At 38.3% G+C, this 72,089-nt stretch overlaps 1 pseudogene; it reads left to right on the forward strand.

Annotated features, from left to right (window-relative positions):
• Nucleotides 1-9,765: 9,765 nt before the first annotated feature.
• Nucleotides 9,766-56,071, forward strand: LOC149198942 (putative sugar phosphate/phosphate translocator At3g11320; annotated as a pseudogene).
• The last annotated feature ends 16,018 nt before the right edge of the window (nt 56,072-72,089 follow it).

A 72,089-nucleotide genomic window follows, 5' to 3' on the forward strand; every position in this document is an offset into this window, starting at 1 on the left:
TAGACTGCATTTAGGAATTTGTATCAAACATCTCGTGGTGAACCTTGAAAGGCAAACTTTAAAAAGATCAACCTAAAATAAATTGAATGAACTTAACAACGCTTTGCAACATAACGCACAACATAGAGGTCTAGGCTAGAGACGTGTTCCGGCGTCGTTAAGCCTGGTGACTGTCAATCTCGTGGATGGTGGGTGATTCCTCCTGAGGGACGATAGCGCCAGTACGGATTGTGCTCCCACGTACCGTCGCGTATATATTGGGAGAACCCTATAGGCATAAAACCTTTATCCTTAGGAAGCCGTGTCGGCCGCCCTACTGATCGCAATGCACTGAACATAGCATTCAGGAAGATCGACCGCCCGTACCCTAAAAAGTATTCTACGGTTTTGCGAAAAGTTTGGCACACCCTCTGCCTAGAACTCCAGAGCAGTTCCTTTTGGCCTTTTTCAGACTCTATAACGGAAAAAGTCCATTCGAGCATTTGTCACTTCGGGCTCGTTAAAACATCGAAGGAGACTAGAGTCATCTTTAGCTTTTTCTCGACTCTTTAAAAGTGAAAAAGCAAGTTGTGTCTAAAAGCGTCTAAAAAATTCATTTAATTCGGAAACACACTTTCCCCTTTTGTATTTTGGTTGATCGAGTAATCCGCAATCATGGAAGAAAGTCAATTGAAACCCCGTCGTTCGCGGAGGCTTACGAGTCAACCGTCTTTGTCTCCGGAATCGAAAACAGTACGGACAAAGCGAACTCGTTTAACCGGTTCGAAATCTCCTATCAAAGTTAGAACAAGTGTTCCAACAACATCTGAGATTCCGGTTACTCCAAACATTTCTGGAAACCCTGCCTCTATAGAAGAAGTTCAATAGCCGCAGAGGGACAGTAACACTGATCCTAGTCTGGGGGCAAATACTTGCGTTACTAAACCAGTTCCATCTGTGACCGGTTCAGAGAGTCTTGCTCCTCAAACAACTGTCGCTGTCGATTCAACCCCTTCTTCGGCACCAGAAATATTTTACGGACCTGATGGTCTTCCTCTTCCACCTGGTTTGATTGTGATAGAGGAAATTGTAGAGGATCCGCAAGCAAGTACTCCAACACAGTTTGGAGTCGGGGTCACTCTATTTCCTTCATCAGAAGTTAGTCTACCACAAGTGGAAGTTCCTGTAGAATCGCTAGGTAATCTCTTGGATAGACTCAAAATGTCTGAGAAACTGACAACATCTAGGACTGTGTCGAATGATACAGCGACAACAGAACTCCCTACCGTCACTCCGACAATGTTTGCCGGCACACCATCTGTCCCGACTAGCTCACAACAGCTAGAAGGAGGCCACCCAGGGACTATTTCGACAGTGTGGTCAGTTCCAGTTTGTTCCTCAGGAATAATATCCGACAACTCTTATGTTGAGACTCACCAGATTGATCCATTTGGAGGTCAATTTGGGCAATCCAGTCCCCAAGGACAAACAATCCCCTTGAGTTCCGGATTGCTACCGTATGGGGGGCAGTATGCCCTTTCATTACCCCCTCCGGGAGGATATCCATACGGGGGTTCACAACAGTATTCAAGTTATACTGGAGTTACATCAAGTGGTTGGGTACCTATGCTACCTCAACAACCAAGGGTTGTGTATTCTATGCAACAATGTGTACCTATGTCGAACATCCCGACCACACCGGCTATTGTGACCGTGTCGCAAGTTCAAACGTTGCCTGTTGTATGTCAACCTCAGATTTCTCAGGTTGTAATGCAACAGCCCCTTGACCCTGTGACACAACCACAATCGCCAACTGGTGGGGCGACACAGGTCCAAACGGGTACAATTACCCCACACCTTGGTCCAACAGTTAGTATAGCACAACAGAACATGGCTTCACAACCATGGCTGGTGCAATACCAACAACCACAATTCCAGCAAGTATACCAAGGTTCTGAGCAGCAGATCTTTGCGAACAGTGGACAACCGTATATTCAAAACGGTCAAAACCAACCGCTTTACAGTGGTCAAGTCCACCAACCGTATCAGTCATACCAACATCAATTACATTATGCTGGTATGCAAAGGCCCACTGCTCAGGCAATTCCATTGTACCCTGGGTATGCTTCACCTAACCTGAATCAACAGTTACCATTCGTGGCAACTTTAGAGTTACCTGATTTACACCGGTTAACCAACGATCTGATTGCTTATGCCCCTTGGTGGCCAGCGATTCCTCACAAACTTCCATCTAACATTCCTAAATTCAATGGAAATCCAGGTGAAGACCCATCGAATCACGTGATGACTTTTCATCTGTGGTGTTCATCAAACACCCTAAACGATGATTCGATAAGGCTTCGCCTTTTCCAGAGGATGTTAACGGGTCCAGCAGCTAAATGGTATATTGAACTACCTAGAGCCTCGTTCGACAATTTCAGCTCCCTAGCCACGACTTTCTTAACCCATTTTCAATTACCAATAAGGTATGAAACGGGAACAGAAATCTTAACCAACTTCAAACAGACAATGGCCACTCATATATCTGATCATATACATGAGTGGCGACGTCGACGTAGGATGGTAAAAATGTATGTTCCTGATCAGCTATTAGCTGAATGGTTTATCAAGTCGTTACTTCCTGCTATAACAGAAGATGTGGCCAAGGGGGGAGTCGTAACGGAGGAGCAAGTTATTGCTCATGCACAATATCTAGACTTAGTATATACTCAGTTTGGCACACTCTACGACAAAATACCTGACGCCCCTAGACCGGAATTCTCAATTCCTCCTCCTCCTAAATCAAATAGTGACTCTCATGCCGGCGATGGCGTGATTGGCACGGAAAACACGAAATCGACAAAGGCTTCTTCTAAGAAAGCCCGTAAGAATTCGGATCAAAATGCAAAAGAAGAAATTCTTGCTTCGAAAGTAAATTCCGTATCAGTAGATAAAGGCAAAGAAACCAAACAACCAGGGAGCAAGAAGAAGCAAAACAAAGGGAAGAAGAAGAAACAGGGTGAGTCATCTCCTGAAAAAACTTCTTCAAACCCTCCTGGAAATAGGAAATATCCATGTCAGATATGCGATGAGGATCACTGGACAAGGGAATGTCCATACAAAGCTGAGCTTAAAAGGTTATTCAAAAGTTCGCAAACCTCAGCTGTGTTAACTGATCCATTTCCCAATCCAGGTCAAAATCTGGTTGATAGTGGAAATGCTTCCCCGTCGCAAGTGCTTATGTTGTTGGTTTCAAAACAGCAGAATGATGCTTTGATTTCGACAAGGAACAAAGATTACGGGAATCCACAGGTGTCGAATAACAAGGCTAATGAACAACCTAGTAGTTCGACAACAACTTTGACCAAAGTTGTGCCACCCACCATTCCTGAACAAATGATAAAGTCGCCAAAGGGAGTAGTGTACAAGTCGACATTTGATCCTCGTGCAAAAATAGCACAGAATTATAATATAATAGAGGACCTGGCCCAATCATCGTCCGCTATGTCGACACTTGAGGTACCGCAAAATTGCCTCTCCCAAGAGCAAGCTTTATTATCAGCAATAGGTGAAATTGACCCAATGGACTCCAATCTTGTGGCCTTTGATCATAAAGGATATGACCCTCAGTTACCAGCTCAACTAGCTTTCCTTATTCAAGTGAAAACCCTCAACAAAACTGTTCATCAAACAATTATTGATGAGGGGGCATCTACGTGTATTATGTCGATGAGTTGCTGGAAGAATTTAGGCTCACCACCCTTGTCGAGATCGTCAACAACGTTAAAAGCATTTGATGGACGATCATACACTCCATACGGGATTTTAAGTAACTTGCAAGTTGAACTAGGGGGCAAAACAGTATGAATCGATGTTGAAGTAATTGATGGAAACCTCGATTACAACATCTTACTGGGAAGGCCCTGGATATATGCCATGGCCGCAGTTGTGTCGACCTACTTTAGGAAGATTGCATTTCCCTTTCAAGGAGGAATTACAGTCATCGACCAACAAACTTTCCTCCCCGACAGTTCACAAGTTACGGGAAGCATTCCAATGATCCATGGAAGCAATCATTCGCTTCAAAATATTGGAGTAGGTCTCCTAAAAGACCCTGCCTTAATGGGTACTTTTGCCCTACCGCCTGCAAGTAATCTGGCGGAAGTGGCCACAGTGGAAACCTACAATATGAAATCTTCTATATCTAATGGATTCGGAAGATTCCTAAACATTTTGTCAGCGTGGATCATCGCCCTGATAGAAATACTGTAAATACAGTGGGCTCCGAGGACGGTTCTTATCTCGTGTCAACCTCGTTAAAAAATGAAACAAGGAGTCATGAGGATAGTTCTTTTACTGTGTCAACCTCATTAAAAAATGAAACAAATCCCCTTTCCAAATCTCAAAGGTAAACCTTCATTCCAACCACCGAGTTGAATGCAATGAAGCTTGGGGGGCATGCACCTCGATTTGCATTATTATGCTGGGGGCATGCAAGCGTTATTATGCTGGGGGCATGCAAACATAAGATCGAGCAGTTTTAGCACACAGTTCATGCTCGTTAAAAAATAAACGCAAGATCCGAGCAGTTTTAGCGCATAGTTCATGCTCGTTAAAAAATAAACATAAGATCGAGCAAATGTTTCCACCCGCGTTTAAGCTCGTTAAAAAATGAACTATCCCGGTAAATAACCATTGTGAATGTAACATTATTAGCCATTAAAGCCTTGGTCGTGTTTGCACCCTCACCTCCACTTTTCCATTGGCCGATCGTTCACCTCCATATGTTTGTTTACCCATTTTGAGGAACAGCTGCGAAGAGTGATTTCACTAGCCATCCTTGTGACACTGCCGTGATTGGAAAATTCCAACCTGTACCTGGAATCAGCTGCTAACCCGTTTTATCACTCGTTCCTCAAAAGCCGAGTCTTCTTTAAGCTCTTTTCATCTGACTCGTAAAATATGAAAAGATTGCCGAGTCCTTGGCCTTCCAACTCGTTAAAGGGACAGGAAGTGCTATCCCTCCTCTAGATTTTAATCTTTTTGGACCTGAGGGATTATTGCACAAAAAGATCGAGCGCTTGTTTTGTTCGGCTCGTTAAAACTATCGAAAACTCATCCCTTCCGTATTGTTTTATACTTTTTCGGACTTAAGGGATTAGATGACGAAAAAGGACTTTTGGAGTTAACTTTATGTACCTTTTCAGACTCTCTAAAAACGAAAAGGGCCGAGTTATCCTTGTCGTTAGACTCGTTAAAATCACTAAATAGCGACAAACTTGTCTTTAGACGAGAACGAGTTTCACTATCGCTAGGCTCGTTAAAACATAACGATGGGCTTGCCCGAAGGGCAGGTTATAGAACAAGCATATGTTATCCTCCTCAAGCTTGACAAAAATAAAGAGGTACTAGTCAGCAATGACTGGGGAAAAATTGGGAGAAACTAAAGAAAACTTTGATGGTAGCAAGTCGCTCTTGAACATGACACTTTTCCTCCGTACCACAATCGGGTTGGGTTGTTTCATTCACCGGTCACATCCATGGTCTCGCCATACCATCCATATTTGGGGTAATGCTACTGATCCATCGTATCAGTGTCGCCATATGTTCAAGAGAAGTCGTTCAGAAAAGTCAATCGTGTCCCATCCACTGCCATACATTATCCTTCATCCTTTCATGACCGCCACCCTGAATCATATGTCACAGATCGTTTTCACCTCCATTAAAATCATTAGCTCCATTCCGTGTCACTGATGTGGGATTCATTAAGGCCCTCCTTTGACGGATCGCTTCTTGTCGACATCAGCTCATTATCCAAGAAGTTGATCTAGGAACAACCCCTTCAGTACTTTGAAGCTTGCATGCCTCAATGGCAAGTTTCTCACTTCCGACGACAGGTATACATCAATGACCTTCAACCAGAAGATTTTGCGTGGTGTTCGACGCCAAGTCCTTTATTCACACCACGTGAATTGTACTGCAGTACCTTGAGGGTCATTATCATTATCGGTGATTCCTCTCGCGCTTGTTAACGGTTTACATCATTGACCGGTAATCAAGCGATGTCTTTCCATGTTCGACTTCAGCGCAATTCTCACATGGATCGACTTGTACTTAAAGTGAAGATCGAACGAGTTTGAAGACCCTGGATCTAGTTTCATCCATCCGGGCTGCGATATATATTCAGGAAAAATAAAGACATTTGACATGTACATCATTGCAGCAGATGATCATCCTACTCAAAGGATGATAATTTCGCCAAAATTATCAGTCTACCATCAGACGATCGTCTGTTCTATGTACAAAAATGAATTTATAAATCTGAGCATGGGAATGCCCGCCTCAGCTAGATCATGAAAGCAGTATGAATCATAATGTATTGTATTGTATTTTATTACAGGTCTCCTCCCAGCAGATGGATGAACTTCGGACCCTCCTGGATAAAGCATTTCACCCGATAAACGGCCTCATACTTTAGGGGGCAACTGTTATAGACATTTTTGTGCCTTACAGCCTCGAGCATGAAATGTCCATAATCTAAGGGATCCAAAGTCCCTAAACATGTTGTTCCTACCCCTAGAGGAACAAGGCTAACTAACCATAGCAATTCACAGAAGTTCTCCACCTGAAAACACTCAAAAGCAAGACAATTCTGGATCATGTCAACTGCTCCACTGAGCATCTGCGCTGAATGTCAACTGCTACACTGGCTACCTGCGTTGAATGTCAACTCCAACACTAGCTACCTGCGCTGAGCGAGTTTGGACATGTGGCAGAGTCATTCCTCAAGGTGTCAATGCCCAGGAAGCTTCCAAAATGACACTTGCATCAAGGAATTCGACTGGTGATGAGTAAGAGGTTCCAAATCTCCAAGTGGAAGCAAGAACCTCCAAGTGGACTCAAGAACTGAGAGAGGGAGAGGACACTAGTCAGATCTCAAGCTGACTCATCCTCTCTCCAAACATCTATATATGGATCTCTCCTCCATGAGATCTAGAGGTGGGAATTTTGTTATTGCAAAGAATTGCTGTTGGTTTGAGACTGGAACTATTGGGTGCTTAATGCTTTGAAGGGGGTGAAGATAGGAATTCCATTTGCTGGGAAGGAGATGCTGGATTGGAGCCCTCTGGGTTGTATCTCTTCCTGAACCTTATTATTCATCAATAAAGCTATCTTGGTTTCTCCTATATGCTGATGTATTCTTGATGTATGATTGCATTAGTATGTTTAGTTTATTTCTAATCCTGAACTAGTTATGAATATGAATCCATGTCTTGTGTAGTGTTCTCTTCTTGTGATCTTGCAGAAACCTCTTGAAGTTGGGCGAGCGAGAAGGCAAGTAGCTGGGAACTCTCCAAGAGAAGAGAAGCTAGATCGAGGGACAAACGGAAGACACCGGTTAGTCCATCTATCTCTCTCTTCATTCTTAATTCATAAAGGAAGAATACTAGAATAGCTGTCTCTGTTTGTTGCTAAGGCACTGTCACACCTTAGGTGGATAGGATTGTCCTGCATAGGCATTTTTCCCCACAACACTGAGCCTAAGGAGAAGTTGTTTTTGGTCTTTATGTATCATTTTATTAGTCATTGGACCGGTTGGAAATCTGAGGAGAGAACCATTGTGGCCTGTATTTGACATTTTTGGAAATCAAAGGACATAGTTTGCAGCTATTATTTAGGAATTCATGTGTATTAAGTTTATGATGTTGCTTTTCCTCTGTTATTACTTTATATGAATGATATTTAGCTTCCTTTTCCATTCATCATCTATTCAATAGTTTTCCTAGTAGTTGATAAACATAATTATTTGCACTAAGCTCTGTTTTGATGGAAAATTATTATATGTTATTTTCACTCTTGCTTAATGAATTAATGTCTGATGCTCATTAAGACCTTCATGATTCTTCTCAACACCATACTACACTGACAAAACGTAAAATACATCACAAAATTATTGCTACCTTGCTCCTTCATATCTTTGTTGTTGTAATCCTTTGACCCTCTAACCTAGCTACTTGTTTTTTCTCCCTTATCCAGCATCAAAAACCCTAAATTTTCCAAAACCTACTTGAGCCTAGCTATCTAGCCTAAAATCCTTTACATCTGAGTCATCTGTAGGCTTTGATTCCATAGAGAGATCCCTCTCTGGTTTGGTAGGGTTAGCTACCAAACTAAATGCCTAGTCTGTGGTTACCTCCATCGATTCCTCTCACCCTGAGATATTACGGGGGATAACATTTTGGCATTTTTGCTGGGGAAACAACTGTTGTATCATTCCCGAGGTTAGTTTATTAGTTCTTTCAAGACTAGTTCTATGGGTGACAGATTCCAGTATCCAAAAGAAGGCTGATTTAAGTAATCACATCAAGTTCAAGGCGTAAAAAACTCTGGCTCCTAAAATATACACGAGGTTAAATCCTAACCCAAATCCACCCATTATTGTTGATGATCCAGAGAAGTTACTTAAGAAACTCAAAACTTCTATTCCTGAAAGTAAACCTAGAAATTTGGTAAAAAATACATCCCTACCTAATCAATTATTGACTGTTGAAGATATTTGTTTTGATATTCAGTTTGAGCAATTTTTGTTTCGATCTAAATCCAATTCTTCCCTTTCGGAAGTGGTTTTTGATCCCATTAGGTTTGATTCCTACCTCCTTTTTGCTAAATCTCTCTTTTCCAAAAATTATCATGAGTTCTGGTTCGATTTTGATAAAATTCAAAGATTAGCAAACCAACTTCAAATCACTACCGAGAAAGCTTACATTCAATATTAGCTTGAAAACTTGGCTACTCCTTCTTCCTCTACTTTGTCTCCAAACACATCAGCTACATCATCTGCCATTGTTAGTTTGCCACTATCTTCACTAGTGTCATCATCTCCATCAACACAGTCTATTCACAACCCATTGTAGTACATCTATTACCTCCTCCAGTAGTCATGGCACGATTTTCTACTTTACTATTACTTGGTCAACTTGTTGCCCTAACTCAAAACTATGGTCAAAGAATCCCTCTTTTTGATGGAACATCAAAGATTACAACTCAACAAGATGTTGACAAAATGATATATTTTATTGACCTTGAAGAGGTTGATGAGGAGGATGCTAATATTAAAATCATAGCCCAAAGTTTTTCTGGAGACGTGAAGAAATGGTTTCGCAGTTTGGCAGCCAATTCCATCAATAGTTCCCAGTGGTTGATAGAGTTATTCTTAGCCCGATGGCGAGAGAAGAAAAATCCATTACAAATTTTGGTTGAATCCAATTTTCTTATCAAAATGTCCAAAATCAAATCGATAAACCTGAAAATAAAGTCACCATTAAGGAGGAGTCAACTTCTTCTTTTGAGGTAAAGCTTGAGACTCTGATTAAAACAATGGAAAGGAGGCTGAAAAAAATGGCTATTACTGGTAGAAAAGTGGAGCCTTCAATAAGGAATCTGAATTACATGAGCCAACAACAATCATAGTTATGAAATAAGCAGAAAGAATAGAAAAATCAGGATCCTCAAGGAAATATAGAACACCATTTCAACAAAACTACACACAAGGCCCGGAAGATGATGAAGAAGAAATTGTTGAGGTTAATAATTTCTTTGAGGAATATGAATCACCTACCTTTTTGAGTGAGTAAGATCAATTTTCTCAGGAATCAATAACACTAAGTGATTAGCAGCTTGTCCTTGCCAAGGATACTTCATGGGAAATGCAAACTGGAGAGTATCAAAGGGGATATCAGAGTGCACTCAATCATTTGCAGAAACAATACAACTTGAGGAGCATAAATGTCCCTGTCACTACATCAGAAAAGGAAAAATGTTCAGAAAGATACACCAGATAAAGAAGCAGCTTGTGCAGATCAAAACAGAGAAAAAGAAATTGTCATTATGAGTCAGGATAAAAATAATGAAGCTTCTACCAGAAATGTGAGGAAGGACAAGGAGGTTCAAATTGAAAGTCAGAAAAAGGAATCCCAAGCTAAAGGATAGCCTGAAAGGAAAGACACTGCATCAAAAGAGGTAGAAAAAAAATACAATCTATTTAGCTTAGAGAATGAAATTCCAAATTGAAGGTTTCAATTCCTCTAACAGAACTAGTCAATAATGAAAAGTACAAATTCCAGATTGCTAAGATGTGTTGAATATAGCAACAAGAAATGCTAAAAATAGAATTGCTAAAAATAACATTCCTATAAATAGCATTTCGGGATACATTCCAATTTTAGTTAGTCCTGTTTTCACTCAGAAGTTTTCCCTAGAAGTTATCAAAAGAAGGAATCAACCGAGGTAACCACAAACCAATCTTTTAGGCTTAGGTTCTAGCCAACGTAAGTCTAGGGAGGGCTCTCTCTTTATGATTTAGCTTTGTTCTTATGATATTTTAGGCTAGTTCTTAGTGTTCATGGGGGTTTTGATTTTTGATTGAAGGTTGGGTTGTGGAATTCTTGGAGCAGATGGATAGAGCTAGGTATTCAAGCCATTGGGCTATGGAGTCAATCAATGGATAGCATAACTAGACCAGATCAATAAAGGGAATGTTCACAGGGTAGGCTAGCAAAGAAAAAGGCAAATCTTCAGGTCTAATGGATGAGATGATTCTAACCAGGGTGAAAAGGTAGCTTAGAATCCTTGGTCTGGGATCAGAATGAAGAAAAGAGGGTGATCATGAACAAAGGACAATTAAGAATCCTTTGCTATAGACCAAGGTAGAAACCACAGAAGCTAAGAAGAAATTAAGAATTCCCTAACTAAGATAGTTTAGCAGAAAACATTCAGAATGTAAAACAGTCAAGACAGAGTGCATTCAAGTAATTTCTGAAATAACATTCCATGTTATACATTTAGATTTTAGATAGACAAACAAGATTGTGAAGAAACATAAGAAAACCAACAATAAACATGAGATAATACTTATTTGTATTTCACTTTACACAAGAATCCTATAAAATATTTGAGCTTTATTCCTTGATCCAGCAAGCCAATCCAATCATTGATACAATAGAATTTTGATTTGAGAGAAAAAGTCTATAGAAATGTCATTGAATCCACCCTACATACTTCGAAATGTGAAGTATTTATACAAAAAATAATTACAAAATATCTCATAACAGTTTGAGATTTAATCTAGGAAATAAAATATCTTCATGCATGAAGATAGAGACAGATGTGAAACTACTTCTTGCTATCCCTTTTATTGTGGTGTTGCTAGCTGTTTCTGTTGAGTTTTAAGCCCTTTAAGCTGGCTGATGGTTGTGGTATTTCCACGCTAGAGTCTTATTTACTTTGATATTTCACTGATACTCTTTGACTCTGCTACTCTTTGACCCTTCTTATCTGTCTTTTACCTGTTTCACCTAACTGCCTTCAGATTTACTGTGGTAACTTTCTGATGTAAAAATTTTCATAGTAAATCTGTCATTTTTTCCCACCATTCTGCCTCCGGCAATATTACCTTTAACATTCTTCTGTAAATTTCATCTGCCTCCGTGTATTTTGCAAAATTGGGCTTGGTGAGAAACATATGTTTCACCTCATGTTCTAAGAAAAAGAGGTTCTCTAATGTATCATACAATACTTTTCCAGTAGGCAAAGCTTTAATGCCTGAAGAGCTGGCTTGTTCTTTGGCCAACCTCCTTAGTCTATCACTATAGTCCAGTTGGGTCATGAGTTTATCATTAATTACCATAGGAATGGGAAGGCCTTTGTCCCTCAAAATTTGAATTTTGGCCATAAACCTGTCAATGGCCACTTGCATGTTATGGCACTTTTCTTCTATGTTGAGCATAAGGTTTCTTTTGGAAAGAAACATTTTAATCTCTAGGATGGCTTCAGTCCTATACTCTACATGAAGCTCATGGAGCTCATCCCTGTTCTTACTATTTACGAGGTGGACGAGTCGATTTGCATCCTCAGGTTGGTCTCCTAACTCTTCCCTTACTTTCTGGATAGCCTCAATGGTACCTTCACCAATTCAGTTTGCTCAAATATAACTTGACTTGATGACCAAATATCATTGATAGAGTCAATGATATTGGCCCAGAGCATTTCTTTAGTCTATCCTAGTGGCTTCTGCAGTGTTAAATCTTTTTCTAGGACTTTGATTTTCTCACCCATCCTTAGGGCTTTCTGTGTTTCTTTTCTCTGCTGAATTTGGGCAAGTTTACAGTTAGTTTATAAACTTGTCACCTTCTCCTTTAATCTTTTGAGCTCTATAGCTTGGATGGACATTTCCTCCATAGCCTTTACCAATTCTATTGTTTTTTTAGTTGAAGTGCCTGCTGCTGTAGTGGATTCAGTTGTAATTGGCAGTGTTGTGGCAGGTGGAGTTGTTGGTGCCAATGATGCTACCAATGTGGAAGGAACTGCTGTTGTCACTGTGGGAATGGCAATTGTGGAAGTTGTTGCCAGGTCACTTTGTTTGGACTGAATGAAAATGTCCAACTCCTTCTATGTTTCTTTAAGCTAATCATTTAGCTTTAGGACTAGGTCCATAAGCTTTTCATGTCCTTTTTGTGCTTCTAGGCCTTCCATTGTTTGAGGCTGATGCAACTGAGGAATTTTGAGTTGCTTCTTTAGTGCAACAATTCCATCATTATTCTTTTTGATTAGCTGCTCTGTTGATTTCACATCCTTGTGATCATGTCCCAATCCTATCACTAAGTCCTCTAAGGACTTGATTCTTGTATCTTTGGCCTGTGAAGAGGCCTTCTCCAACTGCAACTGAGCTAACATATTATTTAAAGAGTTCTGAAGTTGGTGGGATGCTATGGCTTTCCCTGTCATTGTAGAATAAATCATCTCACCTGTTTGTTTATGCAGCTCGGTCTATCAATGGGGTGAATATCCCTTGCCAGTACTTCAAAATCCACTCTTTTGAAATCTGTTTCTGTCCTTGGTTACTGAGTGGTCAACTTGATGAAGGTCATTTGCATCTTCCCCTCTTTTACATCATAGGCTGACATGAGCCTTGTTTGATTGGTAGGGGTCATTTTCAGGTACTGTGCATAGGTCTGGGCTTTCAGCCTCTCATTTATGGCCTTTATATCTTTGTATCTCTCTTTGATGTCTTGATCTTTATCTGCTGGCATTATGAAAGAGGACACCTTGACACTTTGATACCTTTCCAACATCTGAGTGTGTGATGTGGAAGGTTCTAGGATTCCTCCAGATGGAGTGGCATGCCTGCTCCCATCCCTTTCTGTGCTGGAAACCTCGGCTGTCTCTTATGTATATTCCTTTTCAGAAACATGATTTATTCTTTGTCTTTTAGCCTAGCTTGTCTCTGCATAGGCTTGAGATGTTGTTCTTTCTGAAGGAGTGGCCCCTTCCCTGTTTCTCTTGAGGTTTTTCTCCTCATTTAGAGGAGTTTGTAAGACTGGGGGGGTGCTCATGGTGGCCTCTGGCCTATCTATTTTCTCTTATTGTTCTAGTATATCTGATTGGTCTGGTGCTTTTGATTCTTCTTGTGCCTGTGACTCTTCTCGAACTTGTGATTCTCCTGGCACCTACAGGAAAGAACCCTCATCAAGTTGTTTCTCTATATCATTTAAAGTGTTTTCCATAGCAACTTCAATGCTATCCCTGTCTTCTAAAGTGTTTTCCACCCATTCTAGTTGGTTGGCATATTTTTCTATTTCAGGGATACGGTGATGAATGTAGGGAGCCATCTTGTTTTTTTGTCTTCTGTTGCAGATGAAGTCCAAGGGATCATATCTCCATATGAATCTTTGTTTCAGATTTAGTCTTTGAAGGATTTGGTCTGCCTCCTTTCCAGCTTCTATGCTATTACAAATGAAGGGACCTAATTGGCCTTTGATCCTGAGCTGGGCCTTCTTATTGGCTCTGACAAAGTGTACCTCATCTGAATTGATTATCTGCCTGTAGTACTCTAGAGAAAATAACCTCACTGGGAGGTATTTGGGTAGTTTATATGGGACCAGATCATAGCCATAAATTCTAATCTCAGTGTGGTTTTGGTACAAGTACCAATCCCCCACTTTGGATTGTTTTGAGAGTTGCAGGATCCTTCTTATATCTGAACTGATTCTTGGAGGAGGGCTTCCTATTAGCATTGTCATAATGGGATCTACAAATAAGTCTATGAAATCTGTATATGAATATGGAGAGTCATATTTATGGGTCAATGGAGTCTAGAAAATCATTGACCTAGGGTGACCTTTTTGTGAAGACTCGCTCATTACTAATCCTAAGGAACTCGTCATGCATCCTGTCAGCTATAAACTTGGCATAATCATAAATAACAACAAGAGGCTGTCCTGGAGTGTATATGGACATGAAAGCCAAGATGATCTCATCTATATACTCACTGGTGGTATAACCGAGGACATTGGATATCATTGCTACAATGTCTTGGCCAAATGGGGAAAATATGGTATACACATATGGAGGAGGATCTTTGGGAGTATACTTCTCTTATACAATGTAGGTTTAGATTATTTGGGCTAGTCTTGAAGGAATAAGCTTGGGAAATAAGTCCAATAGATCTCCAATGGAGAGGGGAGTCAATTTTTGGACACGTTGAAGTTGCAGCATCTCATTTATTGATTCAGCAGTGATGGTGAAAAGTAGAGTCTGGTTAGGGGACATCATTGCTCTTTGGCTGGGGATATAGTTTGCATGGCAGTAATGGACAATTTTTGGGAAAATATGAACTTCAGGGAATTGGTACTTGGGCAAATTGGACTACCAAAAACCAATTTTATCAGCATGGTTTAGGTATTGGTCTCTGTATCGGCAGTGGAGTTTGAGAGGGGATTCATGGACAGAGGTGTCCTTTATATGGAAATCTTTGTCTGCCAAGGGAAGATGGTCTAAGTCTAGATGAGGAGTGGAAATAGGTCTCACATCCATGGCAATTGGGGCAGCCATTGTTAGTTCTTGTGGATTTGAAAATGGGGGAGGTGGTTTTCAATTTTTTAGGGCAAAGGTGGTTGAGTACAGTGTAAGCTCAAGTTACTTGAGTTCCTTTAATTATTTTTTCACATTAACTAACAAACTCAGTAACTGGTTCTGAAATTGAGAGGTTTTCCAGTGAATTATGGCTTAAATACCTGTAATTTAGGGAGAACTAGCTGTAAACAGGTTGGCTGGCAACTGTGAACGGTTGAAAAGGTTCTGAGTAGGCTGGAGAGAAAAATGGGTGCTCTGTGGCATTTTTAGGGTGCAATTGGACGTAGGTTGACAACTTCGACGTTTGCAGGTGCATGCATGGAGCTTTTCAGTTGAAAAAACGATAAAACAAATGATTTGGGGCTTTTTTGGATTTATGCGCAAAAGTCAATTTTGGCGGGTACAGGTGAACAATGGTCATTTGTCATGTAGCGGGGTGAATAATGGCCTTTTTGGCGCGTAGCGAGTGGGTTGTAAGTGGTTTCCATTGCACCGCTTTTGGGCGCTTGGTGGTATTGGGGGGAGGCTGCCCGATTCCATTCATTAAGCAACATGTAGCCTTGGGGGCCCAATGGAAAACAACTCTTTTCGGGTGGGTAATGTTCGAATGTCGAGGCCCATCCGAAATGGATGTGGGCCGTCCGATGTGAAGGGGAACGATCGTGCGGTGATCGGGTAGTGGAGTTGCACAGAGGGTAGTGGGGGGGCGCGCGGGTAATTAAGTGTGGCAGTTTTAAGTTAGTGAGGGATTAAGGCGGGGTTAAGGCGTCGGGGTCATTAGGAGAGGGTTTAGTTGGATTTTAGACTAACTTAATTGCGGATCGATTATTTAGTGGGTTTGGGTCGAAAATCATATTTTATATAATTAAACTAGGGTAGGTTAAATTAATATTGCAGGAGTTAAATATATACGGGAAATGGATTTTTGTTTGGGATTGAATAAATAAATTAGTAATTAGTAAAATGAGTGGAAAGGGGCACAATACCCTAAGTATTTGATATTTCATGCTTTTAATGATTTTCCAGTAATAACATAAAAACTTAGGATATAGTGTTTTTGATATGAAAATGAGTTATGTGGGGGAATAAACACTTTTTCCTAGGTAAAAATAATTTAACCTTAGGAAAGAGTATCATTTAGGGAAAAGGAATGAACTGAAGGGGGAATGAATGTTTATGAGGGGGTTTTAGTACTTATTGCCTATAATTCATTGAGCCGAGGGTTCGGTCCCTTCAAAAGTCAGAGAAATGCCCTAAGCCTCTTTGACTTAGGGTTTTTTAGTACTTTGAACTTTATTGTGAGAAATTAGTTAAGTAAAAGGTGAAATGAATGAGGGAAATTAATTAATTGAATTTGATATCCATCTGCATACTTGAGTGCCCATTTACATTTGGAACTTTTATGATGAAAAAGATGATACACATGCTTTTGTCTAATCAATCATCATAATCCTGCAACCTTTCTACAACTTACCCATCTACTCATCCTACGATTTTTACTTCTCTTTATTAGGGTGCATTTGAGCTAGAAAACCCTTATCAAACATTTTTCTTTCTCTTTACAATAGTAAACTGACTAATTCTAACCTTATTACATCCAAGGGCTCTGATTAAACAATTGAGCTACTTTTATTTACTCTACCTATCTTCCAAGGTTACACTGTTTGGCCAGATTTTTATTCTCTACCTATAGACATGAAATTGAAACATGAAATAACCAAGTTTAAACATTTTGACTATCATGGATTGTGGCAAAGATTACAAATTGCACACAATCATTTATTTTGCACAAAAAGTAAATAGTAGTGGCATTTTGACTTGCTCACTTTCATGGTCTTTTTCTTTTCTTGGGGTTCATATTTTTTATTTTTTATTTTTGTATTTTTTTGACATTTTTATTCTTTTTGTCCTTTGATTATTATTTTAGGACATACCCTCTTTACATTTTTTATTTTTATTTTTTGAATATGGAAAACATTTGCAGAAAGCAAAGGTATGTACATATTACAGGTTTAATCTCAGCCATTCAAAAATTATGACTCCTATTGGTATAGGAACCTAACAGTGGCTCCACTTGGGGATGGCATTTCCTGATGAAATGTCAAGAAATTTGTAGACCAATGGCCTTTTGAATTGTTTTTTTTTCCCGTGGAAAAAGTCATAATTTTATTTATAAGATAAAATTACATTTTTTAGATGCAGAATAATATGCAATGATATTGATCTAGTTTTCGCAGAAACCAAAAGAATAAAAAAATGAAGTAAAAACTATACTTTTCTCCCTTTCTTTTTCTCCACCTTTCGCCATCCCCCAGAGTTGGGGGTGGTGGTTACTATGGAGAGCTGATTTTCTATTATAGTTGTGGGAGATTCCTTGTCCAACTCAGATCCTTCAGATCCATGAGTTCTCTTGATGCCGGATATTTCCTTTCCTATTATTTGGAGGTCTTGTTTTTGCAGAGGGTTGCTAGGAGCTTCCTCTTTCTTTTGCGTGTTGGGCTAGATTTCTTGTTCTTCCTTTTCTGTTTTGAAGTCTGTGGTGTCTGGTACATCTTCTTCTTCATCCAATTGCAATGTGTTTTGCCATCCTTTAGGCTTCCTTTGTTGCTGCTTGTTCCGATTGGGGGTGTTTCTTGCCTGTGGACAAGCGCTGAGAAGGTGGCATGTTTGTAAACATTCTTGACATCGGAATGTTGTGTTTACGTAATCCAATGATTGTAGCCACTGTGTGTTGTTAAAATTCAGTATTATACTTTTTGGTAGTCTCTGGCTGAGATCTACTTCGACACATATTCTGGCGAAGGTAAAAATTCCTTTTGTCAGTCTGTCGTCGTCAATATTTAGAAATTTCCCTAGGGTGTTCCCTATGGCTATTAAAACCTTGTGATGCCAGAAGTGTAATGGGAGATTATGAAACCTGACCTAGAATGGTATCGTGGATACCACCATTGTATTGACGTCAAAATATGGAAACCATGGAGTGATGTAGAGCCCTGCATTGCCCCAGAACCATGGTCCCTTATTAAGGATGTGTTCCTTTTGTTGTTCTATGTTGAATCTTACTATAAAAAACCCCTTAGGGCATAAGTAGATTTCATAGTTTGGTGTCCAGGTGGTATGGATCTAGTGGTGCAGATCACCTGATTTGGGTCAATAACCATTGAATCTACATATAACAGAGTGAGAAAATAGATCTGAGTATAAATCATTTACCTCAGGCATTTCAATGGTGAGAGCATGATTCTCAGGTTTTTGTTCGACTATGTAGGGCCCAAGAAGAACAGGGGTTGTTGCTCGATTGACTTGCGCTTTCCCTTTACCCTTCACCGCATCCTTGAAGGAGCCTATGTTCTTGGAGCTTGTATTCTTTGAGTTGGTTCCAAAACATCCACCTCGCAAACGGAGGTTGATGATGATGGTCGAGTCTATGGTTATGCTGTATTCCTGGAGGGTGTAGTTGTCCTGTAAACTATGCCCCATGTAGATCAGATTTTGCCCCTGTTCTGGGATGCCAAGAAGGTTCTGAATTTTATTCCGTAGTTCCTGGATACTGCTGCCCCTCCATAACCTCAAGCAGTAACTCCTACCTTCCGGTGCTTTTATGAGGAGCTGTGTGAAGTCTGCCTCTCCAGGTTTTGAGCCCAGCTGAGGTTGCCCCCAATCTATTGCCTGGATCATCTCGTTTCCAAACCCCAGGTCATCGCCTTTCAAACGACATTCCTCTGTGATTTTGGCCCAGGTGTCAGGGCGTAGGGGTATCCTGATTTGCCCCCAGATCTGGGTTTTGTGCAGGCTTGTTATTCGTCTAAGGGCCCGATCCGGTGGTTCAATAGTAGATCTGGGCAGCTGACTGTCTTCCGTGGTCAGGATGCTCGATCCAGATCTATGGTTTGGCCCTGCAGAAATGCTCTTGGCAAGTTCGCGTATACAAGGATGATATGTAAAATACAAATTGGACCTTACCACAAAAGTGATGTCTTGAAGTCTGCTTGAGCTGGTCCCGTCATCGCTCAAGGGTCCCTTCTGCATTTCGACTGTCTCAGATATATGAAGACCCAAATCTGGGTTGTACTCCTCGGCTAGCTCCTCGAACGCTATCGTCCGGTGCTTATTTGTATACTCATGGAAGACCAAAGCAGTTTGACAGAGATCGATGATGAGGCCGATTGCTTAGTAGATCTCACCTTTCCAAACTCCAAAACAGGCATATTTGCCTTCTGATGAGAGATCCATGCATTGGGCATTTTGTGTGCAAATAGTCAGACGGCAACAAGGGTTTCCTTGTTTCCCCGATTCCTTGGTTGGAAGGTGCAGGAGGATCGGCGTGTTGGTGGATTTTGGTGTAGAAGCCTTCTCCGATTTCTCAGCGGTTTTCTTCGACAGGAGAAACTGGTGAATGTTTGGCAGAACTCCACCATTAGTGATGGTCACTTTGCCCAAAAGTTTCCCCAAATCATCGTCGTTTCTCACTGCTAGTTGAATGTGGCGAGGGATGATGTTGGTCTTCTTGTTGTCATAGGTAGCGTTTTCGGCCAGATCCAGCATGTCAGCGGCCAGATATTCGAGGACAACAGCATCGTAGAAGGTTGCGCCACCTCCAACCCGTTTGTCATAGCGCCTCTTCTCAAGGTGCCTGGCGATTCTCCCCACCAGAATCTACAGTCCGACCTGCGCAGTTCTACTCACATGCTTCTTCCTAGAGCCTGCTCCTGTCCTCCCTCCCTTTCCACTTCCCTTTCATAAACTCTCCATTTTTTCCATCCACTTTTTGAATTGTTGTGATGCTATCCTGCAACTTTTCCTTTTCATATTTTTGTATTATTGCTATTTATGACAGTAAAACTTTTGAAGCTTAGGGCCTTCTCTTCAGGCTTCAATTTCAAAAATCACCATCCAATCCACTCTAGACTTTTGAAAGTAAAATATGTATAGATGATTAGTGAAATCAATAACTAGGCTCAATGTAGTGTTTGAGCATTTGACCATTAACTAGTCCTCCTTCTGCTTTTGTGCCATCCATTTCTCTGAGGAAGTAAGTATTATTACCTCTGAAATCATAAATGATATATGGGCCTTTCCATAGGAAAACAAATTTCCCATGTTTACCTTTATCTTCTCTCCTTGAATCCCATTTTAGAACATTGTCCCCTAGGTAAAAATCTTCTGCCTTAGTCCTTTTATCAAAAGTCTTCTTGATCCTTTCTTGCACAACTTGAGATCTGATGTACACTTCTTCCCTGGTCTGCCGTAGGTGAATTTTTTGGTTGATTCTTCTTTGGATGTCATTTGGTTCAACTTGCAGCTCTTGGAGTAGCTTCATCACTGGTGTTCCCAAGGAAGATGGGAAAACAACTTCCATCCCATAAACTAGTTGATAAGGACTAGTACCAATGGATTTGTGTGTGGTTAGCCTGTCTGCCCATAAGGCATTTACTACCTTCTTGTTCCATGTTTTCTTGTTATCTTCTAACAATTTTTTTATGATATTTACCATACTTTTGTTTGAGGACTCTGCTAGTCCATTTCCTTGAGGGTAATAAGCTGTGGAATGACCCAAAGTTATATGGTACTTATTATAGAAATCAATCATTCTCCTAGATTTGAAAGCTGCTGCATTGTCAGTGATAATTTTGGTTGGGCACCCAAATTTCGATAGGATGTTGGCCTCAAGGAAGGTTATTATAATAGTGTTAGTGGCTTGCCTTGATGGTATGGCTTATATCCATTTGGTAAAATAATCTGTAGCAGTGAGGATCCATTTGTGTTGGGCAGAGGAAGGTGGGTGGTTTTCACTAATGAAGTCAATACCCCATTGTTGAAAAGGTGCTTCAGCAGAGATTGGTTTTAGGGGTAGGGGTAAAAGCTTTTTCTTTCCTTCAAAAAATTGACATTTATGACATGAGGTTACAAATTTCTTTACATCAGAAAACAAAGTAGGCCAATAGAAACCGGCTCTAAGAATCTTATCAGCAGTGGTTTTCCAGTAAATATGTCCTCCATAGTCACCTGCATGAAACTCTTGTAACACCTTGTCAGATTCTTCTTTCAATAAACAATTAAGAAGGATACCTTCATGATTCCTCCAAAACAAAGCATTGTCAATTATGCAAAATTTTAAAGATTTCATTTTTAAAAATCTGCTTTTGGTCCTGGATAATTCAGGAGGAGCTTGTAGATTTTGTAAAACATATATGATGTCAGCATACCATGGTGATTCAATAAAGGCCTGGCTGATTGGTGGAGTCGCCATCTCCTCTCCATTATCCATTTCTGCAATAAAATTTATATCTAAGGCCTGACAGTTCGATTCATCCATGAGCTTGGCTAAACCTTGGCCTTTGATTAACTTTGTTGGTTTGATTTCTAGGTCATATTCTAATATAGTAGCAATCCATTTCCCTCTCTTTCCATCTGGACCATCCTGAGTTAGGATATCCTTGACTACTGAATTGGGGACATAAGATATTATATCATAATATAAAATGTAAACTCTAAAATCTTTGATAGCTTTGACCAAAGCAAAAGCTTGCTTTTCCATTATATTTTATTTTAAAGGGGCATCTCTTAGGGATTTGCTAAAAAGGGCAATAGGTTGTTCATAACCCTGATCATTCTTTTGCAACAAAACTGCAACAATTGTATGTTTTGAGGAAAAGGAAAATAAAATGAAATTCCTGTCAAATTTTGGACTGATCAAAACTGGTGTTTTGGTTAAGGCTAGCTTAATGTGTTCAAAGGATTTCTTAGCCTCAACAGTCCATTTTATGGTCGAATCTTTTTTCAACATATTGTTTAATGACCTAATTAATTCTGCTAAGTTAGAAATAAATCTCCTAAGAAAGTTGATTTTCCCTAAAAAGGCTTGTAATTCCCTGGTGCTCCTAGGATGTTGTATCTGTAAGATGGCTTCAATTCTTGCAAGATCTATTTGGATACCATCTTTGGAGATTATATGGCCTAATAAATTTCCCTCTTCTAACCCAAATAAAGATTTTTTAGGATTCAAAGAAATTCCATACTTCCTACATTTGATGAAACCTTGCCTAAGATGATCTAAGTGTTGTTTATTAGATTTTGAGAATACAATGATGTCATCTAAGTATATTAATAGGAAGTCATGAATTTCCTTAGCAAAAGCTATGTCCATGGCTCTTTGGAAAGTGGCCCTTGCATTCTTTAATCCAAAAGGCATCTTCACATACATGAATGTGCCCCAAGGAGTAATAAACATAGTTTTAGCCTAGTCATTTGGGTGAACTAAAATCTGATTGTAACCAGAAAACCCATCCAATAATGATATTCTAGTTGACCCCACCACCCTTTGTAATATATGATCCATTTTAGGGAGAGGGTAATTGTCTTTGAGTGAAACTTTATTAAGATTCCTGAGATCAACACAAAGTCTGATCTCACCAGTTTTCTTCCTTGTTGGCACCAAATTTGAAACCCAATCAGAGAATCTAATTGGTGCTATTATCTTGGCTTCATACATCCTTCTGATTTCCTTTTCAATAGAAGGAAATAGAATGGGATTAATCCTCCTAAGCTTCTGCCTGAAAGGTTTCTAGTTTTCTTTTATGGGGATAGTGTGTTGTATGATGCTAGTGTCATAGGATTTGAGGTCCTCATAACTCCAAGCAAAGACATCTTGGAATTCCTTTAATAGTTCAATGTATTTCACTTTTTCGGTAGGAGGTAAGGACTTTGAAAGTTTGATCAATTTTGGATTTTCCTTAGTGCCTATATTACACTCCTCTATATAAGATTTTAAGGGTTACATCTTTGGTTTTCTAGGGACATCATTTGAATCAAACAAGTATTCCAAAGGGGTTAATCCTTTGGGCAAAAAGTTGTCTTTAAGATTAATGATTTCAGAATCTTCGTTAATTATCTCATCAATTTCAACTTGCTTTAGGTTTTGTACATCTAATTTTTTAAATTTAGTGGGATGGAATCTATCTATCTCTTCATCTTCTATTTTATTAATTTCTATTTTATCTTTAAAATCAGGATCTAATGTTATGTCAGTATCTATATTACTATTTACAAATTCCTCCTCTAAGGTTAAAAAATTGTTTATTTGTTGGTCATTAGCAAATACTTGCCAGTTTTTCAAGTTATCTGGGATAGCAGGTCTGTGCCTGACCTCAGCAGTGTACTGATGGTTAGGTTGGAATGGTAACTTACAAGTGTTGGCAAACATTGCTAAACTATGAGCCTGCATATTATGCTTCCTAGGAATTACAACAACTTTGGTTTCTAGGAAAGTGTTTAGTATTTCTATAATGGTTCCTCTGTAACAACTTAATCTAGGGTATTTGGTCATATATACATCTTTAATCTGATTTATCAATAATTCAGAGTCTCCCATGATAGAAACTCCTATATCTCCTAGCTTTCTAACTAATTTAAGACCTATAAGAAGTGCTTCATACTCAGCCATGTTGTTAGTGCATTTGAAATTCAGTCTATAAGCATGGCCCTCTGAGTGATCATTCTCCAGATTATATATCCACACTCCTACTCCTGCTCCTAACTTATTCACTGATCCATCAAATTCAAGGTGCCACAATATCTCATGTTCATAATTTTCATTGTTAGGGGGAAGAAAATTTTCCTTGTTTGAGGTGTTTTGATCATCTTGTTTATTGGAAATCTCATGAGTTTGGACAGTTTCTTTTTTAGCTATAACTGCAATTTCTTTTGGTTCTGAAATAATACTGTTTGAAGTGGTTTGTTGTGTTTGTTCAAAATTATACAAAATGAAAGAATCAATGTCAGAATGCATGGAGTAGATAGGAAAGTTTTGAGGTCTATCCCGACTACTCACCACATATTTCATTAGGGTCTCCTTGTACAACTTTTTAGGTTGTCCAAAGACTGAGATTGTGGCATATGACATGTCAAGTTGCAAGGAGACACTAATGATTTAGCCCCCCATGATCTAGACAATAGCATGCCATATTTAGGTGGGATGTCAGCTACTACTATATCCATGAGAATAGTCTTAGCAGGGTATTGTACTAAGGAAACACACAGGTCTTTGATTAACCCTAGACACTTTACTTGACTTGAGTCAAATGAAAATAAGTCCTTGTAAGGTCTAGTAATGTCCAAGTTTAATTTTTCCATAACTGATTTAGGCATTAAATTGTGTGAAGCTCCTGAATCTAACATTGCATTGTGTAAGATTTTATCATGAATGCTAAGGCTAATATAAAAGGGTGGTATCCCTCCTTCTAATGGTTTGCCATTAACATCAGGACCGAATATAAGCTCAGGTTGATCATCAAACAAGTTGACAGAGTCTTCATTCTCAACAAAGTTTAAGGTTTTGTTTATTTGAGACTTGTAGGTTTCATTTTTAATCAGCTCTGTTAAGGGAACTGAAATTTTCAGTTTAGCTACCTCTGCTCCCAAATTGAAAGGCAAAGGGGCTTTTTCTGTTTGAGTGTTTGGAATTTTGATAGCAAGATTTGGAGTAGGTTGCTCTTCTTTTTCTACATTTGAAGTCTTTTTCTGTGGATTTTCTAATATGGTGTTTGGAGATTTCTCCACTGTCTCCTTGGAGGGGATTGAAGTGGATGATTGATCATCAGGGGGTTGGTCATGGGTTATATCTACAATGGTGGGACCAGAAGGGTTCTGATTTGGTCTAGGGAGGATTTGGAGAGTCTTAGTAACTGGAGCTATTTTGATTTTCTTGGGTTGATTTGGCACTATTTTCTTGGCCTGGTCAGGAGTATCAGAATTATTTTTACTCCTTAGATTGTATTGTTTATGTACTTCAAAAATGGCAGAATCATACCCTTGCTTATAATCAAATGATTCTCCAGATTGGGTCTGCAATTGCTGCAGCATATGCAGTTCCTGCTCATCTTGGGTCAAAAAGACAGTTTCCTCATCATCTAATCCCATCAAGTTAATTTGTGTGTCTTGTTCAGGGTCTTCTAAATGGGATGTTTCAGCATAGTTTTCTTGAAAAGGAGGCCTAATATTCTGATCAGGTCCATTCTTTCTAGTATTTTGATTTTGATTCTTTCTAAAGTTTGGATTTCTCACTGGAGGTGCCTGTTGATTATCCCAGTGAGGCTTCCTCTCAATGTTCTCTACTCTATCCATCAGTTTTTCCATACCCTTGGTTAGAACATCTATTTTAAGGTCAGAGGGTGAGGCTTCATCTTTGGCAGATCCTCTCCTCTCATTCCTAACCCTAGCTCTTTTTGCTAGCAAGTTAGCTTCTACACTAACTGCTACACTCTACATATCTTCTAAAGTTGGAGGATTTCTCTCTCTAAGTTGGAAGGCCATATCAGTATCAAACCCATCAGGAAACTTTATCAGAGCTAAGCCAGGTGGGGGTCTAAGATTGACTGGTATTGCATTGTATATATTGTTAAATGTGGTATAGTAATCCTGGACTATTTCATTTGGTCCTTTCCTGATGTTTTCATATTCTAAAAGGATCTGCAGAGGGTTCTTTTTCTTTTCCCATCTATTTAAAAATTGCTGATAAAATATTTCTAAAGTATATATGCTATTATCAGGTAAAGCTCTAAACCATCTCCTTACATCACTAGCTAGATTCTGAGAAAAAAGTCTCATCTGAACATCTCCAATATCAATTTCATGTAATTCAAAGTAGTCTGTCATTTTGTTTACATGATGTTGTGCTATATAAGGTCTTATGCCATCAAATTGGACAATTTTGTTATGGTAATCTTGTGGCATGGGACCAAGTAGAGCGGGTAACACAAGAGGAGCATATCTATTTGCCATGGCTCTAAGTTAGGTAGGGCTAAGAAGTGGGGTTGGGGTTCCAGGAGATGATACAATAGTTGATGGAGAATTGGGAGTAATAGGTGATTGATGTGTAAGGATAGGTTGGTAGGGAAGTGAGGGTATAAATGGAGGTGAGGAATAAAATTCAGAGGTGGAAGGGAATAATGGTGAATTAAGGGTAGTTGACACTGGTTCAGAGAGCTCAGGGATCTTAGCAGTAGTGAGGAATGACTAAGGGGAATTTAGAATATACTCATCAATTGACTGGTTTACCTTTTGGACTTCAAGATCTGCAATAAACTCTGGATCTAGAACTATGTCATCAAGTGCACTTTCAGACCTGGTTTTGAATAGGGAAAGGTCAAATGACTCATCAAAGGGGAGGTCTTCAAAAAAAAATCACTCATCAGGGCATGAATTTGCTTTGATTGAAGGTGTTGGACTTACTGAACTTTCTTGTCTTCTGGATCTTCTCGAAATCAGGCTGGGATTATCCACTACTGGGGCAGGATTTGGATCTGGATTGGCCCTAGTATAGTGAGTTCTCCTTTAAGCCAGAGTTTCAATCTTTTCTAATTACTTTCTTTTTATGAAATTTTGTAAATAACTTTTATTAAACCCTTCAAGAGGTTTGAAATAAAGATTTGAAATTTTCTCAAAGGTTTATTAAGACCGAGGATTTGATTTCCCCAGTATGGTTGCTACTATGTTATCACTCAGAAGTTTTCCCTAGAAGTTATCAAAAGAAGGAATCATCCGAGGTAACCACAAACCAATCTTTTAGGCTTAGGTTCTAGCCAACCTAAGTCCAGAGAGGGCTCTATCTTTATGATTCAACTTTGTTCTTATGAGATTTTAGGCTAGTTCTTAGTGTTCATGGGGGTTTTGATTTTTGATTGAAGGTTGGGTGGTGGAATGCTTGGAGTAGATGGATAGAGCTAGGTCTTCAAGCCATTGGGCTATGGAGTCAATCAATGGATAGAATAACTAGACCAAATCAATAAAGGGAATGTTCACAGGTCAGGCTAGCAAATTAAAAGGAAAATCTTCAGGTCTAATAGATGAGATGATTCTAACCAGTGTGAAAGGGTAGCTAAGAATCCTTGGATCGGGATCAGAATGAAGAAAAGAGGGTAATCATGAACAAAGGGCAATTAAGGATCCTTTGCTATAGACCAAGGGAGAAACCATGGAAGCTAAGGAGAAATTAAGAATTCCCTAACTAAGATAGTTTAGAAGAAAACATTCAGAATGTAAAACAGTTAAGACAGAGTGCATTCAAGCAATTTCTAAAATATCATTCCATGTTATACATTTAGATTTTAGATATACAAACAAAATTGTGAAGAAACATAAGAAAACCAACAATAAACATGAGAGAATACTTATTTGTATTTCGCTTTACACAAGAATCCTGTAAAGTATTTGAGCTTTATTCCTTAATCCAGCAAGCCAATCCAGTCATAGATACAATAGAATTTTGATTTTAGAGAAAAAGTCTATAGAAATGTCATTGAATCCACCCTACATACTTCGAAATGTGAATTATTTATACAAAAAATAGTTACAAAATATCTCATAACAGTTTGAGATTTAATCTAGGAAATAAAATATCTTCATGCATGAAGATAGAGACATATGTGAAACTGCTTCTTGCTGTCCCTTTTATTGTGGTGTTGTAGGCTGTTTCTTTTGAGTTTTAAGCCCTTTAAGCTGGTTGATGGTTGTGGTATTTCCACGCTGGAGTCTTCTTTACTTTGATCTTTCACTGATACTCTTTGACTCTGTTACTCTTTGACCCTGCTTATCTGTCTTTCACCTGTTTCACCTGACTGCCTTCAGATTCAATGTGGTAACTTTTTGATGTAAAATTTTCATAGTAAATCTATCATTTTTTCCCACCATTCTTCCTCAGGCAAATTACCTTTAACATTCTTCTCTAAATTTCATCTACCTCCATGTATTTTGCAAAATTGGGCTTGGTGAGAAACAGATGTTTCACCTCATGTTCTAAGAAAGAGGTTCTCTAATGTGTCATATAGTACTTTTCTAGTAGGCAAAGCTTTAATGTCTGAAAAGATGGCTTGTTCTTTGGAAAACCTCCTTAGTCTATCACTATAGTCCAGCTGGGTCATGAGCTTATCATTAATGACCATAGGACTGGGAAGGCCTTTGTCCCTCAAAATTTGAAATTTGGCCATAAACCTGTCAATGGCCACCTGCATGTTGTGGCACTTTTCTTCTAAGTTGAGCATAAGGTTTCTTTTGGAAAGAACCTTTTTAATCTCTAGGATGGCTTTAGTCCTATCCTCTACACCAAGCTCATGGAGCTCATGCCTGTTCTTACTGTTTAGGAGGTGGATGAGTTGATTTGCATCCTCAGGTTGGTCTCCTAACTCTTCCCTTACTTTCTGGATAGCCTCAGTGGCTACCTTCACCAATTCAGTTTGCTCAAATATAACTTGAATTGATGGCCAAATATCATTGGTAGAGTCAATGATATTGGCCCAGAGCATTTCTTTAGTCTGTCCTAGTGGCTTCTGCAGTGTTAAATCTTTCTCTAGGACTTTGATTTTCTCACCCATCCTTAGGGCTTTCTATGTTTCTTCTCTCTGTTAAATTTGGGCAAGTTTACAGTCAGTTTCTAAACTTGCCACTTTCTCCTTTAATCTTTTGAGCTCTATAGCTTGGATGGACATTTCCTCCATAGCCTTTACCAGTTATGTTTTTTTTTCAGTTGAAGTGCCTGCTGCTGTAGTGGATTCAGTTGTAATTTGTAGTGTTATGGCAAGTGGAGTTGTTGGTGCCAATGATGTTGCCAATGTGGAAGGAACTGTTGTTGTCACTATGGGAATGGCAGTTGTGGAAGTTGTTTCCAGGTCACTTTGTTTGGACTGAATGAAAATGTCCAACTCCTTCTCTATTTCTTTAAGCTGATCATTTAGCTTTAGGACTAGGTCCATAAGCTCTTCATGTCCTTTTTGTGCTTCTAGGCCTTCCATTGTTTGAGGGTGATGCAACTAAGGAATTTTAAGTTGCTTCTTTAGTGCAGCAATGTCATCATTCTTCTTCTTGATTAGCTTCTTTGTTGCTTTCACATCCTTGGGATCATGTCCCAATCCTATCACTAAGTCCTCTAAAGACTTGATTCTTGTATCTTTGGCCTGTGAAGAGGCCTTCTCCAACTGGAACTGAGCTGACATATTATTTAAAGAGTTCTGCAGTTGGTGGGATGCTATGGCTTTCCTTGTCAATGTAGAATAAATCATCTCATCTATTTGTTTATGCAGCTCAATCTAGTCAATGGGATGAATATCCCTTGCTAGTACTTCAAAATCCACTCTTTTGAAATCTGTTGCTATCCTTGGTTGCTGAGTGGTCGGCTTGATGAAGGTCATTTGCATATTCCCCTCTTTTACATCATAGGCTCACATGAGCCTTGTTTGATTGGTAGGGGTCATTTTTAGGTATTGTGCATAGGTTTGGGCTTTTAGCCTCTCATTTTTGGCCTTTATCTCTTTGTATCTCTTTTTGATGTCTTGATATTTATCTGCTGGCATTTTGAAAGAGGACACCTCGACACTTTGCTGCCTTTCCAACATTTGAGTGTGTGATGTGGAAGGTTCTAGGATGCCTCCAGATGGAGTGGCATGCCTGCTCCCATCTCTTTCTGTGCTGGTAACCTCGACAGTCTCTTCTGTATATTCCTATTTAGAAACAGGATTTATTCTTTGTCTTTTAGCCTGGCTTGTCTCTGCATAGGCTTGAGATGTTGTTCTTCCTGAAGGAGTGGCCCCTTCCCTGTTTCTCTTGAGGTTTTTCTCCTCATTTAGAGGAGTCTGTAAGACTGGGGGGGTGCTCATGGTGGCCTCTGGCCTGTCTATTTTCTCTTATTGTTCTGGTATATCTGATTGGTCTGGTGCTTCTGATTCTTCTTGTGCCTATGACTCTTCTTGAACCTGTGATTCTCCTGGAACCTGTAGGAAAGAACCCTCATCAAGCTATTTCTCTAGATCAATTAAAGTGTTTTCCACAATAACTTCAGTGTTATCCCTGTCTTCTAAAGTGTTTTCCACCCATTCTAGTTGGTTGTAGGGAGCCATCTTTTTTTTCTGTCTTATGTTGTAGATGAAGTCCAAGGGATCATATCTCCATATGAAGCTCTATTTTAGATTTAGTCTTTGAAGGATTTGGCCTGCCTCCTTTCCAGCTTCTCTGCTATTACAAATGAAGGGACCTAATTGGTCTTTGATCCTGAGCCGGGCCTTCTTTCTGGCTCTGACAAAGTGTACCTCATTTGAATTGATTATCTGCTTGTAGTACTCCAGAGCAAATAACCTCATTGGAAGGTATTTGGGTAGTTTACATGGGGCCACTCACAACCATAAATTCTAATCTCAGTGTGGTTTTGGTACAAGTACCAATCCCCCACTTTGGATTGTTTTCAGAGTTGTAGGATCCTTCTTATATATGAACTGATTCTTGGAGGAGGGTTGCCTATTAGCATTGCCATAATGGGATGTACAAATAGGTCTATGAAGTCCATATATGAGTATGGAGAGTCATATTTATGGGTCAATGGAGTCCAGAAAATCATTGACCTAGGGTGACCTTTTGTGTCAAGCTTATGAAGAGTAAATGGGAACTTATCAGCTTGGTAGTATAGAAAGAGGTGATACAAAACATAGGAGTACTTGAAGACTCGCTCATTACTCATCCTAAGGAACTGGGCATGCATCTTGTCAGCTATAAACTTGGCATAATTATAAATAACAGCAGGAGGCCATCCTGGAGTGCATATGGACATGAAAGCCAAGATGATCTCATCTATATACTCACTGGTGGTATAACCTAGGACACTAGATATCATTGCTACAATGTCTTGGCCAAATGGGGAAAATATGGTATACATATATGGAGGAGGATCTTTGGGAGTATACTTCTCTTCTACAATGTAGATTCAGATTATTTGGGTTAGTCTTGAAGGACTAAGCTTGGGAAATAAGTCCAATAGATCTCTAATGGAGAGGGGAGTCAAGTTTTGGACAGGTTGAAGTTGCAGCATCTCATTTATTGATTCAGCAGTGATGGTGAAAAGTAGAGTCTGGTTATGGGACATCACTGCTCTTTGGCTGGGGATATAGTTTGCATGGCAGTAATAGACAATTTTTGGGAAAATGTGAACTTCAGGGAATTGGTACTTGGGCAAATTGGACTCCCAAAAACCAATTTTATCAACATGGTTCAAGTATTGGTCTCTGTATCGGTAGTGGAGTTTGAAAGGGGATTCATGGACAGAGGTGTCCTTTATCTGGAAATCTTTGTCTGCCAAGGGGAGATAGTCTAAGTCTAGATGAGGAGTGGAAATAGGTCTCACATCCATGGAAATTGGGGCAGCCATTCTCAGTTCTTGTGGATTTGAGAATGGGGGAGGTGGTTTTCAGTTTTTTAGGGCAAAGGTGGTTGAGTACAGTGTAAGCTCAAGTTACTTGAGTTTCTTTAATTATTTTTTCACTTTAACTAACAAACTCAGTAACTGGTTTTGAAATTGAGAGGTTTTCCAGTGAATTATGGCTTAAATACCTGGAATTAGGGAGAACTAGCTTTGAACAGGTCGGCTGGCAACTGTGAATGATTGAAAAGGTTCTGAGTAGGCTGGAGAGAAAACTGGGTGCTCTGTGGCGTCTTTAGGGTGCAATTGGACATAGGTTGACAACGTCGACGTTCGCAGGTGCATGCATGGAGCTTTTCAGTTGAAAAAATGATTTGGGGCCTTTTTGGATTTATGCGCAAAAGTCAATTTTGGCGGGTACGAGTGAACAATGGTCGTTTTTCGTGTAGCGGGGTGAACAGTGGCTTTTTTGGCGAGTAGCAGGCGAGTTGTAAGTGGTTTCCATGGCATCGCTTTTGGGCGCTCAGTGGTATTGGGGGGAGGCTGCTCGATTCCATTCATTGAGCGACACGTAGCCTCGGGGGCCCAGCGGAAAACAACTCTTTTCGGGCGGGTAATGTTCGGACGTCGGGGCCCGTCCGAAATGGATGTGGGCCGTCCAATGTGAAGGGGAACGATCGTGCAGTGATCAGGCAGTGGAGTTGCACAGAGGGTAGCGGGGGGGCCCGACGGGTAATTAAGTGCGACAATTTTATGTTAATGAGGGATTAAGGTGGGGTTAAGGTGTTGGGGTCATTAGGGGAGGGTTTAGTTGGATTTTAGGCTAACCTAATCATTAGTGGGTTTGGGTATAAAATAATAGTTTATATAATTAAACTAGGGTAGGGTTAATTAATATTGTGGGAGTTAAATATATACGTGAAACGAATTTTTGTTTGGGATTTAATAAATAAATTAGTAATTAGTAAAATGAGCGGAAAGGGGTACAATACCCTAAGTATTTGATATTTCATGCTTTTAATGATTTCCCGGTAATAACATAAAAACTTAGGATATAGTGTTTTTGATATGAAAATGAGTTCTGTGGGGGAATAAACACTTTTTCCTAGGTAAAAATAATTTAACCTTAGGAAAGAGTATTATTTAAGGAAAATGAATGAACTGAAGGGGGGAATGAATATTTATGAGGGGGTTTTAGTACTTATTGCCTATAAGTCATTGAGTCGAGGGTCTGGTCCCTCCAAAAGTCAGAGAAATACTTTGAGCCTCTTTGACTTAGGTTTTTCAGTACTTTGAACTTTATTGTGGGAAATTAGTCAAGTAAAAGGTGAAATGAATGAGGAAAATTAATTAATTGACTTTGATATCCATCTGCATACTTTAGTGCCCATTCACATTTGGAACTTTTATGATGAAAAAGATGATACACATGCTTTTGTCTAATCAACCAACATAATCCTACAACCTTTCTACTACTTACCGATCTACTCATCCTGCCATTTTTACTTCTCTTTTTTAGGGTGCATTTGAGCTAGCAAACCCTTATCAAACATTTTTATTTCTCTTTACAATAGTAAACTGACTAATTCTAGCCTTATTACATCCAAGGGCTCAGATTAAACAGTTGAGCTCCTTTTATTTACTCTACCTATCTACTTGTTTGCTTACACTGTTTGGCCAGATTTTTATTCTCTACCTATAGACATGAAATTGAAACATGAAATAGCCAAGTTTAAACATTTTGACTATCATGGATTGTGGCAAAGATTACAAACTGCACACAACCATTTATTTCGCACAAAAAGTAAATAGTAGTGGCATTTTGACTTGCTCACTTTCATGGTCTTTTTCTTTTCTTGGGGTTCATTTTTTTTTTTTTTTTTTTTTGACCTTTTTATTCTTTTTGTCCTTTGATTATTCTTTTAGGACATACCCTCTTTACATTTTTATTTTTTTTGAATATGGAACACATTTACAGAAAGCAAAGGTATGTACATATTACAGGTTTAATCTCAGCCATTCAAAAATTATGACTCCTATTAGTATAGGAACCTAACAAGTCCCTGAACTAAAATTGAGAATTAAAATTCGAATTTGATCTTAGCAGTTGTTTGAAAAATAATTAATTAATTCATCTTGAGTTAATTAGTTGGAAAAAAATCAAATATGAAGTCTATGTGAAGACATGCAACAATTTTCCCTTTGATTGAGGAAGTTATCCCTTAATTAAGGAGATCAGGATGAGTTGTACTTTGAGTTGTAATTAGTTAGCTCAATTAACTGAGTTAAGTCTAGTTAGATTAGTTCCAACAGTTTGTGGAACTGGTTGTGAGTTCAGTTAGTTAATGCATGCATGCACGTAACTAGTGCACTTCAGATAACTAAATATTCTCTCATAAATAACTCATGCATGTCAGTTCAGTCAGAGACCCAGTTGAGATTAGAGGATGGGACAATGTACTATCAGTTGCAGGAATATTCCATTGAGTGTATATCTTGCATGCAGAAGGAATTCATTCCTTGAGGATTGCGTAGTTATTTCTGAGTTTGGTGAGCATTGTGTGAGGTAATTACACATAGGTGGCAGCTTGAGGACCCAAGAGAAACTGCGCAAGGAAATAGGAGGCTTGGAGGACTGAAGGAAGGCATATGTTGTGTCTATTCAGTCTATGAGCAGCATTGAGGGATTGTACTGAGAGTTGGATAGCTTGTGAGCTAAAACTTTGTGTAATCTGAAGATATTTCCACTTGTATGATAATACAGAGATCAAGGTTTTTAGTTGAGGCTTTCCCTAGAGTATTCTTTTGTGTTCATGTGTGATTTATTTCTCATTCTCTGTTATATGTGTTCTATTTGATCTTGCTCAAAATTGATGAAGCTTCCGCAAGTTTGATTGTAGAAGTAGATTAAGTATATTGCTTTAGCACATTGCATTATCATTTTAATCTACAGGTGAAATTTCTACATGGTATCAGAGCAAAGGTGATCAAAGAAGAGAATAGGACACTGCGAAGGGAGAAGTTTGAAGTTTGAAGTTCTTGATTATAGAAATTGAATTCTTATCACATCTCAAATTTCACCAATGGCGTTCAATGGTTTGAGACTCGAGTATGCCTTGGATGGCAGCTCGAATTATATAGCCTAGAAGGATCGCATGGAAGTAGTATTAGAGGACAATGGTTTGAAATACTTCATTGATCAAGAAGTCCCAAAGCCAGCAGCAGCTAATGCTACAAAATTGGCGGAATGGAAGAAATGTGTGGCTAGAGCGAGGAGAATTATTCTGGAGGGAGTTCGAGACCACATTGTCTCAAGTCTCCATGGGAAGGAGACACCATTTTCAATGTGGAAAACATTGAAGGATCTATATTAGAACAACAACGATTAGAGGAAGTTGGCACTGAAAGACAAGCTTTACAAAATCAAGTGTGAAAAGGGCGACACGATCTCTATCTGAACAAGCTCACCACCTGCAGGGATGAGCTTGGAAGTGTAGGAATCACGATAACCGATGATGACATGGTGAGTCTTCCTCTCCTCGGTCTTCATAAGAGCTGGCATAGCTACCAAGACTCAGTAAATGGAAGAGAGAAACTGCCAGATTGGGAACGACTTTGGTCGGATCTGATGCAGGAGGAGATAAGGAGAAGCACCAGAGATGGTTCTTCATCTAAGCATGATGATGAAGCAAATCTTGCATTAGCCAGTAAGGCTAAGAAGGGGAAAGGGAAGGCTTCCCATCCCAAATCGAGTTCTTCCCATGGTGGGAAGAATATTGACAAATCGAAAGTGCGATGCTTTCGTTGTCATGAGGTGGGCCATTATGCAACAAATTGTCCACAAAAGAAATCCAAGAAGGGATCCTCGAAAGGATCATATGGTGAGGCACTAGCCTCAGAGTTCGAATTGGATTTTACCCTCATTGCATGCATGGTTTCATCGATGGTGGGTTGTTTTTGGTACCTTGGTGGGGCCTCATTCCACATGACCGGTGGTAAGAGCTTATTCAGTACCTTGGAGGAGAAGGACCTCCAGATGCACATAGAGATGGGCGCTGATGGAAAGTACCGTGTTTCAGGTGAAGGCACGGTTGTGTTTTAGAGGAAGCATGGAGCTCCTCTCACACTGACTGATGTAAAGTATGTGCATGGACTGAAGAAGAACCTGGTATCCGTCGCTATGTTGGAAGACAAAGGCTATGATGTAGTCTTTAGTAAAGGAAAGGAATTCCTGAGGCATATTGGCACTGGACAGACCAAGAGGATTGGGATTCGAGTAAAGAATCTCTACAAGGTGGAGGTAGATGACTGTGTTGCATTGAGTTCCAAAGAAGAGTTGGTGCAAAGCCAAGATATTGGCGAGCTATGGCATAGAAGATCAGGCCACTTGCACCATGGGGCCTTGAAGATCATGTAGCAGATTTCTACCGGACTTCCCAAGGGTGAACTAGAGCAAGTGGATACATGCAAAGGTTGTACCTTGGGTAAGTATGCAAAATCTTCCTTGCATGATTGAGACAGTCGAGCTGGAGAAATCCTAGAGCGAGTTCATACAGATGTGTGTGGACCATTCTCGATAGCCTCCACCACTAAACAAAGGTACTATGCTATTTTTATTGATGATTTTTCTCGTATGTTGTGGAGAAAAATGCCTATGCAGGACGATCCTATCCACCTAAGGTGTGACAGTGCCTTAGCAACAAACAAAGACAGCTATTCTAGTATTCTTCCTTTATGAATTAAGAATGAAGAGAGAGATAGATGGACTAACCGGTGTCTTCCGTTTGTCCTTTGATCCAGCTTCTCTTCTCTTGGAGAGTTCCCAGCTACTTGCCTTCTCGCTCGCCCAGCTTCAAGAGGTTTCTGCAAGATCACAAGAAGAGAACACTACGCAAGACATGGATTCATATTCATAACTAGTTCAAGATTAGAAATAAACTAAACATACTAATGCAATCATACATCAAGAATACATCAGCATATAGGAGAAACCAAGATAGCTTTATTGATGAATAACAAGGTTCAGGAAGAGATACAACCCAGAGGGCTCCAATCCAGCATCTCCTTCCCAGCAAATGGAATTCCTATCTTCACCCCTTTCAAAGCATCAAGCACCCAATGATTCCAGTCTCAAACCAACAGCAATTCTTTGCAATAACAAAATTCCAGCCTCTAGATCTCATGGAGGAGAGATCCATATATAGATGTTTGGAGAGAGGATGAGTCAACTTGAGATCTGACTAGTGTCCTCTCCCTCTGTCAGTTCTTGATTCCACTTGGAGGTTCTTGCTTCCACTTGGAGATTTGGAACCTCTTACTCATCACCAGTCGAATTCCCTGAGGCAAGTGTCATTTTGGAAGCTTCCTGGGTTTTGACACCTTGAGAAATGAGCCTGCCACTTGTCCATTCTCGTTCAGCGCAGGTAGCCAGTGTTCCAGTTGACATTCAACGCAGGTAGCCAGTGTTGAATTTGACATTCAGCGCAAACAGCTAGTGTAGCCACTGAAATGATCCTGAATTGACTTGTTTTTTAGCAGTTTCAGGTGGAGAACTTATGTGAATTGATGTGGTTTGTTAGCCTTGTTCCTCTAGGGGTAGGAACAACATGTTTAGGGACTTTGGATCCCTTAGATTATGGACATTTCATGCTCAATGCTGTAAGGCACAAAAATGTCTATAACATCGTAGATGTTGGATCTACTTCATGCAGAAGAAGGATCAAACCTTCTCAAGGTTTTGTGAGTTCAAAGCCTTGGTTGAGAAATAATTTGGAAAGAAAATAAGGGCCTTGCAAAGTGACAATCGTGGAGAGTATGTCTCTCAACATTTTAAGGACTTTTGTGTAGCATAGGGAATTAAACGGGAGTTGAAGGCACCCCATAACCCACAGTAGAATGGGGTGGCTGAAAGGAAGAATAGGAAGATTGTGGGAGCAGCTCGAGCGATGTTGAATGACCAAGGTCTACCACTTCATTTGTGGGCTAAGGCATGCAATACAACAGTATACTTGCAGAATAGAAGCCCACATCGTACACTGGGGATGAAGACACCAGAGGAGGCTTTCTCTAGGAAGAGACCAGATGTGAGTCACTTCAGGATCTTTGGCTCATTGGTATTTTTCCATGTGACCAAATATGCCCAGAAGAAGCTAGAGCCAACAATTGAGTTGGGGATACTTGTGGGGTACACTGATACACCCCACAACTATCGGGTTTTCTTTCCTACCAGTCAAACGATAGTGGTATGTAGAGATCTAAAGTTTGATGAGCAGAAGGCCATGCGAGTTTCCATCGAGAGGGAGCTCAAGTTGCATGCAGAGGAGGAAATTTTGGTTCCTAAAGAGGAGGAGCCTCAAACTGATGTGGAGCAGCCGCATGTAGAGGATCCAGGAGTGGAGACATCCACTCATGCAAAGTCTTCTAGAGATGGGCGGAAATGCTCAAGGGAAGCTGACAGATTGATGACAGATGCGGGAGATAATGTGGGACAACCATCTTCTCAGTGCAGACAAAGGAGGTCACCCGAGCGTTACATTGGTTACATGGCCCTGGTTGGGGAGTGTGTAGAGACTGAACCATCTTCCTTTGAGGAAGCAGTGTAGCAACCAGTCTGGGTTGATGCTATGGTGGAGGAGTACAACTCCATAGTTCGGAACAGTGTTTGGGATGTTGTTCCAAGACCAGAGAACAAGTCAGTAGTGAGTTCCTGATGGCTTTACAAGGTAAAGCAAGTAGCTGATGGGAGTGTGGAGAAACATAAGGCAAGGTTCGTTGCCCGTGGTTTCTCATAGGTCGAGGGGATCGACTATGATGAGACTTTTTCTCCTGTAGCAAGGTACTCATCTATCAGATCGATGTTGGCACTATCAGCTTAGATGGGTTGTTTAAGATCCATTAGATGGATGTGAAGACTGCATTCCGTAATGGCAAGATTGAGGAAGAGGTGTACATAGAGCAGTCCAAAGGATTTGAGACCTTTGATCGTGAGTTGCATGTGTGCCAACTCAAGAGATCTGTGTACGGGCTGAAGCAAGCACCTCGTGCTTGGTACACTAGGATCGACAGCTATTTCACCAGGTTGGGATTCACAAAGAGTGAAGCGGATGCGAACCTTTACCACATCATGGTAGAAGGTAAGCCATTGATCATTGTTCTTTATGTTGATGATTTAGTATTGACAGGTGATGATCAGTTGATCAATTCTTGCAAGGAGGACCTTGCAATAGAGTTCGAGATGAAAGACATGGGTCTCATGCACTACTTTCTAGGCATGGAAGTGTGGTAGATTGACGGGGAAGTGTTTGTGTCTCAAGGCAAGTATGCCAATGAGATACTCAGGAGATTCCACATGGAGAAGTGCAAGCCCATGCAGACTCCTCTAGCAGGTAACTGGAGGAAGGAGGATGCTACTTCAGGTGAGGTAGTAGCTGCTATTGTGTATCGACGACTTATGGGTTCATTGATGTATTTAGTGAACAGATGACTAGATTTGTGCTTTGCAGTGAACCAGCTGAGTGAAGCTATGGTTCAGCCTACCAAGTTGTTTTGGAAGGCAACAAAGCATGTGCTGAGATACCTCAGAGGTACATCTCAGTATGATTATGGTACAGACGGACAGAGGAAGTGAAGCTTTAGGGCTTCACAGATGCAGATTGGGAAGGGAGTCCATCAGATCGGAAGAGAACTTCAGGAGGAATTTTCAACCTTGGTTCAGCTGCAGTTTCTTGGTACAACAGGAAACAGAGGTCATTTGCACTTAGCTCAGCAGAGGCTGAATACATGGCTTCCAGTCAGGCAGCATGTGAGGCCATTTGGATGCGGAAAATTCTAGTTGGATTGTTTGATCAGAGGATGGATCCAACTGTGATCTATTGCGATAATCAGAGTTGTATCAAACTCTCTGAGAATCCAGTATTTCATGATAGGTCCAAGCACATCGATATCCGATATCATCATCTTCGAGACTATGTGGTGAAGAGGATCATGTTGTTGTAGTATGTTTCGACTGAGGAGCAGGATGCAGACATTTTGACTAAGGCATTGTCAAAATGCAAATTCGAGTTCCACAGAGACAGGATTGGGGTGATTGATAATCCATTTCTTGTTGAGAGGGAGTGTTGAAAATAGCAACAAGAAATGCTAAAAATAGAAGTGCTAAAAATAACATTCCTATAAATAGCATTTCGGGATACATTCCAATTTTAGTTAGTCCCTGAACTAAAATTGAGAATTAAAATTCAAATTTGATCTTAGCATCTGTTTGAAAAATAATTAATTAATTCATCTTGAGTTAATTAGTTGGAGAAAATCAAACATGAAGTCTATGTGAAGACATGCAACAATTTTCCCTTTGATTGAGGAAGTTATCCCTTAATTAAGGAGATCAGGATGAGTTGTACTTTGAGTTGTAATTAGTTAGCTCAGTTAAATGAGTTAAGTCCAATTAGATTAGTTCCAATAGTTTGTGGAACTGATTGTGAGTTCAGTTAGTTAATGCATGCATGCATGTAACTAGTGTACTTCAGATAACTGAATATTCTCTCATAAATAACTCATGCATTTCAGTTCAGTCAGAGACCCAGTTGAGATCAAAGGATTGGACAGTGTACTATTAGTTACAAGAATATTCCATTGAGGATATCTCTTGCATGCAAAAGGAATTCATTCCTTGAGGATTGCGCAGTTATTTCTGAGTTTGGTGAGCAGTGTGTGAGGTAATTACACACAGGTGGTAGCTTGAGGACCCAGGAGAAACTGTGCAAGGAAACAGGAGGCTTGGAGGACTGAAGGAAGGCATATGTTGTGTCTATTTAGTCTATGAGCAACATTGACGGATTGTACTGAGAGTTGGATTGTTGAAAAGTGTGCAACAAGAAATGCTTGTTGAGAATGCAACAAGATGATGGAGGTTAGTGGAAAGGAGTTGCCTTCACTAAGTGGTCCCGCAGGCAAGTTTTGGCGCAAAGTCTATTTTTAGACTATGTCTATTTTTAGACATATGGATCATGGTCTATGAGGTGCAGTTTGCTGTTTATGGATGATTGGTCATGTTGGGAAAAATATATGGACTTCTATTTTTGGATCATAGCAGGAGTGATCAGAGTCTATTTTTAGACTTCTAGTCAAAAATAGAAAAGTCAAATATTATTGTCTCATAATAATATTTGGACTATAAACTTTATCTTATCCTCTTGGAGCACTTCAGTTTGAGCTACAAATGTGGCACATGCAGCTGTCAGAAGGAAATATGCTTTCTTTGTGGGTCAGTTGAGCTATTGTATGCAGGACATTAGTTAGAACTCATGTGGTTGAGTTCTGTGGAGTTGGATGTGGAGTTGATGGAGTTGTGTTCAGTTTGACTTAGTTGAACTAGTTGTATTTAGTCTAACTGGCCAATAGACTAAGTGATGAGTTGTGTGAATTAGTTATTAATTAATTCACTAATTATTAACTCATAATGCAACTGAAGAATACATCAGTTAACTCAGTGCATGTACAGTTCAGTGATGACAGGTGTTAGAAGTTGAGATTGCTATCAATTGTGACTATAGTTAGTTCCAATTGTAAAATATTGAATAAAGGCGCTGATAGATAGATTATTGACTCTAATTTTTAAATGTGTTGAATAAAAGCATTGACAACTGGATTATTAACGCCAATTGTAAAATTCAATTTTTTTATAAATAAAAGCGTTGACAAATCACACGCCAGAAAAGGAGTGGGTCCCAAATCAAGTGAGTGTTAAAAATTAATTTGTCAACATTGATTCAAAAAATTTGGAATGGTGGCACTGAAAAATCAAATGTTAGCAAAAACTCTGTTTTACTTTGTTTTTTTCCTGTAAAAGGCAGTAACTTCGGGTGCGGTTTTCGAATAGCTAGAAACAAATTTTTGAAAACCAGAGAGGTTTTTATTGGGAATGGACCCATTAACAAAAAAATCTCTCAATTTTTACACTAGTGTCATTGTTTCAAAGATTCGAATGGATATTTGAAGACTATTTTTTAGGAATTAGCCATAATTAATTTTTTCTATTTTTATAAAAATGCATAATCAACTTTAAGTTGGAGATCCACCTCATCAAATTCGACTTGGGGATCCTCAACTTCAACCATGTCACCAGTAACAACATGATCTTTAGATACATAATATTATTTGTTTTGTTTTATGACGGAATGATGTAATGCATTTGGTTTTAATTAGATATTTAATCATTTATTTTAAGACTCTATAATTAAGTTTTTGCTAAAAACTTGGTTATAGTTTTGTGAGTACTCTAGAAAGACTGTAATTATGTAAGGAGGAAGGGTTCATAAATTTTTGAAGAAAAAATATTGTGTGTTTAGCTATGATATCGATATATTTCTATATGCAGTGTTACATATACAATTTTCAGAGATTCATGTGTGTATAACTTCTTGTTTGTCTTTCCTCATGGTTTTTTATTTTCTCCTTATATTACATCTATGGATCACTAAATATTCAGAATTTTGGATAAAGAGTTACAAAATAGAATTCTTTATGTATGCTCTGATTCAAGTTATCCGAATATTCTCTATGTTTTCTATTTAAATATTTATAACATAATTCTTGTTTCTCTATTGTGATATTTATTTTCTGATTTTGTCTCCACATCTTGATGGTTATCTATCTAAGAAGTTGTGTCCTATCTTGCCTCTGTTAAGAATCACTTATGCATCATGTGGTTAGCAACATTTTCCACCAGACTCCATGCCCAATGGTCCTTGTTCTCTTCTTGCCAAACCAATCTCATCCTATAAGTAAATATGGGCAATGAGCTTATAAACCGACTATTAAAAGTGATATTGAGTGGTAGAGTTTTAAGGAGAGATCCCTCTCCAGATTGAAGGGCCAACTTTCAATCCAAAGTGGTTAGAGGTTACCTTAGTTTTTTCCCTCTACAACCAGGGTTTTTTCTAAGTGATAACAATTTGCCTCTGTTGTCGGGGAGCGAAGGTGAAATCTTCCCCGGGATAACGACAATGAAAAAAATCTACTCTCTGATGGTGAAAAAAGGACATACATGGAAAGGTTGTGCGTCTTTCACATGGCGACTCCATTGTCAACGAGATCCAAATATCAAAGTACTAACGACCACTCCACTGTTTGAAGCATTGGAAGCCTAAAGAGTATCACTAGCGACTCCACTGGATCAAGATGGATTATCAATTTGCAAGGTATGCTCCTATGAATCATTCTCATATCCATGGTTTTACAAATCATTTGCCTCATATAGATTTGAAAACATATATGCCAAGATTTGAAGGTCAAGAAGGAGATGATGTTATTTTGCATCTAATTAAATTTATATGCACATACATAGGCTAGGGGTTGAATTTCATGAGGATTGTTTGATGAAGATGTTTATGGCTACCTTAGAAGAAAATGCACAATCTTGCTATGAAGAATTGGCATATGCTAGCCTATATTCCCTTAAATATTTATATTTAGCCTTTTGTATGAACTATAAAGAAATATACGCTTTTATAGTGTTGGTTGAAGATTTTTGTGGAAAATTCGACAATCTTTTTCAACACATGGGAATTGATATTGATGATGAAGATATAATGGATGGTGAAATCGAAGAAGCCTTTCTTGAACTGTCTTCTCATCAGGAAGAACTAGTAGATCCTAGTTTCCTCGATACTCAAGACCATTCCCAACAAAAGCTTCTTCCTTGCTTTAATATGAAACATATTTGCATCCTAATATTGACAATTGTGTTACATCCCATTGTATTGATAAACGTTTGTAACAACCTGGTCGATCTTTATGCAATCAAAAGTATGAGGATAATCATTCAAAATGTTTTTCAGCTCATTCATTATCTGAGATTTTGTCCCATGAAAAATTGGTGAAAATTTGACTTTTGAAATTGCATGTGTGAAAAATCTGAGTGAAACCATTTGTGAGGATATCTACCTAGAGATACAAGGAAATACTGAAGAAGATTTTAGACCCTTCACATGGCACCGAATCTATTCACGATTTTATATCCTTTGAAATGATAGATTCATAAAGTTTCAAAGATCTAGATAATATATTCGTTTAATTATATGAAGGGTCAACTCGTGATGTTTCTAATGTATATGATATGGCTTTTCTTTTTGAATTTGTTCAAGAACACACAATGTTTTTTCCTAAGGTGCATGATAAACAAAATGAACATATTGCTTCCATCTCATTTGAGAAGGATCTTGGGACTAAAAACATTGAACGAGAACACCCAACAATTAGAGATGAAATTGGGTTTTCCATTTTGCTGCTCATCAAGACAAGGTAATTTTTCATATTTTCAAAGATCCTCTCGTAAGACTAATACAATTATAAGAGAAGTTGGTGTATATTTTGTTCATAAGTAGAGGGTTTGGATTTGGATCGAGGTTTGAGTTGCCATCTTTTTCATTTTTTGTCTGCTTACGGGAGGGTGTGCGTAGAATTCTAGTGAGTAGCCACCTCATTTCATCGCTACATTAGAAATTTTGTATCACTTGAATTAGCAGTTATCTTTGTTGGAAATAATACTGAGAGGGAGGGTGGGGGGTGAATCAGTATTAGCAAATCAATAATTTTTCATTTCATACTCTGATTCATATACGCTACTTCAGTTAAGGGGACTCGCGTGTACACACAACTGTGTTTAATGCAACTAGCGTAAATCCAGTAAACTTGTGATTCAGTTAATTCATCATATGTTGATCTTTAATCAATACATCAGAACTTCATTAACCATATAAATAGTAAACATGTGCAGTGAAACAAAACAGATCATCACACATAAGAAACACACATGAACACCATGATATAAGGTGGAAACCCAATGCGGGACAAAAACCACCTGCTTCCGTCTTCCTTTAATATAAGAAAAACCTGTTTACAATCTTGTATTGGCATAGACCCATACCAGTACGTAGGCACCACCTGCAGAAGGGTACAACCTTCTCTCGTTCTCCAACTACTGTTGGAAGGGAGCTACAACCCCCTGGCTCTTGTACTAGCCGATATATTTACTAGTACGTAGGCGCTGGCCTACAGAAGACTACAACCTTCTCTTTTCTTCCAAGGACCACGTTTCATAAATTTTCAGACTGGATCCATTAATAACATCAAAGCACGAAATCAATCACCACTGCAATACTTCCATCAACTATATCAATCTCTGAATCACCCAACAACTAAATCACTGAAACCCTGTTATCAAAACACAGTCACTAGAACATAGAGCAAAACCCAGAACTCTGCAACAACCAATTGAACCAACAACAACCTCAAATATCAAATCTCATAATGTATACGCTACTTGACTGTGTCGAACTAGCGTGTATACACACTTTCACCAAAGGGAACCAGCGTACATATCTGAAAATAATTACTTATACCTTTGCTGCAATTTTCAACTTCAGATATACCCAAAACATCAGATATAAAGGATAAGACATGTGTCAATATTTAGATCTGAACTATTCATGATCATACCATATAAAGATAATGCATTTTAGTCTTCATGATCCCGGTTCATCAACCTTTATTCGCCACATAGGTGCATCCTTAGAAAAGCACCACATACCCATAACCTGCATACTAGATCTCATACTTCATCAGATATTCATCACTTGCACACCTTGGACTAATGATCTTCTCCTCCTTTTATAGTCTTAGGCCTTACTCAATACCATGGACCAAAACCACTTAGACCCAATACCTTGGACCAAATACCTATGGTCAATACCTCGGACCAGATACCGTGGACCAATACCATGGATCAAAATACCATGGACCAAATACCACGGACCAAAACTTAGTTTTCCAACATGTACACGCCTTTCCTTCTGTGAAAGTGCGTGTGTACATTATACGCTCCTTTTGGTCTGCTAACCCGCGTGTATATGCTTCTTTGTCACGGTGAACCCATGTATACCTCTCTCTGATCATTAATTCTTTGCTATTGACTTGCTGCACTATGATCTGTCATCTGAGTTAGTTTCCATCAAGGACAACACCTGTATCATAATGCCAACAATCTCCGCCTTTGGACTTGATGGCAACAACCACACCAAGTCACTCTCCCCCTTTGACATCAAGGGCAAAGGGTGGACCAATATATTCTCTCCCTTGTATATACATTGTGTTGTCCATACTCCCCTTGAGTACTTGCAGAAATCTCTAATTGAGCTCCCCTTTTGTACATGCTAAGATGTACCAATCTGTCCATGCTCCCTTGGAGCACATGCAGAGTCTCAAAAAATATTTTTCAAAAGAATAACATGACTCTACAACTCAACTAAGTGAGTATGACCTTCCTATCACCAATGACTCATACATACATCAATCTCCCAACCAAGTGGGGATACATCATTTTGACTCATCCACCCAACCAAGTGGGGATATACCAGATGTTTATACATGACTGAGACAAAAATTATTACATCATCCTTTCCATGCAAAGTGGGGTTACAAATTAGGTCTTTTCATGACCTTTACATCAAATGATATACATAACAATGACCAACAATCTAAACAAGACCATGATAGTCATCAACAACTATCGTACACCGTATATGATCTGCACCATAAGCGTCTATCACTAGCATCCAGACCTGTAACCTGCAATACCATTCTCTTGGCCAATCAACAATAAGTAGCAAGATGTATCATTTAGCCACATAAGCATCATCACCAAAGATTTCTAACCATAATGCCAACAATGCATTATTCGAAGCATATGCTCCCCCTGAACCCGTGCCAACCAACACATACCATGACTGAACCATATCAGACTTCTTTTCCTGAGTCTGTCCTGCTGCTTTTTCTTCAGAGCACCATATACGCGACTTTGCAACCTCTAACTCGCATATATACGCAACTTCTCTTCATAATAGTTGTGTATGAAAATTGGAATACTGAAGGTTTACACTTTTAGCTTCCCCTGGGTCTGTTATGTCTGCAAACTGAGCTATGCCACATCTTTCTGACAATAATTCCATCTTCTTCAATACCTGGGATTGTGATGATGTATGCTCCTTTTGGTTTGGTGTCCTAATTTTGCTCCTGCATTCCTTTGCTTTATGTCCAGACTAGTTACATGCATAACATCTTACATGTTTCATATTCCTTTTATTGCAATCAATAGCTTTGTGACCAAACATATTGCAAGCAAAACAATATCCCTTAAAGTACCTGGAACTTGATGAATTTTATGTGTGATGGTCTTGAACCATTCTTCTTCTGCACTTGGCTGCAACATGTCCAAAATTATGGCATATAAAACATTCAACATCATTCTTTGAAGAAAATAACCGACTATTACTTCCACAGTTAGGAGTAAAAGATTTTCTTTGAAGAATTTCTTTCCTTGGTAGTTAATGGGGTTTTCCTCTCATCTCCTTGTTGAGAATTTCAGATTTCTCATTAGAGTTCCTTGCCTCACCTTGTGAGCTAGATTCCCCTTCAACAGATTCATGAAAACCAAGACCAGTTTTGATGGAAGGAGACCTTTGACTACTAAGAATATTATCCAAAATCTTAGTACTGTCTTGTAATCGTAACAATGTATCCTTTTCTTCTAATTTATCTTTTAAGATATTTACCTCAACTTGATGTTGTTCTTCCTTTTCCAGATATTGTTTCTTTATGTTTTCTTCAGCTTTTATTCCTTTTTCCACTTGTTGCCTTAATTTGAGAACTTCATGTTCTTGTTCTTCAAGAGCTTCTTCATTCTGCTTCTTTGATTATTCAAGATCTTCTTTTAGAGAGAGGATCTTAGATTCAAGCCTCTGGATTGTTATGCTCTGATCATTTATTTCATTTCTTAATGATATCACTACATCCTGCAACTGCTCCCTTACTCTGGTTACTGTCTCCAGCTGATCTTTTAATATGGTAACTTCTTCTTTTTCTACGTCATTATTTTCATATGCCATGAGAAGTTTAATTTTTTGATTATATTCATCACTATTGGACAAGCCATCACTATTATCATGAGTATAATAACTTCTATTACCTTCTTCAAACATCTTTCCTTTGTTATGAGGGCATCTAACAGCATAATGACCAACTCTACCACAAGAAAAACATTTGAAAGGTAGTTTACCTTTGAACCTTCCAGATCCCTGTTGAAGCTTCTTGACAAAATTTACCTCATATTCTTCTTCTGAAATGTACCCTGATTCATTGAGTTTTTATTTTCCCATTGTTGATAATTTAAATGTGGCTTCTCTCATATCTGATGGTCCTCCTTTTCTCATTTCAAAAGCAGTTAAGATTCCGTGAAGCTACGTCATAGTGATATTCTGCAGATCCTGTTTTTCTTCTATGGCAGACACTTTGGGTTCAAATTTAGCAGACAAGGATCTCAAAACTTTCTCAACTAAGGCAACTTCCTTAATTTCTTCACCCAGATTCTTCATGCAATTGACAACCTCATCTATACTTAGGAAGTAACTAGCTATGCTTTCATAACTATGCATCTTAAGAGTTTCATACTGTATTATGAGAGTTTGAAGCTTAGCACGTTTTACTTGAGAGTCTCCTTCGTAGCTCAGAATGATTTTGTCCCATATTTCTTTGGCTGATTTGAGCTACATGACCTTGAAAAACTCTAATTTTGACAAATTTCCCAATAAAATAGTAACAGCTTTGGCATTGGTTTCATATTGCTTTCTACCTACCCTATTTGTAGGAATTGCTGATGGAAATGTATATCTTCCTTCCACGATTTCCCAAATATCCGTTCTAAGCGATTGTAGATAGGCTGTGGTTATTATCTTCCAGAAAACAAAATTGCTCCTATCGAAGATTGGTGGTCTGATGTATCCCTCTCTTTCTTGATTACTCATGCTGATGGATCTTCCTTCAAGCGATCAAGCTTCTTCTGAAGGACCTGCTCTAATACCAACTATTGGAAATAATATTGAGAGGGGGGTGAATCAGTATTAGAAAATAAATAATTTTTCATTTCATACTCTGATTCATAAACGCTACTTCAGTTAAGGGAACTCGCGTGTACACGCAACTGTGTTTAATGCAACTAGCGTATATCCAATAAACTTGTGATTCAGTTAATTCATCATATGTTGATCTTTAATCAGTGCATCAGAACTTCATTAACCATATAAACAGTAAACAGGTGAAGTAAAACAAAACAGATCATCACACATAAGAAACAAACATGAACACCGTGATATAAGGTGGAAACCCAATGCGGGAGAAAAACCACTTGCTGTCGTCTTCCTTTAATATAAGAAAAACCTGTTTACAATCTTGTACTGGCACAGACTCATACTAGTACACAGGCACCCACTTGCAGAAGGCTACAACCTTCTCTCATTCTCCAGCTACTACTGGAAGGGAGCTACAACCCCGTGGCTCTTGTATTAGCCAATATATTTACTAGTACGTAGGCGCCAGCCTACAGAAGAATACAACCTTCTCTTTTCTTCTAGGGATCACATTTCATAAATTTTTAGATTGGATCCATTAATAACATCAAAGCATGAAATCAATCACCACTGCAATACCACGATCAACTATATCAATCTCTGAATCACCCAACAACTAAATCACTGAAACCCTGTTATCAAAACACAGTCACCATAACATAGAGCAAAACCCAGAACTCTGAAACAACCACTTGAACCAACAACAACCTCAAATATCAAATCTCATAATGTATACACTACTTGACTGTGTCAAACCAGCGTGTATACGCACTTTCACTAAAGGGAACTAGTGTACAGATCTGAAAATAATTACTTATACCTTCGCTGCAATTTTCAACTTCAAATATACCCAGAACATCAGATATAAAGGATAAGACATGCGTTAATATTCAAATAGGAACTATTCATGATCATACCATATAATGATAATGCATTTTAGTCTTCATGATCCGGGTTCATCAATCTTTATTTGCTACATAAGTGCATCCTTAGCAAAGCATCACATACCCATAACCTGCATACTAGATCTCATACTTCATCAAATATTCATCACTTGCACACCATGGCGTAATGACCTTCTCTCCCTTTTATAGTCTTAGGCCTTACTCAATACCATGGACCAAAACCACTTAGACCCAATACCTTGGACCAAATACTTATGGTCAATACCTCAGACCAGATACCATGGACCAATACCATAGATCAAAATACCATGGACCAAATACCACGGACCAAAACTTAGTTTTCCAACATGTACGCGCCTTTCCTTTTGTGAAAGTGTGTGCGTACGTTATACGCTCCTTTTGGTATGCTAACCCGCGTGTACACACTTCTTTGTCACGGTGAACCTGCGTATACCTCTCTCTGATCATTAATTCTTTGTTATTGACCTGTTGCACTATGATCTGTCATCTGAGTTAGTTGCCATCAAGGACAACACCTGTATCATACCTGTATCATAATGCCAACAATCTTAGTAGCTTAGTGTAGACAACAATGAGAATAAGCATCCTTTCACCAGTTTTGGTTCAGTTTTAGTTAAGGATTGGACTCAGTTAGAAGAGCAGGTCATAGTTTGTAGGTTGCAGGGTAGAGTTTTGAGATTATCCCAATGGATTAGGCACTGGAGTAGCGAGTTATTTACTGTTGAAAATAGCAACAAGAAATGCTAAAAATAACATTTCTATAAATAGCATTTCAGGATATACTCCAACTCTGTTGGAAATAACAAAAAATAGAAATGCTAAAAATAGAATTGTTATAAATAGCGGATCAAGATAGATTCCGATTTTAATTAGTCCCTGAATAAAAATTCGAATTTAGTCTCACTAGATGTTTGAAAAATAATTAATTAATTCATCTTGAGTTAATTAGTTGGAGAAAATCAAACATGAAGTCTATGTGAAGACATGCAACTGTTATCCCTTTGATTGAGGAAGTTATCCCTTAATTAAAGAGATAAGGATGAGTTGTATTTGAATTGTAATTAGTTAGCTTAGTTAACTGAGTTAAGTCCAATTAGATTAGTTCCAACAGTTTGTGGAACTGATTGTGAGTTCAGTCAGTTAATGCATGCATGCATGCAACTAGTGTTCTCCAGATAACTGAATATTCTTTCATAAATAACTCATGCATGTCAGTTCAGAGAAAGACCCAGTTGAGATTAAAGGAAGGGACAATGTACTATCAGTTGGAGGAATTTTCCTATATATGAAACTCATCCATGTAGAAGGAATTATTTCCTTCAGGATTGCACAGTTATTTCAAAGGTCAGAGCAGTGTGTGAGGATTATTACACACAAGTGGCATCTTGAGGACCCGGGAGAAACTGCGCAAGGAAATAGGAGGCTTGGAGGACTGAAGGAAGGCATATGTGTTGTCTATTCTGTCTATGAGCAGCAGTGAAGGATTGTACTGAGAGCTTGAGAGCTTGTGAGCTAAATCTTTGTGTAATCCTGAGACATTTCCACTTGTATGATAATACAGATATCGGGGATTTTAGCTGAGGCTTTCCCCAGAGTATTCTTTTGTGTTCATGTGTGATTGATTTATTCTTCATCTGTTATATGTGTTCTATTTGATCTTGCTCAAAATCGATTAAGCTTCCGCAAGTTTGATTGTAGAAGTAGATTAAGTATATTGCTTTAGTTACATTGCATTATCAGTTTAATCTACAGGAGAATTTCTACATTTACTACTTCACAGAGAGGACAACATCCCCACTGGAGCCAACAATTATCTTAGTTTTGGTTCATAGTTTAAAGTTCAACAATGTGATTTTTTATTATTCGAAAATTTTTAAGGCACTGACAGTGGGATTGTTAGTGCCAATTGTAAAATATTGAATAAAGGCGTTGACGGATGGATTATCAATGCCAATTTTTAACTGTGTTGAATAAAAGCGTTGAGAGTTATATTATCAACACTAGTTGTATTTTTTTTGCTTTTATAAATCAAAGCATTGACAAATCACATGTCAACAAAGGAGTAGGTCCCCGATCAAGCGATCAGTGGAAATTAATTTGTCAGTGTTGGTTCATAAAATTTGAAATCGTGGCGCTAACAAATCAAATGTCAACAAAAACTTTGTTTTACTCTGTTTTTTCCTGTAAAATGCAACAACTTCAAGCGCAGTTTTTTAACAGGTGGAAACGAATTTTTGAAAACCAAGAGATACTTTTGTTGGAAACAGACCCATTAACAAAAAACTCTCTCAGTTTTTACATAGGTGTCACAATTTAAGATATTAGAATGGATATTTTAAGCCTATTTTCCAGGAATTTTCCAGAATTAATTTCTTCTATTTTTAGAAAAACGCCTAATCAACTTTCTTTTGGAGAGTCACCTCATCAATTTCGACTTGGGGATCCTCAACTTCAGCCATGTATCCAAAAAAAACATGATCTTCAGATACAAAATATTATTTCTTTTGTTTTATGATGGAACGATGTAATGTACTTAATTTTAATTAGATATTTGCTCATTTATTTTAGGACTTTGTAATTAAGTTTTTGCTAAAAAATTGTTTATAGTTTTGTAAGTACTACATAAACACTGTAATTTGTAAGGAGGAAGGGTTCATAAATTTTTGAAGAAGAAACATTGTGTGTTTAACTCTGATATCAATATATTTCTATATGCAATGTTACATATATAGTTTTTAGAGATTCATTTGTGTATAACTTTTTGTCTATCTTTCGTGATTGTTTTTTAATTTTTCCTTATATTCTTCGGTATTTTGGATAAAGCGTTGTGAAATATAATTTGTTATGTATGCTCTGATTCAAGTTATCTGAATACTTTCTATGTTTTCTGCTTAACTATTTATAACATAATTCTTGTTGCTCTATTGTGATATTTATTTTCTAATTCTGACTTCACATCTTCATGGTTATATGTTTAAGAAGTTGTGTCCTATCTTGCCTTTGTTAAGAATCGTTTATGTATCCTATGGTTAGCAACCTTTTCCACCAGACTCCATGCCCAATGGTCCTTGTTCTCTTCTTTCCAAACCAAACTCATCTTATAAGTAAATATAGCCATTGAGCTTATAAAACTACTGCTAAAAGTGATTGTGGGTGTGAGAGTTTTAAGGAGAGATATCTCTCCATATTGAAGGGCCAACTTTAAATCCAAAGTGGTTATAGGTTACCTTAGTTTTTTCCCTCTAAAGCTGGGGTTTTATCTAAGTCATATCATTTTGGCACCGTTGTCAGGGAGCGGAGGTGAAATCTTCCCCATGAGAACGATAATGAACAAATTTGCTCTCTGATAGTGAACAAAGTTCAGACAGAGAAAGGTTATGCATCTTTCACCTGATGACTCCATTGTTAGCGAGATCCAGAGATCAAAGTATTAATGGAGACTCGAATGTCTGAAGGATCATAAGCCTAAATAGTATTACTGACGACTCCACTAGATCAAGTTGGATTCTCAATCTGCAAGGTATGCTCCTATGAATCATTCTCATATCCATGGTTTTTGAAATCATTTTCCTCATGTAGATTTGCAAACATATTTGCAAATATGTGAAGATAAAAAAGGAGATGACGATGTTTTGCATCTAATTAAATTTCATATGCACATACATAGGCTAGGGGTTGAATTTCATGAGGACTATTTGATGAATATGTTTATGGCTACCTTAGAAGAAAATGCATGATCTTGGTATAAAGAATTTCCATTTGCTAGTCCATATTCCCTTGAAGGTTTCTATTCAAACTTTTATATGAATGTAACCCACTCCTCCCACATTTACCCAAGCTAACCGGGAGTAACTATGATATGATTCAACTTCCCAAGTACAATTATGGAAGTGGAATTATCAAAACAAAACCAAACTGACCTTCCTTATGAGCTACAGGACCCCCAGAGTCTAACCAACTACTCCAGGTGCCTAACCCCTGAGGTAACTTGCTTTTAAACTCTACTAAACCATTAGTTGCTCCCATGAGAAGCACTGCATGCAACTGTAACCCTCCAGTCGTTCCCACAATAAGGCCTCCATGCAACTGCAAAGTTTTTCACCCAGTTCTGTGCCAACGACTACGATATTTAAGCCAATTTTTTAGGCTAGTCTCCAAACCACTGCCCAAAACTTCATAAAACCCTTAGGAATGATAAACTACACGGGGAAAAATCCTTTCACACAAAAATTAGACAATAACTTGACCTAACCAAGCCTATCAATGATAAACATTTCATCAAACACATCACAAACATGTAGTCTACATGTAATAATTACATATATGATCATATGGGTCTAATACTTATATGGGAATCCCCAATAAGGTTGGATTCCCTCTCACAAAACTTAATTATCATCTATTAGTTCATTCATTCTTTAAACTTTCATTTACTACCCAAAACATAATGAGATCCATCACTCAAGTTTGTCATAAACCATACTTATAACCAACATATAACTAGAGAAATATCAATGATAGAACAACCATTAAAGCCACAAAATAACAAGTACATTTACACATAATACACAAGAGGAAAAGAGCTCTTATTAACATATGCAAATCCAACCAAGTTAGGGGTTTCCACATACCACCCGACCATAGATTGGGTTGAACCAAATCTTTCTTTCAACGAATCACCCTCGTGTCATATTTCAAGCATGAATGCGGGACTCACAACAAAACTAACCATGCTTCTTAGGCTTACCCCATATACCACCAGAATCGATCAAGGATTTATAGGCCCGAAGCAAGCACCTATACAACCAAGCTTTACCATATATCCCGCCCTATATTGGTCAAGGCTTTTGTTGTGGTAAAAACACAACCCCCCTATTATTCACTTAATTCTCATTATGGAGACCCTTTGATTGAATGGCTGGTCATATTATTATTTGATTTTGATAATTTAGATTACCTAAATGAGTTCTTTTTGTTCTTATCTTCCTATCATAACTTGTTTGATCTCATTTGGATATTTGGTTTGTAAATGGCGCTTAATTGAAGATTGGATGTTTTTCACCGCTTTGGCCTTATAGGATGTATATAATGTACATTACTTTTTATTTATAAGGTCTTTTGTATCTATATTTGTAAATAGTATTTTTATTTTTTACACAGCCCTCGAGACCAAGATTAATCTAATTAAGTGGCTTTAGGTTAGGCTTTAACCATTAAACAAGTGGCTTTAGGTTAGACTTTAACCATTAAACAAGTGGTTATTTTTTATGTAAATGGAATAATTAGAGATATTGGAATTTTGACCTCAGAGGAGTCCTCGAATTCCCTGATGTCAAAACCCCAATCTATATTATATGTGGCATGGAGATAATATTAAATTCGAAATATATATGTGGGAAACCCTTTTTATAAAATTTGGATTATTAAAATAAACATATCATATAACAAAAGTCTAATCATTATATAAAGGCACTATAATTTATAAAAGGTCATCAAAGGGTCCACTTGCCACATCATTACTCCCGCATACCAGAGATTTCCTTTTCGAGACACATTTTAAAAACCCCGATGCACCTCCCACTCCGATCTTCAATCGCGATATCCCAATGCGTATCCCGCTCCGATCTCCAGTGGCCTATAACCATTCACCTCCGATCTCCGATATGGCCTTCGCTCCGATATGCCGATATATCACTCTCTCGATCTCCCATAGGCCTTCCCTCCAACCTCAGACATACTATTCCTTCCAATAAACGAACCCGATATGCGTATTATGATTGATTAATTGGAATATTGCGTCCACCTGTCTAATTAGAACAATTATAAAGCCTCTCATATCAAACCTCTGATATTACAGACCCGATATATTTTGTTTAAAAATATAAAGTCGAAAACCTGATCTCTAAGTTTTTATGGTATATATGTCATAACTAAACTTACAAGACAACACTCAGATCAAAGTCAAGGCAATGAAATAATCAACATACCTCTAACTCCAACAAGAGAAGGAAAATATGGTGCATTTCCTGTGTCCCAGTCTATTACAACAACTCTCATTATTGCAGCTTGATACTTTTACAATATTGGTGTGTTATTGCTTAACAAGTACTTCTATTTATTTACAGATACCCAATATTCGTCACAATGTTGCACATGTGTGCCTGTTCTATTTAAAGTTATCTGGCAATTTCATGGTTAGAGATTGTGCCGATGCAATTCATTGTCTCCAGGAGACAATTTCTTAAGATACTAGCACTGAGCTTCATTTTCTCCTTCTCAGTTGTTTGTGGCAATACTTCTCTGCACTATGTACCAGTCTCTTTCAATCAAGCTATTGGAGTAACAACTCCCATTGTTGATACTTTAAATGCGGCTTCTCTCATATCTGATGGTTCTTCTTTTCTCATTTCAAAAGCAGTTAAGATTCCGTGAAGCTATGTCATAGTGATATTCTGCCGATCCTGTTTTTCTTCTATGGCAGACACTTTGGGTTCAAATTTAGCAGACAAGGATCTCAAAACTTTCTCACCTAAGGCAACTTCCTTAATTTCATTTATAATAACATGTAAGAGGGAGTCTTCTGTGGTTTATATGGCTTTGGTGCCTGTGGTATTTGGCATTGATTTTGCAAGCAACAGTGAGCCATTATTCCACCCTTTTCGTTTTTTGGTTTGCTTAGGATCAACTGCTGCCAGAGCATTGAAATCAGTTTTGCAGGGGCTCTTGATTACCTATGAGGCAGAGAATCTTCACTCTATGAATTTTCTCATGTACATGGCACCAATTGCTGCGCTGTTGTTGCTTCCTGTTACTCGTTTTGTGGAGGGTAATGCATTAGCTATTACTATTGAAAAAGTTAGAGAAAACCCCTTATCATATTCCTGCATCTTGGAAACATGACCATGGCTTATCTTGTGAATTTAACCAACTTTCTTGTTACAAAACATACGAGTGCCCTCACGTTGCAGGTTTTAGGAAATGCCAAGGCCACCGTTGCAACTGTTATTTCCGTCCTAATCTTCAAAAACCCAGTAACTGTGATGGGCATGATAGGATTTGTAATCACAATCATTGGTGTGATTTTATACAACGAAACAAATAAGAGATTCAAGGCACCACATTAGTCTTTGTATTCCTTTTAATATTATGTGACTTTGGCCCTATTGCATCAGTGTGTGTTCCTCTATTGAATTCTTGATAGAGAGTTCTAATGAATGTTGCCAGATATCACTCCGCAAGTCCAGAAAATATCTGAAATCTATTTTTCCATTTGGTGCTAAATAAACTCGGAGCTTTACTATCTGTAGCAGGGAGAAGCCAACGAGTAATATTGGTATTCCACATGTCTTAAAATGCTCAGGTCAAGTATTCAAGCAATAAATAAAGAGGACCGGTATCAATAGTCAACAACAGAAAGTGCCAACACCTCTATGCAAAATTCGCTGAACACGTGTTAAGATCTAGATGCAAGGGATGAGATCAACGACATATATCCAATTTCCTCAGGCTTTTTGACATTTAATGGCGGAGGGGTCCGAAATGCAGTTGTTTATAATGAGATTTTTTGAAAGTTTTTTCAGTGGGTTTTTCCGGTCAAAATCTGGCAGCAATTTATTGGAATCGCAAGTTTGATAGCTAGTTTCTGCACAATCAAAGTGTCCCACAGGTTTTCCAGGATGCTGAATCCAAATATGCAGTTAAAAAAACATTTTAAATAATACAAATCAGGGTCTAACCTCAATTTTTTCTGCTGAATTCTGTCACCAGAATCTCCAAAAAATCGCATTATAAACAACTCCGTCCGAAATAAATCATTTTTTAACCTCGGCAATCTAGGATTAATTTCGGTACCCCAGGCCAAACACCGCTTACTGCTTAGACCCCCTCCCGAAATCCAGTTTTGGTTTCAATGACAGCGCATGGTTGAAGGTGGCAACACGGTTTTTAAGTGGCATTTGCACTATTACATGTATTGACAACATACCATTTAAGTGACGCAGAGTATGAAAGCGACAGAAGAAGAAGTCACAGTTCAGAACTTATACTTGCCTTCACTGATATATTTGACCCATTACATTTTTGTGCCTTGACTTTATCAGCATTGTAGTGGCTCTCGGATATGTGCATTCATTTATACAAATAAATTGAATATCTTATAGAACGCTTGTTAGCAGTGAAGGAAAAATTCAAGATGCTAGAAGACATTTTATTAAAACGACAATCCTTCGGTTCAAAGGATCGTAGGGGAATTTTTTGAGAGATATAAAAGCAATATGGGTTTTGTTATACACTGAGATCTTCTTGTTGTTACTTTCATGGTCTTAGCTGAAGTATTTTTAAGAAACTTTTCGATGATAGTTGGAAAAATCGTTGGGTGAAATGTGATTAAAAAGAAAAAGAATGAAATTTTGGATTGAGATTGGGTGCCCACAAACCGCTCTGGGCTAGAACACTGGTCTTTCTAGGTAGAGGGGGCTCCCTCAACTGATGAAAACTAAAGATTTGACTCTATAACATATAGAGACCAGTTCTGAATATGTTTGGATTTTGATAATGGGGTGGTAGAGGATTCTAAGAAAAACTATTGGCAGTAATAATGATCTCCCTCTTATGACATGCTGATGTATTTCCAACCAGCTTCATATATGGAGGCTTAATTAGTACAATTTTCGGAATGAATAATGGAATTATAGTATAGAGAAGGTAAGAGTATCAAGACATTTATCAAAAGAGCAGAAATAATAACATTTTATCACTGCAACTCAGATCAATGACAATCAGGAAGAAAAGATAATACTTGCAAAGGCATAAATATTTCATTTACAACTGAAATATACCTGGTTCAGTCAAACATGAGCATGTAAAATGAATTCAAGTATAATTGTCCCATACACCTTTAAATTAGTATGAAGAAAACAGACAAGAGAATGACATATAAACTGAGAGAGAAAACTTATTCCGAAAACATCCATACCATAAGAATCTCCATAAATCGACTGGAACCCCTTCAACATTCAAGCATGATCATTAAAACCAAATCACAAGCATAACTGCAATAACTTCTCTAGCAATTATGAAACCAAAAACAACCATTTCTCTATTCATTCATCATAATATATAATTGATACATATGATCAAAACATGTTTAGGTTCACTGTATCTTCGATCCAACAGAGGATCGGTCCAAAACTGAAATAAACATAGTAAATTGTTGTTTTTTAAATGCTTTTCCTCCAAACATAAAACATAAAGCATCTTTTGTCCCTTTGAAAGAAAAAAATAAACTATTTTAATACAAATTAACTTAAAAAAGTCTTCAAACTGATTCACCATGACTGAAATAGAAAAAGCACAAAAAATTGCTTTTCTAACTATTCAAAAACCCTGCATAGCAGTTGCACAGCGTTGGAAATTTCACCCTTCTAGAAATAACGCGTGGAAAGCCTTTAAAGAGGTGAGTTGTACACCAAATATACCCCACACTAGCATCTTCAAAACCTGACAAGTGGCCATCATCCAGTGTACGTGAGATAGTCAGAGCATGGCCTACGTAGCGAGTGCGCAACACATGATTCTGTCAGCGGAAACTACGAAAATAGGCCACCATTTGACATGTGTAACTCCCAAAATATAGGACCTATGTAAAATATGAGATAGTTTTTATAGATGAGATTGTGTTTAAGAAATACCTCTCTTAGTTTCTTCAAATTCTTCCCGAGAGCCTTAGAAACTTCTCTGCAAAACCATGACTAAAACAAAGTATTTGTGTAGTGTAAAAATTAGGCTTTGCAGATGCAATAAAATCTCCTGATCCGTGACACCCGTGTAAAATATGGAAGAGGTTATTGTGCTCTGGTTTGTGCTTAAGAAAAACCTCCTTTCATTTTCCAAAATTCGCCTCCATGTAGTCAGAAATCATTATGCAAAATGGTGACTAAAACAATCAATTTTAAAGGAAATTGTATTGCAGAGTGTAGAAGCCCTCCATGCTTGGCATGAGTGTAGGGAGTATGATGTCTCTCAGGTGATGGCGGGCGGGGGAGGGGGGGTGCATTTTATACAGGAGGGTTGTACATGTTATGAGTATAGGGGAGTGGTAGTGGTGTCATGGGGATAGGTTTAGAATGAAGGGAGGGAAAGGAAATGAAATGTGAATAAGATGTAAATGATATGTGAAAAGTGTATAGGATGTAGATGATATATGAAGGTATGTATAAAGAGAAACAAAGAAATAAGGTAGGAATAAAAGGAAGCATGACTTGATTGTACAAAAATACATGACCATGACTCCCATTGACTAAGACCCTTTCAAAATTTGAATGAACCCTTCATGCAAGAAACTCAAAGATATCAGACAACGATCTGGAGGCTATGACTATAGCACTAGTCATAGGCTCAACCACTCCAAACTGAAAATTGAAGGATAGGGAAAAAAATCGACGATAAAAAATATGACCCTAACAGGTACAATTGCCAAATTATGACTCCCTGAAGCCATTTTCAGTAGATTCCCTCATGGAATTCTACAAAAACTTGACCTTCCCACAGAGAGCCAAGATTTTTAAGAATTTTCACCTAGAGGATGCCCAATTACCTAAGAAAAACCCCCCTACTCATCCTCTATGTTCCTTGAGATGACTAAACAGGTTATTGCAATCATTTCATGCATACCTAGCTATCAATCCAATCAGTGGGTTGATGAGGACATTGTTGGTTTCCTATCAGTCTTTACAACTGGTGAGAAACCCCCTGTTTTCAATTACAGTGAGTTCATTGCAGAGTCAATTAATGACCAACTCCTCAAGTTCTCTACTAAGGGGGCTTTTAAGTATTTTTAAGTGCTAGTGTATTTATTTCTTTACCATTAAGCAAATATATTTTTATTTCCTTTGCAGAAGTTAGATGATCAGAGTAATCCACAATTTGTAATCCTTTGGACCTCCCTGGTGAGGAAAAAATCTACCGAGTACACCTTTTCATATTATGTTGATCAATTCCTACATACAATTGCCAGCTTACTAAACAATGATGTAGAGCCTAGGATAGGACTAGAAATTCAAAGAATTATGCATCTTAGTCAGCAAACTCAAATAGGGGATTGGTATTTATACCAAAATTATACAGAAATCAGAGCTTATGGATGTGATTTTCCACCCTACAAGCTTCCTAAGTTTTTTTCCATGATAATCTTCTCATTGGAATATATTAGGCAGATGGTACATATGGATGATTTACATTTTGTTGCAACAAAGAAGAAGTCTCAGTTCAAGATCAAGGCATAGGTGGGACCATTTATTTGTAACACCAAGGCAGTAGGCAAAGAGGCATATTCACTCCTTAAACAAATGAGCTTCAAATTGAGTTTTACTTGGTCATATGACCCTTTTGGAATCATATCCAAGCTGAGAGTGGAACAAAAACCGACTCCCTACACTCACACTCCAAGACCAGAGATAGATAAGTTCATGAATCAAAGTCAATGGGAGGAAAACAAACTACATGAGGCAGAAGAACATGCCATATCTACAACAACCTCACAGAATCCAGTACCTCAAGAGAAAAAAGACAAGATACCAAGGGAGGAGGCTTCCCCTTCAGTGACAAAGATTGGAGTCAAAGAATTCCTGATTTACAAAAAGAAGCACAAGACTAGTTCTCATCCAGTTTTTCAACAGGAAGATGAGGGGCATGCCACCATAGTCTCGACATGCTATTATGCTTCTATAAGAGGAGAAGATATCTTCATAGGATCTCCAGCTTCCTCAACTTCCCAAGATCCCCCAGATACAACTTAGACATCAGAATTGGTTCGGGACTAGGATGAACCAAATGTTTTTGCAAAGTACAGAGAAATTAAGAAGAATAATGAGCATCTCAAGGCCTCCACATACACCCAATTCTGGAAGCAAACAACCTCTTCAAAGCATAGGCTACTTTCAGCCTTTGATATAGAGAAGGGGAAAATGCAAATTGCTTTCCTCCAAGCACAAATTCCATTTCCCAAGACTCTAGTTGATTAAAAGAAATATGTTTTCTCCTTCGATACTAAGCAAATTCACGTCATAGACCAAATTTATCTGCATAAAAAAACTAGAGAAATGTTCCACTCTACCTTGACCAACATTTCCATGACAACCTCCAAGTTGCAAGCCTCACTCAGCAACATACAGTCACAATTAAAACTTAAAAATATTTCATCTTTGGCTAAGGACACCAGGATTAAATCATTGGAGGACCTAGTGATTAAACTGGGGTATGACCCCAAAGATGTAAAAGCAACAGAGGATATTGTAAGGAGGAAAAATGCAGACATATCAACATTGAGGAAACAACTCAAACTTCCCTCCACTGAGGATCCCCAAGCTAAGGAAGTTGGGGAGCTTGAGAAAGAAAAAGAGAATATGTTCAAGATAATAATTGAACAAAGCAGCCAAATTAAGGACATGGAAGTGGAGATGGAAAAACTACTCAAGGAAAAGGAGCAGTCATCACAACTAGCTATAGTGCCTCTAACAACAGTCCCTATTTCAGTATCAACAACAACAGGAGCATCTACATTGACCACATCACCAACACAGAGTACAAATTCTCCAAATGAGTTAGTTAAAGCCATGGAAGACTTGTCCATTCAAGGGCAGGAAATTGAAAAGTTAAAGGCTCAAATCAAAACTCTACAGGATCAGAAACTCCAGATAGCTAGTTCTTATGTAGCAAAGTTGTAGCAAAGTGAGTCAGCCATGGCCTAGACTTTGGCACATGCAAAGGAGACCATATGGATAAATATTAATGAGGCCATGAATGAAATATGGCCATCAATTCAAATTATATTTGAACAATAAGAGTTGATTAAGAAATCAAAAGAAGTAGTTGCAAGGATAAAGTCATATTTGGGGCAGAAGCCTGGAGAAGCTACAATGCTAATAAGAATCTTAAATTCAAAAACCAAGGAGGAGTTAGAAGAATTAGAAGTTGTTGACAAATAGAAACAATTTTAGAGGTGATAAGGGTCTTGACTAAGAGGAACCTGATGCTATAATTAGAAAACAAATGTCATAACATGGAGTCCAGTGTCTAGAAATTCCATAGAAATTTTAATGCATTTAAATTAAAAGGACTGCCAGGACTGATTGGAATGGGAGACTAGCTAATCAGTTTAAAGGACTACTACCATAAGCTATACACTATTGCCTGGGATAAATCAAAGTTTGATGGTATTAAAGGAAGTATCACAAGGAAGGCTTTTCTGGAAGCTATAGAGTTTGACCTATTCATCAAGCACGAGATCAAGCACCTGTTTCTCATCAAGCCTACTTTTCAAAAGTATAATGAGGTAGATGAGACTTACAAGAAGTTAATAAAGTTTTCTATCCCAAGTGAAGAGCGATGGGATAAATTATGTGAACTGATGGAGTAAAACAATTTCACCTCCAACAGCAAGACAATGGGACAGCACTTCTTTAGGCCCAGCCATCAACGACCATCCTCGAGAACAGTGTTAGGAACTTCAACAGTTTCAGATTTCCTATATTTCTATTCTATTTTTGTAAAAAATATTTAAGATATTTTGTAATAAATCTTGATATTTTATGTCAAAATATTTAGTTATATTTTTTATAAATACTTTAGAATTCAAAGTATTGATGTTGGGATTCATACTAAGAGAGACTACCATTGATTGTAAGGTTGTTTATGTAGAAATTCTCACTGTAGAACAACAGATTATGCAATATACTAAAGCAAAATACTTGATCTACTTCTACAACCAATTTAGCGGAAGCTTAATCGAACATGAGCAACATCAATAAGAACACATATAACTAATATGGAGAAATTAATCACACATAACACAGAAGAATTTACCCGGGGAAAGCCTCAGCCTAAAACCCCAACTCTGTATTATCATACAAGTGGAAATATAGTCCGGATTACAAAAAGAATTAGCTCACAAGATATCCTGCTCTTTCTGCAATCCCTATGATACTCATAGACAATCAAAGGCCTCTCTCAAACCTTCTCCTGTGCCCTCCAAGCCTCCTATTTCTTCGTGCAATTTTCCTTGGGGTTCAGTGCTGTCGCTTGTGTGAATTGGCCTCTTCACACACTCACTAACCTCTGATCCAACTACGCAATCCTAAAGGAGATAAATCCTTCTCCACAGATGTGCTTCCTTTATAGGAAAAATCCATCCAACTGATAGTACATTGTCCCTCCTTTGATCTAAATTGGGTCTCTGTCTGAACTGGCAGGCATGATTTATTCATGAGAGAATATTCAGTTATCTGAAGTGCAGTAGTTATATGCAAGCATGCATTAACTAACTGAACTCACATTAATTTAAACAAACTGTTTAAATCAATCTAATTAGACTTGACTCAGTTAACTGAGCCAACTAATTACAACTCAAATTAGAACTCATCCTTATCTCTTTAACTGATGGATAAATTCCTCAATTAATAGAGAAACTATTACATGTCCTCACATAGACTTCATGTTTGATTTTTCACAACTAATTAACTCATGGAGAATTAATTAATTTATTTTCAAACAACTGTTAAGTTCAAATTCAGATTTTACTTCCTATTTTTAGTCTAGGGACTGACTAAAGTTGGAATCCATCCTGAACTGCTAAAAATATCAATGTTGTTTTTAGCACTTCCATTTTTCATTCCCTATTGCTCAATCCAGCACTGGTACCCAAAATGCTATTCATAACACTTCTATTTTTAGCATTTCTTGTTGCCATTTTCAACACTCCCTCTCAACAAGAAAGGAATTCAACTCGAACCCGATCTTGTACCTTTGGAATGTTCTGCATGCAACACTTCTCCCAAGTGTGGTTGCTCCAGCAACTCTAGAAACAAAAAAAACTCTCAAATGACCTCTCTGTTGGGCTAGAAATATACTCTGATGCTGAAGCTCTACCTACTGCTGACAAGTGCTCCCTCTCTGACCTCTGAGCTGCTGTAACACTCCATGCATCTCGCACCATTGCACACCTCTTTGTGCCATCCTGCATTGGTGAAACACTCATGTGCCTCTCGCATTGTTGCAGCCTACTAGCTCTACACAGTCCTGGGACTCCTGCACTATAGCTCTCTCTACCGCTCCATCCACATCTGTCTCTACCCAATCATCCAGTCCTGTTACTCCTTGTCGGGGCTCCTGTAGCAAGTTTGAATCAAAGAGGTTGGGTGCCTCAAGGATCCTGCCCCTATTCCAGCCTTCTTGGGATGATCACTCCACATCGCCCCACCTCCTACTTGAAGGTATGGATGCATGTGATCCCTCTGCCCACCTGGCTCGAAATTTCCCCCTATTGGAGGTCTCTGCATGAGTGGATGCCTCCACTCGGTCTCCTCTCGGCTTCCCTAGTTGTGGCTGCTCCACAACCTCCTAAAGTTGCTTCACCAATCGTGGCTCCTCCACAATTGTCTGGGACTTCTTCTGGGTATGTATGTTGAGAGGTAATTTACTATCCCTCTAAACCACCAAGTCTCTAACCTTTGCCTTGCTCCTCGAGGCTTTGATGCATCTTGAACCTCAAGAGCATACAAGTTCTTGGCTATCACACCAATTTGTTTCATCTTTCTCGCCGTCACGAAATTTTCGGGAAAAAGAGCTGATTTTAAATCAACGATATCTCCCTCATCCGAACTCCAATTTAGCCGATTTTTTTTTTGAATTTGGGTTTTTTCCGCAAGGAATCCAGATCTACTATTTGTTTCTAAAAATTTTATACAAAAATTTTCAAATCTGCTCTGAAAACTCACGGCCCAAAACTCAAAACTTCGAAATCTCCTCTCAGTATACTATTCACTGCTTTGATCACCTTTGCTCCGATACCATGTAGAAATTCGCATTGTAGATCAAAAAATTATGCAATATACTAAAGAAAAATACTTGATCTACTTTTACAACCAATTTAGCGGAAGCTTAATCGAACATGAACAACATCAATAAGAACACATATAACTAATATGGAGAAATCAATCACACATAACACAGAAGAATTTACCCGGGGAAAACCTCAGCCTAAAACCCCAACTCTGTATTATCATACAAGTGGAAATATAGTCTGGATTACAAAAAGAATCAGCTCACAAGCTCTCCTGCTCTCTCTGCAATCCCTATGCTGCTCATAGACAGTTAAAGGCCTCTCTCAAGCCTTCTCCTTGGCTCTCCAAGCCTCCTATTTCTTTGCGCAATTTTCCTTGGGGTCTAGTGTTGTCACTTGTGTGAATTGGCCTCTTCACACACTCACTAACCTCTGATCCAACTGCGCAATCCTGAAGGAGATAAATCCTTCTCCATGGATGAGCTTCCTTTATAGGAAAAATCCATCCAACTGATAGTACAATGTCCCTCCTTTGATCTCAACTTGGTCTCTGTCTAAACTAACATGCATGAATTATTCATGAGAGAATATTCAGTTATCTGAAGTGCAATAGTTATATGCAAGCATGCATTAACTAACTGAACTTACATTAATTTAAACAAACTGTTTAAATCAATCTAACTAGACTTGACTCAGTTAACTGAGCCAACTAATTACAACTCAAATTAGAACTCATCCTTATATATTTAACTGATGGATAAATTCCTCAATTAATAAAGAAACTGTTACATGTCCTCACATAGACTTCATATTTGATTTTTCACAACTAATTAACTCATGGAGAATTAATTAATTTATTTTCAAACAACTGTCAAGTTCAAATTCGAATTTTACTTCCTATTTTTAGTCTAATGACCGACTAAAATTGGAATCCATCCTAAACTGCTAAAAATAGCAATGTTATTTTTCGCACTTCCATTTTTCATTCCCTGTTGCTCAATCCAACACTGGTAACCAAACTGCTATTTATAGCAGTGCTATTTTTAGCACTTCTATTTTTAGCATTTCTTGTTGCCATTTTCAACAGTTTACTGAGCTCAAGTGGCCATTTGAATTAATACAAGAAAGATGTTTACAAAATTCATTTGTCGTAACTATATGGTGAAGTGCTTCTTGCTGTAACCTTGTTTTTTCTTCTATTTTCATATGTCATGTAGTTCTTATTGTTTTTAAGAAAAATAAGTTTAGAGTTTGTTTCAATATACTTTGTGCTGGCTTAAAGCAATATTAATGTTTTCCACTAAACTTTAAATATAGAATTTAGGTAACAATGCTCTATATTTTAAGTGAATCTTAATCTATTCTTCCCTCTCCATTTCACAAATTTCAAAGATCTAGTAGCATGCCTATCTTTCCCTGTTACACCTAAGCTTGATATGTATACAAATTGATCACTCTAAGACCCTTTGACTCCATTGCCCAATATCTTTCCTTGCCGTTCCAAACAACCATTTAAAAAAAACCAAACCCTGAACTTTCACATCTAGCCTAAAATCCTACAAAGCAAACAAAGCTAAATCTGACAGAGAGATCCCTCTCTGAGTTTAGAAGGGCTAGCTTCTAAACTTAAAAGTGGTTTTGTGGTTACCTTTGAAATTTCTTTTATAGCCTTAAGAAATTACAGAGTGATAACAATCTTCATGAGATTTGATTCAGTCAAACATGGCTTAATGCGCTGGTTAGTTGACAATCCAATTATAGATCATTCGTTCTCATCCATGAAGATCTCAAGTTGTTGGTGCATTGGAAAGAATTATATTCACCACATATAAGGATCTATTGCATATAGAAGTTGGTTGACCAATTGTTTGATTGTAACTCCATGTGTTTTCCTAAGAACATTGAAATGCTTCAAGTTTAAAAACATAGTCCAAAGGTGTGAAAATTGTTGATTAATCACAGGCCCATGTGATATTCTCATTCACCTCAGTGCATGATCTTTACACATGGTACATGATTTACACCACCTACATCAGTGACTTATTATCAATCATCAATTCTGTAAAATACACATAAACGAAGGTATTTGGGTAGAAATAAAAATTTACCTTATCATGCTTGAATTTGAGAAATTAACCCAAGAATATGTAAAATAATTATAATGCCATAAAACTAGGTAAAAACATAAGTGATTGTTGAGAAAAAAGGTGTGTAAAAATTGACAAAACTGAGACCCAACACTTTAGGTATCTTTAAGCACTTCAAAAGCATGTTGGTAGTGATCATTATGGGAAAATTTAGTATCCTTATAAAGTAAATGAAGCAAAGGAGTAGTTATCCTAGAAAAATTCTCTATAAATCTCCTATAATAATGAGCATGACCTAAGAAACTTCTTACCTCCTTTTGAGATTTTGGCATTGGATGTTGCACAATAACCCCGACTTTAGCAGGAGCAACTTAGATGCATGCATTAGATATAAGAGCAAGAACTATCCCTAAAGTTTCTATCATATGACATTTAACATTACTCACAATAAGGTTATCCTCTTGACATCTTATCAAAACCTTTTCTAAACTTTCTAAGGCCTCCTGAAAAGAATTACCATAAATAGAGTGTTTTGGTAAAGAACAACAACCCCCAATTTTTGTATTAGAATCATAATAAAATGGGGGACCCTTTATTTTATTTTCTTTAAAACCTGCCTTAAAAAAAAAAAAACTAAGTGTGACCTAATAATTTGATGGAAGAGTGATCTGAATCTTCTCTACATGTGTTGATTTGATCCCCTCACGCTAATCCAGACCAATTTGATGGCTCCTCCGGAGGCTAGTCTAGGGTGGTGGGGGGTTGATCTCTTCCTCCTTTGCATCAACCTAACCCTGCATCCCTCACCTTCATGAGCCCCATCAGCTCACTAGGACCTCCTCGAGAGTGACCTCCAGCCTTCAAATTTGTTAAGTAGCTAGATGAAATTCTAGATATAGATTTGCCTCCCATAGTTCCTCGCAAATATTCCCTCTCTCCTGTTGAATGAGGAATGGTAGGACAATACACTAGACTTTGATCCTCACCAAAAACTATGCATAAATGTATCAAACACAATTGAGATTCAAAAAGTCAAGGCAAACCTTAGTTCACTTTTGTGATAGAGGTTATTTTACCTTCTATTTTGAATCCAAGGAAGATTGATATTTGATATTTAGAAACAAACCTTATTTGAGGGATTCAAGAGGTATATACTTAAACTGATGGACATTGGACTTCGATCCAGAGCTTGGCATACCCAACATTGTTTTGGTTTGGGCACGCCTCCCCCACCTCCCACACCACTGATGGGGAGATGATTCGATAAGAGCTATCAACAATGAAAATGGTAAATACATAGACAAAAGTGAGTCAAAAGAAAATCTACATGCATGTGCACGGATCTGTGTAGAAATAAATTTGGGTAAAGGGATGCTAGAGGTAGTGAATATCAAGGTAAATAATTAGGTGCACATCCCACAATTAGACTACAAACAACTCCCTTTCAAATGTAAGGCATGTTATGAATACAAACACTTCATAAATAGATGTTGAAAATGATCAATAGAGGAGCCACAAGGCACTCAAGAAGCACAATGGGAAATGGTAAAGTGCAAAATCTCTAGTAACTCCAACAAATCTGCCAAGCATGCAACACACCCTTAGGCTGGACCCTCATCATCTTTCCCCCCTCCTCTCTATCGCAATTCCTTGATGTAAAGTGAGACCTCTTAATCCTCCTCTAATAATCCATTCGACTCCATAGGAAATCTCTGACATGATTTAGATCAAAATGATATGCATGCAACTCTCATAGAGCATGGAGAGGGGGATATTCTCATAGAATCTTATGCAACCTTTCCCGCCCACCAACTTTTTGATCTAGAACATTCCACTCCTGCTTCCCTTCCTCTTATATATAACCATCCAACCTCTGATCTACCTCCTGCTAGCCACTCCATTACCTATCTTGAATATCCTAGTGGCTCAATGAATCTGCCTACAACATCTTTTATAGGGATCTTAACTCGAACCAAAGCCAAAGAAATCACAACACCCAAAAAATTGAATCAAAAGAGATAGGGAATAAATTCAAACAAGGAGAAGCAATATGAAGCAACATAAAAATATATGGCATTGTGAGTCCAACAACCTATGGACGCATATTTGGATAGAGGAGTAGCACCAAAGGAAATGCATACCCAGGTAGGGAGAGGTAAGGGCTCTGCCACCCCCTCACATGGTAAATAATGAACTTAGCCTCCTAGAATTGTAGAGGCATTGGGTACACTTCGAAAATAAATGCAATCAAAGATCTTATCAGATCAGAAAACCTGACAATCATTCTACTCCAAGAGACCAAGCTAAGTGAGGAATAAATGCCAACAATAATTAAAAGAAAAAAGAATTTCCAAGAATCAATAATTGGTGGAAGCTAAGCATTAGGAGGTGTATATACCATTTGGAACCAAAAAACCATGGATCTGCAAGGTGTTTATAGAGGTCAACATCAGATCAAGGCCAATTTTCAAAACGAAGACACTGGGAAAGTCCTCACAGTGTGTAATGTTTATACCCCTACACATTATAGAGATGAAGAACAATGTTGGAAATCTTTAGTAGATAAATTAGCAGAAGAAGATAATATGAATGTACTAGTTGGAGGCAATTTCAATTTAGTCATGAATGCAGGAGAAAAGCGAGGTGGCTCTTATATTGCGGGTCCAAGTAGGGATAAGCTCGAGACCATAATCAAAGAGAAAAATTTAATTTATATAACTCCAAAGAATGACAAATTCACTTGGAGCAATCAAAGGATGGGCCCATGAAACATAAAATAAAGGTTGGATAATTTCCTAATCCATACATGTTTCATGGCAGGAGTTGGGACTGCCTCATAAAAAATCCTCTTAGTTGCAACATCAAATCATAAGCCCATTACTTTATCAATATGTGAAAGAATTAATCTAGTGCCTCTTCCTTTTTGCTAAAAATCCAGTATGGTCTGCCATAGAAGAAGCCAAGCAGCCGGTGCATACTACATGGAACACTAGAATCAAGGGGTCACCTGGTTATATATGGGAAACCATACTAAATCTTGTGAGAATGATGCTCAAAGAGTGGGAAAGATTGAGATACAAGGATCCAACACATGAGAAAAAGGTGCTGCAAAGAAAGATGGAAAATGTGCAGGAAATAATGGAAAAAGAGGAAGAAACTATTGAGTTGCAAATGAAAGAAAAATAGATATATTAAAAATATATCAAAGCAACAAGAAATAAGATGAGAGTTGGAGGATAAAGTCTAGAAGCCTATGGATACAAGCTAGTGACAAGAACACAACATTCTTCCACATCCAAACCAAAGAAAGAAGAGTAAAAAATCGAGTAGATGTGATCCTTGGAGATGGGTACATCTCCATTGAAGGGAAATAAGAGATCAAGATGGAAGCTCAACAACATTACAAAAGGTTGCTGACAACAAATTTAGAGCCAGATAACTTTGAATATTTCCATAGAACAACTATAAAAATGGTAACAACGAAGTCCAAATGAAAACTAACTAAACCAATGGATGAAGATGAACTGCAAAAAGCAATTTGGAATTTTCACCTAGATAAAGCGTCAAGGCCAAATGGATTTACCTTAGCTTTCTACTATATGCGCCAGGACCTCATAAAAAAATACCTACTCAAGATGATCTATTCATCTCAATCCAAGCACAAAATAGGAGGTAACGCCAACTCAACTTTCCTAAATTTGGTTCCAAAAGAAACTAGGCCCACTTCCTTTAATTATTTTTCGACCTATCTCCTTGCACAATACCTCTTAAAAAATTATAACCAAAATCCTTGCAAGTCACCTCAAAATTATCCTCCCTAAGTTGATCTCTGAAAACCAAGGTGGCTTTATCCAAAAAAGATAAATTGTAGACAATATTCTCTTAGTACAAGAAGCCATATATTCTAGCGTGTCCAAAGAAGAGTGGGGATTCATTTTGAAACTTGATATGGAAAACACCTTTGATAGGTTTAGACTTTCATTTCTTTTTGTTTTTTTAGATAAATTGGGTTTTTCTAGGGAATTTTATTGACCTCATCAAAGCATGCATTCACAATCCTTAAAAAACCCCTCTGGTAAATAGAAGACCAACGAATTTATTTTTTAGTACTTGGGGGTTAAGACAAGGATGCCCTATTTCACCTTTTATCTACATCATCATGGAAAAGAATTAGTAGGAATCTCGAGCATGACAAACAAAGAAATATTCTCATTAGTTTTTAGTAAATCAAAGGTGTCAAAAGAACGAATCATTCCCAATTTTCCGATGACACTATGTTCATTGGTGGAGCACCTCCCATAGTGGCAAGAAGATTCAAGTCTACTTTGGACCAATTTTTGGAAGCCTGTTATACAATATTTTGTCACGCCTTCTGCACTTCACTGTGTCATACCTCGGAGTTCCAAAAACTTGGCAATTATGTTGTGTAGCCATCTTGCTATGCAGTCCAGATCCTCCCTAAAGACTTAATGAAAACATGCCTTGAGCCTTCCCTGAAGAAGTAAGCTCAAAACCTTAATTTTAGGTTCAACGCGATTGTGACACTGGAAACTCGTGCTGATGGCGAGTTGCAATATACTAGCCTCGCGCTGGCAGCGTGGTTTTTACTTGGATACTCATGCTGATCCCTAAAAGGCAAGTTTTCCCAAAGAGGACAAGAAGCTTCGTGATCTAGAGGCTTCCAAAATGACGAGTTCGTGGTTGTTCGTTGTGGATGTGGTCAAATTCTCCCAATATTGCCTTTTGATATTATCCCTATGAAATTCCTCCTTGAGATGAGGGCCTTCCCCTATCTTTGGAGGGATCCTAAATCCCTCTCCCTGCCTATATATTCATCCTCTCCCATTCCCAAAGGGTTGGTGTCTAATTATTTGCACCCTTATGTTGAGATGGTGCCTACATGCTATTCACTTTGGCTTGGAGAAGGAGTGCTTGGAGAGCTTGAGCTTGGACTTGGACATTCACTCAAGGAGGGCTTATTAACGTAAAGGCTTGGTTGTATGCTTCCTCTTTTATTCATTAATATATACAACTACTTGTTCACTTTCTATAAATGCTTGTGTCAATGCATCATTTATCTTAATGCTCCTTGATTTGTTAAGTGGATTACATTCGATTATGCTTGTTGCACTCATATGCTTTGTTGTGTTTTTGGCCTCTTGTGCAGGTATTCAAACGCTGTGAGAAGTAGGGTTGAGCCTGAGGAGCAAGCGATTAAGA

Source organism: Pinus tabuliformis, chromosome 2_1, assembly GCF_031772625.1.
Source record: "Pinus tabuliformis cultivar Carrire ecotype Pingquan chromosome 2_1, CPIR1, whole genome shotgun sequence".
Classification (NCBI taxonomy): domain Eukaryota; kingdom Viridiplantae; phylum Streptophyta; class Pinopsida; order Pinales; family Pinaceae; genus Pinus; species Pinus tabuliformis.